This window comes from Grampus griseus (assembly GCF_964374135.1).
Source record: "Grampus griseus genome assembly, chromosome: 7".
Classification (NCBI taxonomy): Eukaryota; Metazoa; Chordata; class Mammalia; order Artiodactyla; family Delphinidae; genus Grampus; species Grampus griseus.
In genome coordinates, this window is record NC_139001.1 from 19,400,854 (window position 1) to 19,470,585 (window position 69,732).

Here is a 69,732-nt window from a genome sequence, read left to right on the forward strand (position 1 = left end):
CTTTTTCTTTTGTTACCTGTGTTTTTGGTGTCATATCCAAGAAATCATTGCCAAATCCAATGACCTGAAGATTTCCCTCTGTGTTTTCTTCTAAGAGTTTTATAGTTTTAGCTCTAACGTTAGGTCTTTGATCTGTTTTGAGTTAATTTTTGTGTGTGGTGTAAGGTGAGGGTCCACTTTCATTCTGTGCATGTGGATATCTGATTTTCCCAGCACAATTTGGTGAAAGACTGTCATTTCCCCCATTGAATAGCCTTGGCACCCTTGTTGAAAATCGTTTAACTGTTTATGCTTAGGTTTATTCTGGGCTCTTTATTCTCAGGTTCTTTTTATTAAAAAATTAATTAATTAATTTATTTTTGGTGCACTGGGTCTTCGCTGCTGCTTGCGGGCTTTCTCTAGTTAGAGCAAGCGGGGGCTACTCTTCATTGCAGTGCGTGGGCTTCTCATTGCAGTGGCTTCTCTTGTTGTGGAGAACTGGCTCTAGATGCACGGGTTTCAGTAGTTGTGGCTTGCAGACTCTAGAGCGCAGGCTCAGTAGTTGTGGTGCATGGGCTTAGCTGCTCCGTGGCATGTGGGATCTTCCCGGACCAGGGCTTGAACCCGTGTCCCCTGCATTGGCAGGTGGATTCTTAACCACTGCGCCACCAGGGAAGTCCTCTCAGGTTCTTTATATCCTTTGGCTCCAACAGCTCGAGTGTGTTGGGCATACTTTTTGTCTCATTTCCACAAAGTGGCTGCCTTGGCACCACAAAGCATATCCTATAACCATATTCAAAAGCAAGAACCAAAGGTATGTTTCCCTTTCTCTCTCTCTCTCTCTCACATCAGGAATACTTCCCAGGGGTTTCCTGGCCTCAGTAGACTTCGTAAGCAATGATGCACTGAAGCCAGTTCGTGTGTGCTTGTGAAAGCAGATTATTACATTTTCTAGATCTTGTGATCTCGTTGCTAAACACTGCCACCTTGAAATCGGTCATGGTGGGAGCATTTAGTTACACCACAGAACATGGTAAACGCTACAAATCAAGACTTTTTCCCCCAGGAAAGTGATTTACCAGCACACAATTTGCCTTTAATTCTTATTTATCAGAACCAGATGATATGGCCACTGCTGGCTTAAGGAAGTCTGAGAAAGTGAGTATCTGTCATTTTCAGCCTCTCTCAAGGGAGGTGGACTTCGTTAGCTGGCAAGGAAAGGGAGAGTTGGGGAAGCAACCAATGGTGTTTGACACTAATGCCTCCCAATGGTGGGAACTTTTTGTAATCACTTAAAAGAATATCTTCAAAGAATGCCAGAAGACAGAGTGCTGTGGTCTCAGTGGTAGGATGGACTGAGCTCTAGCAGTTGACATGGTAATTACGATAAGAGGTGGGGGCCAGGGCTTTCGAATCCATAGCTGGGGGCCTAGTAAGGATGCGGCCTCAGCAACTTCCTGTAACCACAATAGGGGGCTGCCTGGACACAGGGCTGTGAGCAGCCAGAGGACATGCGGCTTGGGGCGGATGCTGAAGGGAAGGGAGGAGCCCTGCGTGCGGTCTCAGAGGGTAGTAGAGGTGTTCCCTGAAGAAGAGCCAACGAAGGAAGGCCTGCCGTCCTTGGCCAAGAACTCCTTGCTGACCAGGCCATGGATGGCCATGATCCTGAGGAGTCCGTGGCGAAACTTCTGGCCAACGAAGACGTAGATGAGAGGATTGAGGCAGCTGTGGAGGAAGCCCAGGATCTCGGTGGCATCCAGGGCCCGGCCGATGTCATTGCGGCGCTCACAGGTCTCCGCGATCACCCGGACCCTCATGAGGGTGTCTGCAACCAGGACCAGGTTGTAGGGCAGCCAACAGAGCAGGAAGACGAGCACGACAGCAAAGATGACCCGCATGGCCCGGTGCTTCTGCCCCATGTGGGCCGCAAAGAGCGTGCGCAGGGTGAGTCCGTAGCAGATGAGCATGACCAGCAGGGGCAGCAGGAAGCCAAAGGTCTGGGGCAGGACCCGCATCACCATCCGCCACTTCGTTGTATTGGCACCCATGTCCTCGTAGCAGACTGGGCTGGAATAGGGTGGGTGGATGGCCCTTCGGAAGACGAAGATGGGCAGGGCCAGGATCAAGGACAGGACCCAGATGCCTAAACATATGAACCTGACCCAGTGCCGCTTCTGGGTCAGCATGCGTGTGGCATGGACAATGGCCAGGTAGCGGTCCACGCTGATGCAGGCCAGCAGTAGAATACCACTGTAGAAGTTGACTTCCTTCAGGAGTGAGACCACCTTGCACAGGGCTGTGCCAAAGATCCAGCCCTTTGCCTTGGAGGTGGCCCAGACAGGCAAGGTCAGGGCGAAGAGCAGGTCAGCCATGGCCAGGTTCAGCAGGTAGACATCGGTGACGGAGCGGCCCACCCGGCTGTATAAGATGACCAGCATCACCAGGGAGTTTCCCAGGAGGCTCAGCAGGAAGACCAGGGCATAAATGACGACCACGGCATACTTGTTGATAACCAGAGATTCCGGCTGGCATGGGGCAGAGTCTGGTAGAATAGAGGGCAGGTCAGTGTTGTAACTGTAATTACCAAAATCTTCGTCACTGTAGTTTTCCCAGTTAAATCCTTCCATATTTGAAGTAAACTTAATTTCTGGCCTAGAGAAGAGAGACGAGGGTTACCGCACAATACATCTCCCCAGATTCTAGTCTGTCTGCTCACAACATTTAGATAGGATTCTTTGTGTTAGCTTGTATATTACATGGAAGTAACTTTCACTTCAAGGAATGGCCGGAGCACTAAGGTTTTGGAGACATATTTAGTAAAAAATGATACATTTCACAAAAAGTGTCTAGTTCCCTTCAACATCAGAGAGACGTTCTTATCACTTTCCATAACACTGCTATCACTCAAACCACTGTTGAAACGTCCCCTTGGATAATCCCTACAGAACATGTCTCGGATCCTCGGTGGTGGGCATCTCTGACTATTGAGGCTGATTTTAATGTCAGAAACATGAGGTACCACCCAGTTCTCAATCTGGGGGACTAAGCAGGCAATCCAATTGTGTTAGATCCCTAGGAAAAGATCATCAAGGCTTGACTATAAACCTAAGAGATGAGTCCCTTTGTCCAACTTTCTGAAAGGTGTTTTAAAAGAAGTGTTCTGGAAAAACAGTCTGAGTGATAGCAGCATGGAGTTTCAGGATGCTCGAGCTAAGAGAAAGTTGACTCCACTAGTACAGCCCAGCATTTTTCTGCTGAGATGCGTGGGGCCTGCTCTGGGCATACTGATGTAGTTTGAAAAAAATATATTAAAAATCATAAGCAGGTGGCTGACTGATTCTCCACATGGGTGGAAATGTAACAGATTATCTTGGGAGCTCTGAACAGGCATATTCTGCCATGTAGGGGTGAGCAGAGAAAGGCAGTATGTTCCCAGCCTAAGGAGGAGGGGCAGCAGGCAGCAGAGAAGGCAGGTGGAGACACACGATCCTTGTTTTGGTGGCTTTCGAGTCCTGCTGGGGACCCTTCCTGCCTTGCTAGTGAGTGCCTTCTTCCAGACCTGACTCTCCAGCACACCTAGCTAACCTCTGTGGGCTCTGCCCTTGTTATGGGGGTAGCAGAGAGCCTTCTTTTGGGGGAAGCTGCAGCCACCCTGAAAGATTAACCCAGTTTGCAAAGAGGAAGTAAAGTGACCAGCTACTGAATTAGCTTCCTTTTGAACCACAAAATATATCAGCATCATACCATTTCTTTATAACAAGATATGGCCATCCTGTTACCCTATGCCAGTCTGTAGCCCACCTCAACATGGAACCCAGTGTTAAAGTGAAGAACATAAAGTAAAAAGGCTCAGGACCTACCTCACACTCACTAGCATGATCATAATTTAAAAAGAAGGACTATGACGATGGTGATGAGGATGTGAAGAAGTTGAACCCCTCATACATTGCTGGTGGGAATGTAAAATGGCACAGTTGCTTTGGAAAACGGTTTGGCAGTTGTTAAGAAAGCTAAATGTAGAGTTACCATACGACCCCGTGATTCCACTCCTAGTGTACCCAAGAGAATAGAACACATACGTCTGCACAGAAACTTGTATGTGAATATTCTTAGCAGCATGCAGCGAAAAAGTGGAAGTAATCCAAATGTCCATCAGCTGATACACAGACAAGCACATTGTGGCATACACATACAAGGGAACGCTATTCAATCATAAAAATTAACGAAGGGCTTCCCTGGTGGCGCAGTGGTTGAGAGTCCGCCTGCTGATGTAGGGGACGCGGGTTTGTGCCCCAGTCCCGGAAGATCCCACATGCCGCGGAGCGGCTGGGCCCGTGAGCCATGGCCGCTGAGCCTGCGCGTCTGGAGCCTGTGCTCCGCAACGGGAGAGGCCACAGCAGTGAGAGGCCCACGTACCGGAAAAAAAAAAAAAAAAAAAAAATTAATGAAGTACTGATACAGGCTACAACATGGATAAACCTTGAAAACATTATTCTAAGTGAAAAAAGCCAGACAAAAAAGGCTTCATACTGTATGATTCCATGTATGTGAAATGTCCAGAAGAGGCAAATTGTTAGAGACAAAAAGTAGATTAGTAGTTGCCAGGGGCTGGGGGCGGGGGAGTGTTACTGAGTACAGGGTTTCTTTTTGGGGTGATGAAAGTGCTCTGGAATTAGACAGTGGCAATGATTATGTAGTTTTGTGAATATAGATCTTCCTCAACTTATGATGGGGTGATGTCCCAGTAAACCTATCATAAGTTGAAAATATCCTAAGTCGAAAATGCATTTAATACACCTAACCTACTGAACATCATCGAGTAGCCTAGCTTACCTTGCATGTGCTCAGAACACTTACATTAGCCTACAGTTGTGCAAAATCATCTAACACAAAACCTATTTTACAATAAAGTGTGGAATACCTCAAGTAATTTATTGAATACTATAATGAAAGTGAAAAATAGAATGGTTGCTTGTATGGGTAAAGAATGGCTGTAAGTGTATCGGTTGTTTATCCTCATGATTGCATGGCCGCTGCCCAGCATCATGAGAAAGTATCCTATTGTACATTGCTAGCCTGGGAAAAGATCAAAATTCAAAATTCGAAGTACAGCTTCTAGCTAAGGAGTATCACTTTTGCACCATCATAAAGTTGAAAAATTTTAAGTTGAACCATTGTAAATTGGGGACCATCTGTATACAAAACCCCACTGAATTGTATACTGTAAATTGGTGACTTTTTTTTCTAAAAATTTTTTTATTGAAGTATAGTTGATTTACAATGTTGTGTTAGTTTCAGGTGCACAGCAAAGTGACTCAGTTACACATACATATTACATTCTCCTTCAGATTCTTTTCCATTATAGGTTATCACAAGACACTGAATATAGTTCCCCATGCTATGCAATAGGTCCCTGTTGTTTATCCATTCTACACACAGTAGTGTGTATCCGTTAATCCCAAACTCCTAATCCATCCCTTTCCCCTCCATTTCCCCTTTGGTAACCATAAATTTGTTTTCAATGTCTGTGAGTCTCTTTCTGTTTTTTAAATAAGTTCATTTGTATCATTTTTTTAGATTCCACATATAAGTGATATCATGATATTTGTCTTTCTCTGTCTGACTTACTTCACTTAGTACGATAATTTCTAGGTCCATCCATGTTGCTGCAAATGACATTTTTTCATTCTTTTTTATGGATGAGTAGTATTCCTCTGTGTGTGTGTGTGTGTGTGTGTGTATGCACATAAAATGACTTTTATAGTATGTGAATTATATCTCAATTAAAAAAGATTAATCAAAGATATATAGGCTTGCAAAGGAAACACAAATATTAAAACAACAATATCATCATCATCATCAACAACAACAAAGGTCCTAGGAAGCTTTTCTCTTTAGCAGAAGAAACTGTTACTGTCAATCATACATAGCAAAAAAAAGCTAAGTGAGGTTAGGGAAACTGGAGAAACAATGCCCCTTTTCCCTAGAGTGAGAGAATTCTTAGCCTTCACCTTCCTGAGAAGGTATTTCTCCCCTAAGTGATGGGAGCCAGATAAATTGCCTTCTCAGCACACGGGTACCACAGATAGAACAGATTAGATCAGTCTGTGAACCTAAACGATGTGATGATAAGGACGGGGCCCAGTCTGGCCAGGAGGCAGGGACGGTAGTGAGAGAGGTGGATAGTACAGCTGGCTCAGCCAGTGGTGCTGACAAAACCTGCGTGAAATCACTGACTCTGCAGCCCCAAGGTCAAGAGCAAGTTTGCTCAGAAGCCCAGGGTAATGTCTAATGAAGTCACAAGGTGGGTCACTTCTGGGAGCAGATGATCAGAGATGTTCTTAAGGGAACCCATGACCCAAGAGAAGACCACCTTTGCGAGTGGTTACAGAGCATGATGGGTGCAGAGAGCTTGTGCCCTTAGAGAGGAGAACCCCTCATTTACAAGCATTGGCCGCGAGAAGGCAGAGCTGCGGCAGCCGCAGAAGCTGCCTCTCAGAAGAAGCAGCAACAGCGAAGCATGTTTCACAGACAAGTCCTCATTCTGGATAATCCAGCGCTCGGCTGTGCCGGAGCTGGGCTGGAGGTGTGCCGGCGAACTCCCGCTCCCAGACGTGAAGGCTCAGCTTCAGGGTGCAGAGGGAGACCATGCAAGTTAGGACAGAAGGTAGAGAACTCAGAAATGGGAACCAGGCCAGGGCAATGACCTCCAGCCACTGGAGGGTGAGGGAGGGGAATGTTTCGTTGTTGTTTGTTTGGTTTTTAATTTACCAGTCTCTGGTGAGGATGTTTTGACGTTAAAGGGAGAAACTAAGGGAAGGGAGATACACATCTGAGACCCACTTTGTGCCTCACAGGTACATGGTCTCGTTCGGCAGTTATAAATAGACAGTCACAGCAAGGCTCAGAAACCAGCCTGTGGTCACAGAGTCTCTTAGTGCCGCAGCCCGGATTCCAACTAGGTGTGAATGGCTTCACACGCTATTTTCAGTCTACAGATCTACTTCTCACAAAAAAAAAAAAAAAAAAAAAAAAAAAAATCACAGCTCATGTAACAAATATAGCTGTAAGCTAAGTTCTTGAGATATCATGAAGTTAACCTGGCTCTGGTTCACTCCCATTGTTTGATGTTTTGTGCATTGCTTTCTTTGCTACTCCTTAGGTCCAGAACGAGAGAAACAGCCCTTACAGGAATCAGAAACCAAATGCCCTTGAACTGACTGGCCCCTGCTGACCACCCAGTCATGTTCTCGGTAACCGAGCAGGAGATCCCCTCAGTGAATGAAACTCCCAGCCCCTTAATGACTCATGATAGTTCAAAAACTCATGGAAAGGATGATTCTAATTTACTTCATGAAAATGCTACATTGACAAAAGCCCAAACATTTAAGGCAATCTTTTTAACAACGGCAACACAATAATAACAACAACAAATTCAAGGTTATTTGTATACAATTCCAGTGTCCTTTCTCTCTAGAAATATAATCCACACATATTTACATTTAATATAGGGGAAGAGGGCCTCAGTAGTATCTGGATCTTCCTCAGACCCAATCCTAGCCAAGGCAGGGAGAGCCGGCTGGGTCCGTAAGAGAAGGCGGTGGGCAGCCAGTTGCCCTAGGTGCTTGTTGGACAGAGGTGTAGGGAAGAGGGGCAGAACCTCTCCCTTTGGGGATAGGGAGGCCTAGAGAAAGAATGGAGAGACTGAGGAGTGTGGGGATAAATGGAGGGGATAAATGGAGGCTGGGTGTCAAGGGGGGACAGAGAACAGAGACATTCTGGAAGGGTGTTCCAAGACTTACCAGGATTCTGGGCTTGTCACCTGTGGGACACCTCCAGGAATGCAGATGTGCCTGACACAAAGGGCGGCGGTGGTGAGAACACAGTGGAGGAAGTGAGTGGTGGATTAGATTGCTCAACTCTGGGGTGGAGCCCCTGAGGGTGTGGGATGCCTTTGATAGCTTGAATAATTAATTCCCAGGTCAACTCTTTGATAACTAGTAGTCATTTTATTAACTGGCAGAGTTCACACTGGGAAGGGGCCTGTGGGGTTTTCTAGCCAATCTTTCCATTTCACAGATGAGGAAACTGAGGCCCACCCAAAGGAAGTAGTTGGCCCAGGACGGCACGGATTTCTCTTATCTTTGCCCTGAGCTCAGCAGCCCCTGGCTCTTTCAGCCACCCTGTCTGACTCTCCCCACAATCCAGCTGTCTCGGGCACCCCACGCTTACAACCCAGCAGCACTACTGCTCTTAAACATCTTTCCCATCTCAAAGGGGAACAGCTCTTTAAGGCAACAGAAACGGAACTAGCTTCTGGTGCATCTGGTGGCTTTCTTCCCTGGACTTAATGCCTCTTGTCTCCACGCCATTCACCCTGGGCATCCTTAAAGCCTCACAGATTCCTTCTCCATGCCACACCCCTTTGAGAACTCCCATCCCCAAATGGGGGCCCGGTTCCACCTCACCTGGTCTTTCACCTCCCTCCCCAACCATCTGCTCTGACTGCATGCCTCTCTTAGGGCATTGCTATTTTTTCTTAGCTTGTCCACTTGGAATTGGATCTGCAGTAGCTACTACCTTTGGAACCAAGACCATCTAATTTGGAAAGAAAGCCATTTGGTAAAAGTTAAAATCCCACCCAAGTTCAAATACATTTTTGAAAACAGTGTTGAGTGACACCAAGAATATATTTTGTCACATTTGCTGTTGATAATAATTGAAAGGATAAATCCAGGCACAGCAGTGAACACTAATTCACTGCTCCCTCCTAAGCCCCCACCCCAGTGATTGATGCCTCAGTCCCCTCCACTACTCCTTACCCTGACCTGTTGCTCCACGCATCCCAGGGCCCACACAGTGCTCAAAGCCTGTGGCAAACTCATCTAAGCTGCCTACCCCTAGGAAAGAGCCTTTGAGTCTAGCTATTTAGCAAACGTTCTTTGTCACCTTTCTCTTTTCCATTGTGGAGAACACAGTGACTCCTTGCCAGGTGATGCTAAACCCAGGCAAAGGCCCAGGACACACAGAGAGAGGCCATGAGAACAGCAGTTAAGAACTCTGCTAGCCTAGCAACTCTGGGCAAGCGACTTTTCCTTTCTGAGTCTCCGTTTACTCATCTGTAAAATGAGGCCAATGATAGAATCTAACTAACTGGGTTGTGCTGAGGATGAAATGGGGGATTACCTGTAAAGCCCTTAAGACACATATAAAGCACGATGTTAGCATTTATTGTTGTGATTATTATTACTGAAATAGTTAATTAACTAATAGCATGGGTTCTCTCACACTACATCCCCAAGCAAGAGAAAGCATCGGGTCTGCTTTCGGGGCTGACTTCCAGGTACATCTTAATTTGCTTTAACCTGACTAGCAATAGTCACATGAGCTCTAACGTTGAGTGCCTGCTAAGGCCTAGCTTCCAGGGAAAGTGCTTTGCAGAATCTGTATCATTTAATCCTCACAACAACCCCATGGAGTGTGCACTTTCTGAATGAGGAAACTAAGACTCCGGAGTTAGGCAACTCACCTAGCGTGACGCAGATGAACTGACTTTTAAGCAGTTTTTGAGACTTTTTTTTTTTTTAATCTGACTTCAAATCTGCTATTGTGTCCACTGCTGTGTGGGGCTGAGCTCCACTAAGTACCTCTCTGTCCCAGACAACTGGGTGTGCAAAGGACAGCCCAGATTTGACATTTCCTAACCATCCTACTTCTTGATTTTCATTAGATCGATTTCATTTCCACTGAGCCCACAGCAGGCCTACCAACGGTGGGGTGAATACAGAACCGGCATCCAGTCCTGGTTCTGCTGTTAATGGTCAGGGTGAGCTTGGGCAGGTCATTTCTCTCTGTGCCTCAATGTGGTCCCCTGGAAAATGAGATTAGCCACATGTGGCTACTTCAATTTAGTATGTTTGTAAATGCACTTCGTATTTATATTTAAATGGCATTATACTGTGCACTGAAAAAAATTCATTTATTTTTGGCTGCGTTGGGTCTTCGTTGCTGCACGCAGGCTTTCTCTAGTTGTGGCTAGCGGAGGCTACTCTTCGTTGTTGTGTGCAGGCTTCTCAATGTGATGGCTTCTCTTGTTGCAGAGCTCAGGCTCTAGGCACGTGAGCTTCAGTAGTTGTGGCATGCAGGCTCAGTAGTTGTGGCACACGGGCTTAGTTGCTCTGCAGCATGTGGGATCTTCCTGGACCAGGGCTCGAACCCGTGTCCCCTGCATTGGCAGGCAGATTCTTAACCACTGCACCACCACACAAGTCCCTTAAATTTAAATTGATTAAAATAAAATAAAAATTTAGTTTCTCATTTTAAGTGCTCAATAGCTACATGTGACTAGTGGCTACCATATTGGACAGTGCAGATACAGGACATTTCCATTACTGTAGAAAGTTCATTTGTACCGTGCTGTCTTGGTGCAGACTTATTTTGTTCCTGCAATTCACCTCCTCAGTTCTCAGGGGACTCAAAGGAGGAGACTGAAGTTTCCAAATTCCTTCTATCAGAAATAGTCCCCAGCAGCCCGAAGACCGAACTGCTCACCTACCTGTTGTTGCTGCTACAGCTGCTGTGTTATTGGAGTGGCCACTGATGCCTCCTCTGTGACTCAGGGCTTGAGCGCTGTCACACCTGTTGGACAGGAAAAAAGCAAAGCAGCCTTTACGTGGAAAGTTCTGACCCAGGGCTGCTGAGGGGGAAATCCAGGAGGCCCACCAGGGGAGGTATTCCTGCAGAGGAGCAACGAGGTCTGTTCTGGGACTCTGACTGAAGGCCAAGCCTCCTCCTGGCAATTGTGTAATGAGAGCTGGGAATTTTCATGCCTTCTTGTCTAATGGCTTCTGCAAGAGTCTGCCAGTCTGAAGGTGGAGGTTTACCTAGTCTACCTCTGTCTCGTTTTCAACGTACACTTCCTTCTTTACAAGGGAGATGCAGGCAACCCCAGCCCCCAGCTGACACGTAAGCCTGAATTTGTGTGTACACTTTCTTCCTTCCTTCTAGGAGCAGCGTGAGAAGTATCCTCCCTTCTCTTTCGGTCCTGCACCTGGCTGTGGGACCCCACTGCACCTCACGTCCTTGAAGGTCGTGCCTTGTGCACCCTCTGCTTCTCAACCACCTCTTTCCCTGAACTTGCATATGTCTTTCTCTCCCTCCCTCTGTTCTAGAACTCCTTTAGCGACTACTCCCCCTGGGCCCTCCATTTCACAGGCAAGCTTCTTGAAAAAGCAGTGAGCAGTTGCCTTTTCCACTTTGCCAACTTCTTGTTCCCTGTTCAACCCACTGCAACCAGCTTCCTGCCCACTGTACTGAGGAAACAGCTTTTGCCAATGTTCCCAGTGACCTAGGGTTGCTAAATCCAGTAAACTCTTTTCTTAAATAAAGCTGTTTTAATATTATAAAAATAAACTGTGCATATTGTAAAGAAAGCAGGTGGTAAAAAGCATATAAATTAAAATGTGATTCTCTTCCATCCTTCTGTTCACCTGTATCTTGTGAATATTTTTCCAGACTTCCCCCATGCACATACAAACATGTTTTTTCCTTCTTTAATAAAATACTATTTAACTAGTTATATTGTTCTGCACTTTAACAATGTATCATGTACCTATTTCACATCAGTACATATAGATCCATCTTACTCTTTTCAGTGATGACATAATGGCCCATGGCAAGGACATAACCTGACTTATTTGATAAGTACCTTATAGATGAATATTTAGGTTCTCACTATGAACATTTTTGGATATTGGTCTTTGGAAACTTGTACGAGTGTTTCAGTAGCTTAAGTATAATTTTGCTGGGTCATAACTGTGCATGTTGATATGTTGATAAATACTACTCATTGCACTTCAAAAAGACTGTTGCAGTGTATTCTCCTATTACCAGTTTATGAAAGGGCCTGTTACCCTGTCTACTCATACTGTCTCATACTTGTCAATCATGGTAAAATACCTTCTCCCAGCCTGCAGTACGCTTTTTAACTGTATTTACGGTGAAATGGATACCGTTCAAGCCTTATCTTATTTGATCTCTGAACCATTTAACCCCACTGATCCATTGTTTTCTTATTGCTCAGAGAACTTCTCTTGGTCTTATTTGTTACTTTTTTTCTCAATTCATTCCTCAAATAGGCATGTTCCTCAGAGTCTGCCTCGGTCCTCTTCTCTACCTGTTCTCCCTGGACTAGTCCTCCTGCCTCCTTGGCTTCAGCCCCAACCCAGTATGTGCCAGTGTCTCCTACACCTATAGTTCCCAGCTTCTCTTCTAAGCTTCTCTTTAAGCTCAAATTCTTACATTTAATCACTTCCTGAATCTCCCTTGAGGTCCCACAGATGCTGCAAACTCAACATGTAGAAAACCGGTCTCGCGGAATTCCCTGACACGGGTGCCCCTCCTCCTTAACCCAGAAACAGGCGTGCCCCTCACGCTTGCCTTGCTCTTCCTCTCCACGAACGCCATCTCCTTAACATCTCTCTTGATTATCTCTTCCTCACCGTCTTCAGTGATGGTGTTAGGTTCCGCTTTATTTTCTCTTGCCTAAACTACTGCGTTCGTCATGCGATGGCTGTGATTTCAGAGCTAGACTGTCTGTGTTAGGATCCCAGCAATGTCAGTGGTTGTAGACCTCAGGCAAGTTATTTCATCTCACGGGACTCAGTTTCATCATCTGTAAAATGGGGATAATGGGAGCACCCACTGCATAGAATTGTCATGTGGATTAAATGAGTCTATATTTATAAAGCAGTTACCATGGTGCTTGGCACTGTTGGTTGCTGCTGCTACTTCTACTACCAACACTACCAGACCACTATTTTCCTAAATGCTCTCTGTGTCAAGTCTTTCCTCCCTCAATCCATCCCCCACTCTCTACCAGAACCATCTTCCTAAAATGTGAATTTGAGGGAATTACCTGGTAGTCCAGCGCTTTCACTGTGGTGGGCCTGGGTTCGATCCCTGATTGGGGAAATAAGATCCCACAAGCCGCACGGTGTGGCCAAAAAAAAAAAGAAATGAATTTGATCACCCTCTTTCCCTCTTGCAACCCTTCAAAGACTCCCGTTGCCCTCAGACAGAGTCAAATTCCTGCTGTGGCACGTGGCGCCCCTGCATCTGACCCTGTGTGCTTCTCCAGCCTTATTTCAGGCCATGCCCTATTGTATCCTTAACTCTGGCCACAGGGAACGACCTGCAGTTCCCCCTCAGAGCTGTTCTGGTTCCGCTTGGGCCTTGGCACTCATTTCCCTTTTCCTCATCCCCACCCTCTTGGGCCGGCCAGCTCTCTCTCCTGTCCAGTTCAGCCCAGTCATCACCTCCATGCACTGCCGCCCCCCTCTGTGCTCCTCTGCACCCCCCGGGCTTACCTCTACAATGGCACCAATTTCGGGGATTTACAATCATCAGTTTGGCTGCTTCCTCCTCCTTGATGTGAGGTTCTTGAAAGCAGGGATTTCATATATATAGATATAGATATAGATATAGATATAGATATGAAATTTTCGTCTCCCCAAACCAGACGCACACAGTGTTTGGCAAACCCTAGGTGCTTGATATCATTTTGTTGAGCACTGAATGAACTGACAAAGTGAGGAAACCAATGTACGTTAGTGCATCCGAGTGACATCTAATTTAAAGAAATAATTATGTCGCCCATATTTCCCAGGGCACCCCCAGCCTGTGAGCACAAATGAAGGCACATCAACAGCAATAACCCAGATTGCACTGTTTCAGACCCCGTGTGTTCATGCAGGGCTTACCCCCCCTGTAGAATACGCCCCAGGAATTTGGGAGAGTCTGTTGGAGGTGTCCCCCAGGGGCTCCTCTGGTACTGCTGGGCTAGACGTGTGCTCTGGACTCACCACTGGGGAACTGGTGCCCTTTCAGTGCCACGCTCTGGGATAGTCTATGGTGAGCCTTGTGGAACCTTCTGCCAGAGGGTCCCCAGAGCCTAATGAGCTTCCCAATATCTTTGTGGAGCTTCTGTGCTCTCCATTGGACCTGGTGGGGACTCCTTGGGGGGCAGTGTTGAGCTAGAGGCTGGTCTTCAGCATTGCCCTTCCATCCCTCCCAAACAGGGGGTGAAGGTCAAGCTCCCCCATTCCTGGCCCCTGATTTCCTCCTGAGTTCTTGTCCAGGAGCATCTTGCTACCTCGTAGAACATAGGCTTCAGCTACCTCCCCTCTCCCCCATCAGTTCCTCAGGTAAGTCTGAACTCCATGCTGGAGTTCCTACTAGAATATGATGTATTCTGCAGTAATAAGAACCTGCCCTAATAAAAGTGTCTGAGCAAGTCGAACCTCCAGAAAGGGACCGCTGTCCTCTAGGGCAGGGGTGATTCTATTGCCTTGATGGCTCCGGGAGCCCCAGCTCTGCCCCTTACTCCCTCCATCCCTGCCCCCCACCTCCTCACTGCCTTTGATAAGGAGAAGTTCTCACCAGCTCTCCAGGGCAGGAACTGCTGTTACAAAACTCTTCCTCTTGAGATGGTAATGGGATGCAACTTTGGGCGGCCTACCCCAAGGGGCGGTGCATGGGCTCTGGTCAGATTGACAGGGTTGCCCAACCTCTGCAGAGGCTTTGGCAGAGGCTTTGGCAGTCTGCGTGAGGCAGAGGGGACAGAGATAGCATGCATGCCTCTTGGGGACCACAAAGTCTGCCCTGGAGCCCAGCTAGGGCAGCTAATCGCCTTGTCATACAGTGGGGCCCACACTTCTTCTGGAACAGCGTTGTCAAAAGCACCACAACTGGGTGACCACTGAATGATCATAATTCATGTAAGACTTCTTGGGCAGTCAGGGGATATGATCTTGTACCATGGAGCTAAACGAGTCCTCATCAACTGTCTTTAATATTAAAGTCTAGCTGAGTAAGCACTGCATAGAGAGTTGCCTAGATCAGCCCCTTCTTCTGGGTTCTCACAACTTGGGACCCATCAAGTCAGCATAGTGGTTGGAAGGGAAGGGCAGAGAGGCTCAAGCCTCCCCTCCTGCCCCCCAAACCAGACACCCTGGGGAGTAACTGGGACTCCCACACTCTCTTGGTGGGAAGGTACAACGTACAATCTCTTTGGGAAATAACTCAGCCATTTCTTTTTTTCTTTTTTGTGGTACGCGGGCCTCTCACTGTTGTGGCCTCTCCCGCTGCGGAGCACAGCCTCCGGAAGCGCAGGCTCAGAGGCCATGGCTCACGGGCCCAGCCGCTCCGCGGCATGTGGGATCTTCCCGGACCGGGGCACGAACCCGTGTCCCCTGCATCGGCAGGCGGACTCCCAACCGCTGCGCCATCAGGGAAGCCCTCAGCCATTTCTTAAAAGTTAAACATACACCTACCATACCACCTCGCCATTTCATTTCCTAGGCATTTACCCAAGAGGAATAAAGGTATATGTCTATACAAAGATTTGTACACAGGTGAAGATGGGAAACTTATTTGTAATAGCCTGGAATTAGAAACAACCCAAGTATCAACAACAGGTGAATGTGTAAATAAATTGGGATATATCCATGCAGTGGAATACTACTCAACAGTAAAAAGGAACTTGATATATGCTACAACACGGATGATAAAATAATTATGCCAAGTGAAAGAGGGCAGATAATAAGGAGTATATACTGTATGATTCCATTTATACAAAATTCTAGAAAATGCAAACTAGTCTCTAATGACAGAAAGCAAGTAAGTTGTTGCCAGGGGATGGGGAGAGGTGGGGGGAGGGAGAGATGACAAAGGGCACAAGGAAACGGGGCTGATGGGTGTCTATTATTTTGAATATGGTGATGGCTTCAGGGTGTATATTAAAGGCAAAACTCATCAGACTGTACTCATCAGGTTTATGTGAAGTGTATTATACATTAATAGTACCTAAAGAAAGCTGTTTAGAATGAAAGCAGACCTCCGAAGGAGACTGCAGACAGGAAGCTCCCGTGTATCATGAAGGATGGGCTGGCTGAGAAGGGAGTGCAGAGGAGAAATGTCAGGGCCACCGGGCCTTATTCTTGGACAAGGACTTTGAGCCTGCAGGGACTTTAGAGAGGGTGGTGCCCACTCCCTCATGTTATGGAAAAAGTCTGACAGCTTTGCCAAAGTCACCCAGTGGGAGATGCAGGGTTAGAACCTCTTTCCTGACTGCCAGCCTGGCTCCTTCCATCCTCCACACCACGGTCTGTCCACTCAAGTGCTGTCCACGTTAGATGGCCAACTTCTAGAAAGCAGGACTGGTCAGACAAGAGGGCTGGGAAGGGCCGAGGGGACGGCCGATGAGGTGGGGTGGGTGGGTCTCAGTCAGAGGACCTGGGCTTCTCTCCTCTGGAAGCAAGGTGGGCAGTGGCACTCCTTCTTCTTAAAATCCACAGAGCAGGCATGGCAAACCAGGCCTCCGCAGAGCCTGGGGAGCAGAAGCGGAAGAGTGGGTATGTGTGGGTGCGTATGGGGGAGGGGGTCATGGGGTTCGAGCATCTTTGTGTCCACCTGTGTGTTTCCCATCTCCCAGCAGAATAGCCCTGGGTCTGTTTCAGGAGGCCTTCCCTTTCCTAAAAGGGGTCCGAATGCCCCACCCCTCCAGGGTCCTCTAACTCCAAATGGCAGGTTCTCCTGACAGCCCACTGTCCTCTCTCTTGCTGTTTGTCCTGCCACTGTGTTTCCAGGGCAGGTACAGATTCCTCTGTACAGGAAATCTCTTCCCAGATGAGATTAGCTGATCGATTAATCAGTCTATTTGTGGAAGGGTTACCCAGTCCCATTTTCCAGATGCCATTCCTTGTCTGCCCCCTTTCCACTGTTCTTGTTCATGTCTCTGCAGTGTCGGGTAAAATGAGTAGCCAGCTTTAAGTGGCCTTTCATAAAGGCCTATTTCCTGTGTCCCTCCCTTCCCTGGAGTGGGCAGCGGGCTGTGGGCTGGTGGAAACTGGGTTGTCCCAGAGGAAGGATTCTGTACCCCCCCACCCATTACCTGCACAGGTACCGCCGAGACAGCCGACCAAAGATCTTGTTACAGACAACACAGCATCCAGGGGCCAAGGAAGAGAGATGCTGGACCTTCTGCCACAGGTTATCCTTCTCTCTGATGGGTGGGTGGAGGTGAACACACACACACACACACACACACAAGACAGAAATATGGAAACACGCAGATGGAGAGATGGAGAGGGACAGAAAGAGATACACAGAAACAAAGAAGAGAGAGACAGAGAAGGAGTCACACAGAGATATACACATAAAGAGACCGAAAGAGATGAGAGACAGTGGAGCAGAAAGAGACACAGAAATGGAGAGGGAGACAAAGAGGGACGGAGAGACAGGCACTCAGAGAGAAAAAAAGGAAGTCAGGGAGTTGGAGGAGACAGAGACACACAGAGAAGCAGACAGGGAGATCAATGTAGAGGGAGAGAGAAAGACACAGGGGAAAAGATGCAGAGACAGACAGGGACAGAGACAGACAGAGAGGGAGACAAATATGGAGAAAGATGGAGACACCAAGAAAGAGACATAGTGATGGAGAAAGACATGTAACATATGTGGTTACATATATTTATGCTCCTGCAAAACTATCCTGTTGTTTTAAAGAATGTTTAAGAATATGGGTTGTTCAACATTTTTATCAAAATGACATACACACGTACGATTTAAAAATCGAACAGTATGGAAGGACTTATATCAAAAGGCAATAGATATACCTCCTTCCCATACTCAGTAGCAAACCACTTCCTACATGCTTTAGCTTTTTCTCCTTGATATTATTTCCATATTTAAGTAATATGCTCATATTCCTCCTCCGTGATTTATCAAGAAAGAACATCTTCCATAGAGCTCCTTGACATCACAAGGAGCACACCCTTAATTAACTTCCTAAGAAGGGCAGTGTGCGAGGTGAATTTTATGTGACCTGTCTATCTGAAAAAATGTCTTTCCTCTGTCACCTCCCCACTTGCTTCCTAGTTTGGCTGGATATAGAATTCTAGGGCAAAAGCCGGCTTTTCTCAGAACTTGAAAGCATTACACCATCAAGTCTTAACATTTGAGGATATGGGTTATTTATTACCATCCTCACTAACTCCTCCTCCTTCCTCCCAGTGCAGTTATATCCCCATTTTTGGTTCCTCTATTGGTTACTGTTGGAATTTTACAGAATATACTCACACATTTATTTCTCACTCATTCATTGACTATAGATAGCATCATACGACTGCCGTTCTGTACTACGATGGTGCCAGCATCCCTGCTCTTCAGCTTCCTCCTTCTCAACCTGCTAACTTATTTATTCCTGCAACATCCAATGTGGTACCCACTAGCCACACGTGGCTGTTTAGATGTATATTTAACTTTTTATTTTATTAATTTTTAAATTTAATGATTCTTTAAATTCTACAGTACTTTACAATTTTCAAAAGTTTCACACACATGATTTCATGTAATCCCATAATAACCCCCTTTAAAAAAAATCCCCTACCCCTATGTTGTCCCTTCCCCCTTTCCTTTCCTCACTGGTAACCACTAGTTTGTTCTCTGTATCTGTTAGTCTGCTTCTTTTTGTTTAATTCACTAGTTTGTTGTATTTTTTAGATTCCACGTATAAGTGATATCAGGTGTATATTTAACTTAATGAAAGTTAAATAAAGTTAAAACTTCAGTTGCACCAGCCATTGAGGTACTCAATCGCTACGTGGGACTAGTAGCTACCATATTGGACAGGGCAAAATCAGGACATCTCCATCTTCACAGAAATTCCTGTTGGATTCTGTTCTATACTTAATATTGTTTAGGTGGTAACATTTAGGTTTGTTCTATAATTATGATTGTTTTCTGTGCTTTGTCTTTAGGTTGATTCCAATACTGAAAAAAATCAATGAATAGTATTTACATTATCAGACAATATGTAAGCATATTGCATCAACTGAAGCTAAGATGTAACATTTCCCTTCTTGGAAATTTTCTGTTTTTCTAGGACTTTCTAATTGCCTTTCTTTGCTCTTTGCATGACTTGCCTTTAACATAGCCTAATCCCCCACGCCCCTAATTCTTCATCATATCAGATATTCTTCTAATGCTCTTCTCCCCTGAGACCTCCCTCCTGGGCCCTCAATACTTCTGCTATAACCTGAACTGACTGCTTCCTGGGCTTGCTGCCCCCTTGTCATCTTGGGAATTCCCTTTTCTTCTCTCATGGGCTAGAGCTACTATTCCCTGAATTCTGCCTCTTCTCCATTCTTGGATTATTTCCTTGTTTTCTTGGAGTACATTCTTAATTAACTTCCTAAGAAAGGCTGTGTGGGAGGTGAATTTTATGTGACCTGTCTATCTGAAAAAATGTCTTTCCTCTATCACCTCCCCACTTACTCCCTAGTTTGGCTAGATACAGAATTCTAGGGCAAAAGCTAGTTTTTCTCAGAACTTGAAAGGATTACACCATTGAGTCTTAACATTTGTTGGGTTCTACTCCTTTTATAAGTGGACCTGTCTTTTAGGATATTCTCCTTATCTTTGTTTTACTGAAATTTCACAATGATGTATCTAGATGTAGTTTACCACCCACCCCTCTCCTTTATTGTGCTGGTCACTCAGTGAAATCTTTAAATCTGAAGATCTATGTCCATCAGAGTTGGGAAAGTGTCTCATATTTCTATCTGATAATCACCTCCTTTTTATTCTTTTCTTTTTTGGAATTCCTGTCAGTTGGAGAAGATATTAGAGCTCTTAGATTGATTCTCTATGTCTCTATTTCTCTCACGTCTTCATTTATCTGTGCTTTTATTCTACTTTCTGAGAAACTGTGTCATCTTTATCTTCTAATCCTAATGAATTAAAAATAATTTCAGTGATCATATTTTTGTCAAGAATACTTCTCATCTTTTGATGGTCGTTTTTCACAGCATCATGGAAGATGGATCATTTTTGTTTGTTTATCTTTGTCACTCCCCTTTATTTTCTAGCCTCTCTTCAAATGTCTGGGGATCCTTGGTTGTCATTTCATGTTTAAGAAAGAGGCGATCGGGGGCTTCCCTGGTGGCGCAGTGGTTGAGAGTCCTCCTACCGATGCAGGGGACACAGGTTCGTGCCCCGGTCCGGGAAGATCCCACAGGACGCGGAGCGGCTGGGTCCGTGAGCCATGGCCGCTGAACCTGCGCGTCTGGAGCCTGTGCTCCGCAACGGGAGAGGCCACAATGGTGAGAGGCTCGCGTACCGCGAAAGGAAAAAAAAAAAAAAAAAAAAAGAAAGAGGCAATAAAAGCTGCTAGAGCTCCAGGGAGTAGAAGGGGATGATTGGAGGGATTGGGTAGCGAGCTACCTGCCACTCCAGACTCTCAAATGCCAGAACGCTCTGTTCTTTTATTTGGGGCTTTCTTTAGACAAAGACCTTTTAGTTATTTGCTTGGGTGATAGGCCCCTCACTGTTAGATGTTCTGCAGTGGAGGAGGCAGGCAGAAAGCACGGGTTGTACACTGCTCTTTCTAATGACTTTATCAGTTAATTTTCCTGATTTCTGCCCCTCATCTCACTTCTGCCATCTGTGTTCTTGGTGTCTCTGGGCCCTGAAGTTCTAACTTGGGCTAAATCCAGTATCCACTTTTCCATCTGTTTTCTGGCTTCTGGAAATTAGCTGAAATCTCTCATTTGTGGTTGGCTCCTTCACCTTTCTCTCTGTTTATGTTTTACTCTTTTACAATCATTTTAGTGAGATCTCAGGATGGAGACTGGATAACGTGTGGTCAGTCTAACATCTTGACACAGAAGTCAACCTTCATGCTCCATCTTTTTTTTTTTTGCTTAAGGCCATATCTTCCACAACGCTTCTGGGAGGAACATTGTGTTATGTGGTTTGGGGCCTTGTGATGAATTTCTTTAGCACTAGGAAAAACATTTGTCCCTCCGGATGAACTGGTATTGCTCCTTTGAATGGACAGTGAAACTTTCTGTGTTTCCCTTTTCCATCCTGCTATCAAGATGTTCAGAGCTAAGTTCTAACCCTAAAACTTCAGGAGTATATATTTTTCATCTTTCATTAAATCTTCTGTTTTTCTTTAACTATATATGTGTGTGTGTGTGTGTTTGTGTGTGTGTGTGTGTGTGTGTCTGTATGTGTGTACGCGTGCACATATACACAATATATATGTCTTATTGTTAGCTACCTTAAATTCTTTTGTGAGATATATAGCTAATTTTTTATTAGCTTCCTCCCGGTTGACAGCTCCTTAAATTTAAATTAAATTTAAATTTAAATTTAAATTTAAATTAAATTCCTTAAATTCTTTCTTCTTTCCAGGCTGATCTCTCCCTTTTCTCATCTTTAATCACTTGGATTTTGTGCAAGAGGATTTAGTCCTAGATGATCCCTCAGTAACCTTCCGATTCTAATGGAACCTGAGTTCAATGGTCTCCTACTTCCTGAAGGAGGTGAATTATCTCCTCACTAGACTGAAGGGTAGAAAGCAGGTTTTACACATTTTATCCGTCCTGCAGTGAGCTTAGTGGTTTAGGATTAATCCTGGTGAGCTCATCCTCTGGAACCCAGGACAGCTGACCCAAGATGGGCCACAGGCCCAGTCGTCTGAGGAAGTCCAGTAGGCAGGCAGGTGTAGGACATGCGATTACTTCTCGGTTAACCTATGGGCTCCTTTCCCTTCTCCTAACCTTGGTTGGTGTGTGTGTATGTGGGGGTTGGAGGGTAGCTTGCCTTAGAGGCAGAGGACTCTATGCAACTTATATGCTGTGTGTCCTTGGTGGCCAAGCCAGCCTCTCTGGCCCTCGGTTTTCTCATCTATAAACATGGGAATAGGGACTTCCCTGGTGGTGCAGTGGTTAAGAATCCGCCTGCCAATGCAGGGAACACGGGTTCGAGCCCTGGTCCAGGAAGATCCCACACGCCGCAGAGCAACTAAGCCCGTCCGTCACAACTGTTGAAGCCCGCGTGCCACAACTACTGAAGCCCGAGTGCCTAGAGCTCATGCTCTGCAACAAGAGAAGCCACCTGAATGAGAAGCCTGTGCACCACGACGAAGGGTAGCCCCCGCTCGCCGCAAATAGAGGAAGCCCGCACTCAGCAACGAAGACCCAATGCAGCCAAAAATAAATAAATAAATAAAAGAAAAGAAACGACATGAAGGAAACTTAAATGCATATTCCTAAGTGAAAGAAGCCAATGTGATGCTGCGGAGCAACTAAGCCCGTGCGCCACAACCACTGAGCCTGCGCTCTGGAGCCCGCGAACCACAACTATTGAGCCCACGTGCTGCAACTATTGAAGCCTGTGTGCCTAGGGCCCGTGCTCTACAACAAGAGAAGCCACAGCAATGAGAAGCCCGCGCACTGCAACGAAGAGTAGCCCCTGCTCGTCACAAGTAAAGAAAGCCCGTGTGCAGCAACGAAGACCCAATGCAGCCAAAAATAAATAAATTTATAAAAAAAAAAAACAACAAAGAAGGGAATAACAGCAGGGGATGGCTGAAAGCAGAAAATGAGTTAGTACATACAAAAGGTCCAGAGCTGCTGTACCACGCCTCCCATCCCCAGTGTCCCACCCTTACTGAATCAGCTCCAGCACCCGCCTCTTCATGGCCCGGACCAGGTCCCGCTGCCCGCCAAGCTCCTCCTCATACATGGCACCCTTCCTTTCAGCCTCCTGTTGCTTGTGCTCCAGCTCCGCCTGCAGCCGGGCCCTCTCTTCCTGACACCTGGGCGCAGAAGGAAGACTGAGTTGTGAAGGGAAAAGCGCAGCATGTGTGTCTGAGCTGGGCTGGGCCTCTGCCTGACAGGGAGCCCCACCGGGGAAGCTGGTGATGCCCCCTGCAGCTGAAGTGAGCACACACACACGCACACCACACACCATACATTCACAACACAGCACACACACACCACACCCAGCACACATTCACAACCCATACAGGCACACACACCACACTAGACACCACGCACGCACACCACACATACGACACAGCACACACACACTACACACACCACAACATATACCACATACCACACACATACCACACACACATCATAACACACATCACACACATGTACATAGCACATACCCACCCACCCCCTCCACACACACACCACAGTGAACCAGGCACTGTGTGGCCTGACACCTATAGATTGTCTCTTCATCAACTGTTCAGAGCAGTGAAAACAGGGCCTCGCCTTGCATGTTCCGTTAGAGGGCAAAGCCAACATTTTCATTTGTTTTCCTTCTTTTTCTTTTTTTTTTTTAAACATTTCCATTTTAAAATGTAATTTCTGGAAGGCATGTTCACAGTCCTGGCAGCTCTCTGGGGGGAAGTGGGTGTCTGGGAACCCAGGCCAGACGGGCTGTGCCTGCCGACAACATTTGTGGTGTTTGGGGAAAAGGAGTAAGTGGTGTACGATTTGAAGTGACTTTTTGGCTTTAAAATATTTTGAAAAATTTCATTACATTGTCTTTTCAATTTAAAAAAGTCATCGTAAACATATGGCTTTCTCAAATTTCCGTTTCAGTTTGGGCTTGGAAACTCTTCAGCTCTATTCTTGCCTCTTGCTTTTGTCTTTAGTGGCTTCCTAGAAGGTTCCAAGAAATGTAATGGACTGGAAATAAAAAGGTCCCAACCCCAGGTCCCAGGCTCTTACTCCGTGGCTCGGATGGGCGGGTGTTGCGACGGCGGTGCCCATCCTGTGATCTCTGGATGCTCTCTCTCTCTCTCTCTTTCTTGCGCTTGCGCGCGCGGGTATATGTGTGTGTGTGTGTGTTTGTGTGTGTGTACCCGTGCCCCTGGCTGAGTGTGTTTGAGGGGAAGAGGCTTGACAAGGAATTGAGTTATAATTTAAAAAATTCAGCCATGTAGTATGCTGCAGGGAGGAAAGCTGAGTGGGCCATGAAATCAAACCGACACGGCTAGCCACCAAAATTCCCAAAAGGCCAGTTCCCGCAGCCTTAGGGAGAAGTGACTTTTAACGAACATTCTAGTCTTCAGCCTCTTTCTTAGTATTAGGATTTCATTTTCCTAAGCTAGTTTACTTGCCCAGTGATCCCAGGGTCTCTGGTGTGGCCAGGCCCTAATGTGGCCACTGAGGTTAGTGTGTTTCTTTGTGATAGACCAGTAAGATAATTGTGTGACAGTGACAAAGGAGGGGCCAAGATGCAGAGTTGAGGGGATGCTCAGGAGGTCTTCTTAGACAAGGTGACATTTAAGCAGATCTGAAAGACGAGGAGGTAGCCGTGTAAAGCCAGCCAAGGGCACATGCAAAGTTCTGCAAGTTGGCAAGAACATGGCTTGTTTGAGGAAATGAAAGAAGGGGTAGTGACACTGTAGTTCCGTGAATGGCAGGGCTGGGGAGGCGGGAGGCAAGGTGGGAGGTAGGCAGGGTCCTTCAGGGGCCCCAGAAGGAGTGGAGTTTGATCACAGGGCAAAGGAAGCCACTGAGGCATTTTAAGTATTTAAAGTATTTATGGGGCTGACAGACACTCCTAGGGCAGGAGAGGACACGGAAGGAATTAAAGTCTACTGAGTACCTACTAGGTGCCCGGCACTGAGCTTAGTGCTCTATAGCCTTGTTTCATTGAATTTTCACAAATTTATGGGACAGGTGATATGATCATCATTTCACAGGAAAGAAAACAGAGCTTCAGAGAGAGAGTAACACTTGCCCAGGGTCACACAGCTTGATGAGTGAGGGGAGCAAAAATCTGAATGCAGGCCTGTCCAGCTCTAATCTCTTCTTGCCTCCCCACACCTGCATCCACGCAGGGCCCTGATCACCAGTGGTTTGTGGCACCAGGGCTGAGTGGGTAGCAGGTAGGAGAGAGGGGTGGATACTTATGGTCCTGTGGCATGCCTCCAGGGAGCTCAATGCTGCCACCCAAGGTGGGGGGAAGATTTGATGTTTGCCTAATTCCCCATCTGAGGACCTTCCACTTGTACCTGTCCTAATCTCTTTTGCTTTGAGGTCTAACCCAGAGGGCAGAGGAAACCCATTTGCTTGGAAAGATGGTCTCACAGATCATGTGAGCTGGAAGAGGTCCAACCATCTCCTTTTGCAAATCAGGGACCTCAGGCCGAAGAGGGAAGGTCAGTGTCCTGGCGCCCCACAGCCAGACAGCTGGGGAGTGGGTAGCAGAAGCCCAAGTGTATTTTTATAGCCCTCAGCTGGTCTGCTCTGGGGCCTGCTGTGTCTCACCTTTGTGTCTTGCCTGGGGCTCTGCACCCCTGCGCACCTTAAGTCTATTCTCCACACCACAGCCAGAGCAGTCCTTCAGAAACCCAAGTCAGACTACGAGAGCCCTCTGCTTCTCCACCACGTGGGAGCCTCTGCTCCAGCCACAGGCCTGCTTGTCCCCAAGCTCATGTCTCCTGGGCCTTTGCATCTGCCGGTCCCCGCTGCACTCCTCTCGAGATACCTGCATGGTTCAGCTCTTCCTGTGGTTGGGATTTCTGTTCAAATGTCATCTCCTCAGACAGGGCTTCCCTGACTCCAATTCTAGATGATTCTCCTGTCCCTCTCTCTCTCTCTAGTCCCCACAGGGCCCATGACCACCTGACAGCGTATTTCCATTTGTTGATCTATTGTCTGTCTCCCTACATCTCCCTAGGTGTGTGAGCGCAGACACTGCCTGTTCTGTTCCCTTCTGTCTCCCCACGTGGCCATAGCAGAGGCACAGTAAATACTGTTCATTAACCGCCTGGGCCCCCGTGTCCTTCTCTTCGCTGGTGGTGAGATGCCGTCACCAGCTCGAAGCCCACGGCCACTTTCCCAGGGGTGAGGGGTTTGTCTAAGTTCCCTGGATCCCAGGAGGCAGGGGACGCGTTCTTGTCCAGGCCTCAGGGGCTTCTGTAACTTACCACCGCATTCCGATGAGTCTCTCGTGGGTCCCCCGGCCCAGCCTCTCTCCCCAGCTCCACACTCAGCCGCCCACCCAAGGATCCACTTAGAGTCTAACAGGGGTCTTGAACTTAGCAGGCTCCTAACCCAATGCCTGAGCCTTCCCTGCCGACCTGCTCTGCCACACAGGGACTCTAGTTCTCCAGCCGGTCAGGCCGAAGACTGGGAGTCATTCTTGACTTCCTTCTTTCTCTCACACCCCACAGCCATCCCTCGGGAAGCCCGACCTCACATTGGATCCAGGATCCAGCGGCTCCTTCACGCCTCCAGTGCATCCCAGCTCCCCTTCGTCATCAGTCTCCTCGCTTCCACCCCTGCTAGCCTACAGACCAGCTCCACGGAGCAGCAGGCCTGAGTCCTTGAAGCACATGTCAGCCCAGAATAGGCACATCCACACAGACAGAAAGCAGATTGGCAGTTGCCTAGGGCTGGAGGGCTGGGGAGAGATGGGCAGTGACTGCTAATGAGTACAGGGTTTCTCTTTGGGGTGATAAAAATATTCTAAAATTGATGGTGGTGATGGACGAACAACTTTGTGAATACACTAAAAACCACTGAATTGTTTTTTCAAAGCAGAGAAACATATTTTTAACATGCAGACAGTCACATCATGTCCCTCCTCTGCTCAGGACTCTCAGTGGTTCAAAGTCAAGTCAAAGCCAGGGTCCTTTTGATGACCTGCTAGGGTCTCCTGTTACCCACCTGACCTTTTCCTACAGCCCTCCCCTCCTTCACTCCACTGGGGCCACAGTGGCGTCCTTGACGCCATGCCCATTCCCACTGCAGAGCCTTTGCCCTTGCTGTTCCCCCTGCCTGGAACATTCCTTGACCACATAGCCAAAGGCTCAGACCTCAGCTCCTTCAGGTCTTGACTCAAATGTCACCTTTCCAGGGAGGCCCCCTTGGCCATGCCACCTCATCTAAAAGGTCACCCCTGACACTTCCCATTCCCCTTCCCTGCTTTATTTTTTTCTTCTTAGAACTTATCCCAATCTGCATGCTATGCATTTTACTTGCTTGTATTTGTCATCTGCCTCCCCCACTGGCATGTAAGCTCCAAAAGGGCAGGCATTTTATCTGTTTTGTCTATGAGAGTATTTTCAGCACATAGAACAGGTCTAGCTCCGAGTGTCTGTGGAATGACCGAATGATGGACGGGATGATGGGGGCAGGGCAGGGGTCTGTGAAACAAGGGCTCCCCCAGCCTCAGGGAGCAGCCTGGGGCTGGGCAGTCTCCCTGGAGCCTCCTGGCTTCTCCCTCCAGCCTGCTTTGATTCCCAGAGATGGCCTTGAGTGGGCAAGGCCCCTGCACTCCCTTAGGGCCTGAATCATGGGATTCTTTGCTGACCAAACCACAGGACTCAGCTGAGAGTCTGGTGGGAGGAGTCCCCGGGGGCCTTTTGGGGTTGGTTCCTGGGCCCCCGGGCCTCTCGCAGCATATTAAGCAGCCAGTAGACAGCTCTGTGATTCAGTCTGAATCACAGCTATGCAGGCTCCCCTGGGGGTCAGGGCAGGTGTCAGTCAAGTGGGAGAGACCAGGCAGGCGGGCAGACTGAGGCACGTGGAGACCAAGGGAGAGACACACAGAGAGACTGAGTCAGACCAAGGAAGATCTTTGCATGGTGTCATAATTTCTTTAAAAATAAATTATGGCAAAGAAACTGAGACACTGAGAGACTGAGGGGGAACGCAGAGACAAAACATGCACTTTGGACCCTTGAGGTGAAGGTGATGGTGGGAGGATGAAGATGCCAGATGCTGCGAGAGGCTGAGGGGAGAGACAGGAGACTGACACACCGGCACTGGGGACACTGGCTGACGGGGCAGCTTTTAGGCCCACTGGTTCTGGAGACAGTTGTAGGGTCTGGATCTCAGCTCCTCTACTAACTAGCTGATGTGGGGTGAGTTAGGCGGGTCTTTGAGCCTTAGCCGCCTCATCTATAAAGTGGGGGTCCTTGGAGGACCGATCTCCTGAGATTGTTACCAGGAAGCACCTGGAACAGTGCCAGGGACATAGTAAGTGCTCAGTGATGATAGTTATGATTACTGTAACCAAGAGGGTGAAAGAGCGACCGTACAATAGGGAACAGGAAAATAAGAGGCAAAGAGGGAGACTGAGAGAGATAGTGGGGCAGGAGTGTGGTGGGAGAGGGAGGCTGTGTGGACGGAAAAGAGAGAGGGGAGCCCAGAAGAGGCAGCAGAAGGGCGCAAAGGTGAGTGTGGGAGGGAAGGGAGGGATGGGACGCATAGACCTCTCCTGGGGCTACTGAGGGAGGCCAGCGAGGGAGGGGGCTGGCAAAGGGGAGGGGAGGGGAGGGGAGGGGGGCAGGAGCACCCTAAGGGTGGGAACAATTTCCTGTATGTACAGCATGCCAAAGCTCTGCCCGCACAGGGCCTGGTGCAACGCTTGCTGGCATGACCGTGAATGTGAGCCTCCTGCCCCCCTGGCCTCCTGGCTCCCATGCCCCGTGGCACTGGTGGTTGCCTAGGTTACCTGTTGAGCTGTTCCTGCAGTGCCTTCAGCTCCCCTTCCTGCTCCTTCAGCAGCTGTTCCTGGTGCTGGGCCTGCTCCTTGGTTTTCTGGAGCCCATGTCTGAGACTCTGAGGGCAGGGAGAGGGTAAAAGGAAGCTGAAGGAGGAGGACAGAGACCCCAGCCCGGGGCCTGACCTGACAAACACCCCCGTGAGACCCCAGGCCATGTGAAACAGCCCTTGGGTGGAGAGCAGGACTGGGGACAGCGCTGGGAGCTGTGGTGCTTGGCTCTGCCCCTGGGTGAGCCTGGAGCCACCATTTCTTCCTTCGCTAAAGGATGGAAGTTACAGACCTCAAGGATCTGGAAGACTCAGGCGAGGGAGGATGCCGAAGGAAGGCTTGAAAACAATTTGGGTGACCTTGAAGGGAAACATCTACAGGAGCAATTAGGTAGGGCCTGCAATAGCAGAGCCTAGATATTGGGAAGAAACCTGCCAATAATGAGGGCTATGGAACTTGAGAACAAGCAACTGCCCTGAAGAACTGTTGGGAAGGGATTACAAACTCAGATGCCTACAGGGGCTGGGCAGGATGAACAAAGTGGGCCTGGTGTGAGGCAATAGGGAGAGGTGGGTATTGTGGTAAACTGAAGAATGCGTGTTCTTCATGTGATGAACTGGAGAACTTCCAAAAGGCATCCTCAGATCATAATGATCCTGTGTGGCCCAATGCAAATTGGTCTGTGGGCTGGAATGGCCCTGGGCCATCCTTGAAGACACCCACCTGTGGGCTAGGTTAGAGATGGGGAGCAGAGACAGGTACAGAGCTCAACTGCTCTCACCTTGACCACATCCTGCAAGGCCATCTCTGCTTGTTCCTCTCTCCTGGTTGCACTGGTCACTCCTATTTGCTCTTGGGGCTTCTCCGTGGTGGAGCCTTCCTTTGTTTCCAGGCCCTGAAGGACCCAGAACTCCCTGGGGCTGCTGGGCACTTTCCCGCCCTGACGGCTCCCTGACACTGCATCCCTTATCATCTCTTTGGGGCTGGAGGCCAGCAGCCTATGGGTATGACTCCTCTCTGCTTCCCCTTCATAAGTCCCATCTATTGTTCTCTGGCCCTCTGCACTCAGCAAAACCCCCCTGCCCTCAGTATCTGTCCCTATCACCTCCTTCAGAGTCCCTTTGGCCCCCTTGCCCTGTCCCTGGATGCTAGGTGTTGAGTTCTCCAGGCACATCCCCGTCCTTGGAGCTCCTTTCTCCTGGTTTTGCTGAAGCTCCTCCCCCTCTAGTTCCCACATGCTCTGGGGAGGCCCAAGCCTCCTGGGATCTTCTTTCTTCTTTTCCAAAAAGAGGGGCTGATGCTTGTGTTGCTGGGACCTGGGGAGTCCAGCCAACCTGTCTTCCCTGGGTGCATCTCGCAGGGAACTGGCTTGCCTGGTATGTGGCTCCTCTGGGTGGCCTCCTGTGGGGTCTCCATAGGTGGGTGAGATCTGCAGAGAAGCCGCAAACCCGTCATCCCTCTCAGCACCAATTCACCAACCTGGTGCCTGGGAGAGGCCACAGCCCTAATCCAGTGGGTTTGCTAAATATATGGATTTCTGGTCCTCCCACTGGAAATACTGATTCAGCAGATCTGGGGGAGGACCCAGGAATCTGAATGTTGAAAAACACCCCAGGTGACCTGAGGCCCAGGCTTTGATCTGAGCAGAGTGCTCCTCAACGCCCTTTCCTTCCTCGCCTCTTGCTGGAATCCTTCTCCCTCCTTTACCTCCATCTTCTGCATCGATCTGATTTCCCCTTAGTTCTTCCCACCACTCTCCTCTGATCCTCCCCCCTGAACTTGACTTCTCTGTGTCTCCATTTTCTGGTCTGTAAAATGGGAATAATAATACTTCCTTATAGGGCTGTGGTGAAAGCTTAAATGACCGACAGCCCCTAAAAGTCACCTCTGTCAAGAAGCCTCCTCTGTTCCCCCACGTTCCTGGGCGTGTCTGGTCACTACACTTAACTTGTGTTGCGGTGTGTTCCTTTAGGGTCTGTCTCCCCAGCAGACCTGGAACTCCTTTAGGTCAGAGACTGAGTCACAGTATCTGCACCTGGGGCCTGGAAGCTGGCGGGGGTGCAAAGCAAGCTTGTGGAAAGATGATAACCACAGGCTACCGCTTACTGGCCACGGAGCAGGAGCCTTGCTCTGTGCGGCACCTGGGCTGTCTCAGTGCGACCTCACGATCCCCCCGTGAGGCAGGACAAGTTATGCGCCCAAGGACCCTGGTTAGTAAGGCATGGAGCTGGGATATCAACCAGGCAATCTGGCTCTTCAGTCGCTCCCTGAATTGAACTGGGATGTTTGCAAATTGTCCAGCAGAGGTTGTCTCCCTGGGCTGTTTCCTGGAAGCTTCTGGTCGCCCTCCCCAGCTTTCCTTCCTCCCAGGGGCCCCAGTGGCGCCTGCAGGTGCTGCCAGCGGTTCCCTGCTCTCCCTGACATCCTCACCACCTTACGAATATGAGCCTTGGCTTCTGTGGCTCCCTAGCCCCAGGTCCACATGTTGGCCTCTCCCTCTCTGTCCAGCTGGGTCAGGGCTCAGTTACTTCTCAACCTGGGGGTCCCAACAGAGATAGAGAAGAGGCAACTAGGCTGAAGGTTGGGAAGAGGCACCTCCTTAGGGGAATCTTTGATCTTTCTGGGTCTTCTTCCCGGGGTCCAGTTGGAATTGGAGCAGCGGGACCTGAAAGTGAAAGAAGCGGGGGGACCCTGGACCTCTCTCCAGCAGTGGTCTTGGTCCTCAGATGCAGGATACCCCATCTTTCCAACCACCCATTCATCCCACCACCCATCCCACTTTCCTGCCCTTCCACCCTCATGCATGCATCCTTCTCTCCATCCACCCATGCATCCTACCCTCCATCCATCCTTCCATTCCATTTCAACATCTCAACATCCATTCATCCTTCTAACTATCTACCCCAACCACCCAACAACTCTTTAATGAGTGTGTTCTCTGTGCAGCACCATGGGACATCCTAAGATGGCACTGGGAAAACAGAAGGCTAGGGAGGTGGAGAATCGGGAGTCAGGGAGTAAGAAGAGAGGGAGGAAAAGATGGGGCTGGGGGTTGAGGGCTTGGGGTTAGTTTTGGGGGGTGGTAGTAATGGGAGCAGGCATTGAAAAGAAGCTTCCCTCCACGCTGCCCCCACTCACTCTGAGAACATGGGCCAGGCTCCATCCAAGTCTGGCCGTTGCAGGTCCAAGTCGAAGGTCACCTCGTTGAGAGCATAGAGGGAGTCCAGGATGTCTTCCTGGAGTTCAGGGCACAGCAGAGGGCTCCGGGGGCCATACCACTCCCTGTGTTAAGAGGGAGCAGCACCCTTGGCCTTTGGCTCTGGTGCTATTGCCACCCCCAACCTCAGAGAATCTACCTCCACTGCACACCACAGTGGGATGGTTCCCCAGACAGGGTGGTCCTTGGGGACCAGGAGGCCGAGCATCATGGTGCTACCAGGACTGGGGCTCTAACCTTCCCTTAGCCCTTTCTTCCTTGGCTTTCCCTTTATGACCCTTATTTTAGTCATCTTTTTTTTTTTTTTTTTTTTGTGGTACGCAGGCCTCTCACTGCTGTGGCCTCTCCCGTTGCGGAGCACAGGCTCCGGATGCGCAGGCTCAGTGGCCATGGCTCACGGGCCCAGCCGCTCTGCGGCATGTGGGATCCTCCTGGACCTGGGTACGAACCCGTGTCCCCTGCATCGGCAGGCGGACTCTCAACCACTGCGCCACCAGGGAAGCCCTATTTTAGTCATCTTTGATATCAAACCACCCTTCTAGGGGTAAAGAGGAATCTTCCCGAAGGAGGGCCACGGGCTCGGATGGTATCAGTAGCCCCACCTGGTTAGCTCTGGGTTCAGGAGGCAGAGCTGCAGGGACTCGGCCAGCTGTCCACGGGCGAGACAGAAGCGGATGAAGGCTCGGCCTTTTCCCAGCGGGGTCTTCAACTGCACAGCACACAGGGGACAAGTGGGGGGATGGTGGTATTAGGACAGAGGGAACGCAGCCAGCACAGAGGGAGAAAAGCTAGAATGAGTGGTGCATGAGAAAGGGTGTCCTGGGACTTGAGGCTGTGGGAGGAAAGGGGGTGACCGGAGGGGTGTGAGGGCAGGGCTAACGACAGGTGAGGACCAGGTGAGGGGGGCTATGGTCAGTGGAGCTGGGATGGGTGAGAAAGGAGCCTCGGGCAGGCCGGTGTCCCCTCCAGCCACCGAGCCATCCTCGTCAAGGACCTGGGGGCAGGACCCCATCATATCGAGGCCAGCTCCCCTGCCACCTGGCCCTGGATACCTTGTCCTGTGAGTGGACAAAGTGGACTGGCTCCATGTCGCCCCGCTGCCGCCACAGGGCTGTGCAGAGGAAGTCCCAGTAATCCTTCCGAGGCCTCAGGAAGCTCTTCTGCTCTTTCTGGTCAAACTGGGAGCAAGATGAGGGAAAGGAAAGTGTGGAAATGTTCCCTCCCAGAACAGTCTGCGTTCCAGCACGCTGAGCAGTATAGCGGAAAGGGCTCATGCAGACAGGCCCACTTCAGGTCCTGGTCTGCCCCTGCTGGCTGTGTAACCGGGAGCAAGCTGCTTGACCTCTCTGAGCTTTCAGTGTTCTCATTCATTCATTCATTCCAGAAATACTTATTGAGCACTTACTATGTGCTGGGCCCTGTTTTAAGCCCTGGGGATACAACAATGAACAAACGGAATAAGCAAAACATATAGTATGTTAGATTGCGCTGACTGATAAGGAGAAAAATAAAGCGGGAAAGGGAGTGGAAAGCGCACGGTGTGTGCATGCACGTGTGAGATGTGTGTGCGGTGTGTGAGTGTGCGGTGTGTATGTGTGGTGTGTGTGTTAAAAAATGTAGATTAAGGTGTCTAGAGAAAGCCTCACTGAGGAGGCTCTGTTCAAGTCCAGATCTGAAGGAAACGAGAAAGGGTTCCATCCAAATTTCTGGGTGAAGAGCTTTCCAGGCAGAGGGAATAGCAAGTGCAAAGGCCCTGAGGTAGGTGCTTTTCTGCTTTAGGAAGATCAAGGAGGCCAGTGTGACTGTAGTGCAGCACATGAGGGGCAGACTGGCAGGAGACCACACAGGCACACAACATATACCACACACACACACACACACACACCCCTCACACACATGCACACTCACACCACACATGTACATGCACATTGTCAGAGAAGTAGGAAGAGTATGTGTGTGTGTGGGGGGGGGATGGGCTGGTCATCAAGCACCTCAGTGGGTTAGAAGGAAAATTAAACAAGATGGGCATGTAAAGGGCTTAGCTGGGCACATAATACGTGCTCAATAAAAGCTAGTGATAGTGATGACTGGGGCTCTAACCAGAAGCGAGGAAGGCCAGCCCGAGGACACCTGTGCCTCTGAAACTTTTGTCTTTAGACAGCCCCACCTGACCCAGCCCCCCCAACCCTGCCCCAGCCTTGTCCCACCTCACTTCCCAGGCTACAGTGACAGCCTCCAAGGGTGAGGTTAGATGTCAGGAAGCGTTTGCCGATTGACAGAGATGAGGTAGTGCGTGGTAAAGAAGAGAGGCAGCGGCTCTTCCCTCAGGATCTGGGAAAGCCCATTCGGTTATTGGTTATTGGGACCTGGAGAGATGGGAGAGTGGGGGACAGGGGAGGGCCCTACCTGCAGCACTTGCTCCAGGCAGCCACAGAGTCTGTGCAGTTCAGCACTGGTGTCTGTCACCGGCTGCTGCCCACCCCCATAGCCCTGGAGGATGGCAGAGATGACAGCTGTGGGGAGGATGGTGGACATCAGACCTCAGACGGTGAGGGCTCTGAAGGAAAGGCTCTCAAGACCCCTCACCTCTCCCCCAATTCGGCCCCAGAAACTCTCTCAGCACACACTCACCCTTCAGGTCACTGGCCATCTTGAAGACAGCCCCTCCTTCTGCCATGAGTATTTGAAAAGGACGTGATTCCTTGTGGGTCTAGAGGCCAAGAACGAGCTTCTGGCTTCAGCTGCCCAGCTCTCTCCTTCTACAAAGGAGGAATCACAGCCCAGAGAAACAATGTGACGTCTCTAGGGTCACACGGCGAGTTCACTGGTAGGAGAAGACCCAGCTCTTTCTTGTAAGGCAGGGCGGGAGGATGATGGTGTGGTCCCCACCTATGGAGCCATTCCTGGGTGCCAGGCCCTGTGTCCTGTGCCTGACATCCTTGTATTATTCAGTCCCCATAATAACCCTGGGAGGTTATTGACTCCATTTTATACCAAGAAAGGGGGGCTTAGAGAGGGTAAGTGTTTTTTCCAATGTCACAAAGTTCTAAGTGGTGAAGCTAGAATTGGAACTCAGGTCCCTGTGCCTGCAGGGCTCATGCTCTCAACCCCGACTGGCTGTGAGCAACCCTGCTAGTGCTCATGTGTGTAAGCCATGTGGACGCTGGGCTGAGGGGCTGTCACTCCCTCCCCCACAAGGGGACTTGCCAGAACAGTCATCAGCCCTGGGACACACATTCATCCTTTCCTGGGCCCCAGCTGCATGGAAAATGCGTGTTTCCTGAGGAAAAGGAGGCAGAAGCAAGGCAAAGCCCCAGAGTCGGGCCTGAGCCAGAATGCTGGGGGTGTGTAGGGAACCGGGTTTTAATCCCACTGCTCTCTCCCCAGTGAATCTCAGCCTGTTCCCCCCACAGCGGGTCCCAGGGCTCAGAGAGGAATACTGTGGCCCCGGAGGGCCCGTGGGCTTGTTCTGAGAGCCGGAAGTAAAGACAGGCATGGAGTGGGAGACCCAGGTGTCCTGCCTCCCATGCTGTGGTGGCTGGAATTTGGGAGTGAGTGGGAGTGAAGGAGCGCTAGGACACAAAGGAGGGGAAGGGAGAAGGAAAGGAAGGTAAACGAGGGAGGGTGGGTGGGGAATGGCGTTCAGGGAGCACAGTGCTGGGAGTCAAGAGACCTGGTTCTCCATCCTGGCCCTGCTGCTGGCTCACTGTGTGACCTGGGGCACATCCTTCGTCTTTCTCGGGCCTGGATTTCCCCATCTGTAGACCAAGGGGTTGGACTGAGGGTCTCTGCCGCTCCTTTTAGCTCAGATGATCTATGAACTCCACAGACACCTAGATGGACCTCCTCCCCTTCTTCACCTCTACCCAGGATTCCTCTGCCCTTGCTCCTGGCCGCCCCCAGACCCAGGGGTCTCCTTGCTACTCACCTGGGAAGGCCTGGCTGGTTGGGGCATGGAAAGCAGAGCACTGCTCTGCACAGCCTTTTCCAGAGTTTGCTGCCTGGGAAGTGACTCACGCCCAGCCCAGCAGCGTGGAGGAGGGGGAAATCTTGCTCAGAGCAGAAGTGGAACACTGTGGGGCAGAAGTGGCAGAGGCAGGCTGGAGGGCACCGGGGCAGAATGGTGAGACGGGGGATGGTTCCTCTTAGGCAGACCTGGGGTGGGTTCGCTTGTTGGCCAAACACAGACTGGGACCCAGACTCACCGAGGTGGTAGTGGCAATTGTGGCTCTGCGAGTTCTCTCCCCTTCTCATCACGGTCACTTGCTCTTGTCTTTCTTCCTTATCGCCACCAGGTGGCACAAAGAGGCTATGAGGCTGCCCCACCTTTACTGTCACTTGGTTGGAGTGCGGTGCAGGTGTGGAGGGGAGGACAAGGGTCCCACCTCATGTCTCCCTCCTCCGCCCCATCTCTTCTGAGGGGTCCCGGTGAGTGCTGATCACCAGTGCCATCCCCCCAGTTCTGGGGCTCACCGCTGAAAGTGAAAGCACTGGTGAGATGCTCTGTCCAGGAAGGGGCCCGGTGGCTTGCCCAGGCGGACTGTGGCCCTCCCACCCTGGCTGTGCTTTGTCTCCTTGAGGCTGGGGTCTTTCCACTGTTGGTTCCCAGGGGCTAGTATTAGGGGCAGAGAACAGAGGAGCAGGCATCTGCGAGGACTACCCGTTTCACAACCCCCCAGGAACCGCATGTAAACACTGGAGCACGCGGTACCCAAGCCTGGCTCTGTCCTACCGCGGGGACTGCCTGCCCGTCTGTCTCTCCTTCTCTGGGACTTGGTCTCCCGCGTGCAGAGGCTGCGTCCCCCCTCTCTGTGCCCCGTGTCCCCGTCTCTCCCTCATTATCTCTCCTTATCTGCTTCCTGCCTCTCCCGTCGCGTCCGCTGGCGCGCTCTCTCTCTCTCTGCCGGTCCGCCGCCTCGGTCGGTCCCGAGACCCCGCGCCGCCCCTCCCCGCGCCACCGCGCCCCTCCTCACTGGCTGCGTCCGGGCGTCCGCGCCCGTGTCACCGCCCCTTGGCGGGCTCCGTGCTCCCCCGCTTCCTGGAGCTGCGGGCCAAGGAGGCTCCGGGAGGGGACGGGCTGGGGGTGTCGCCGTCCCCCTCCCGACGTCGCAGGCTCCCTAGGCCGAGCGGACGCCAGGGCGAGGGGCTGGCTGGCGCCCCGGCCGGATGGGTTGCACCGTGAGCTTGGTGTGCTGCGAGGCGCTGGAGCCCGGGCCTCCCTGCAGCCCCCAGCCCCCGCGGAGCCCCCCGGCCCCCGCGCCGCCCAAGTGCCGGGAGCCCCGGGGCTCGGGCCGCGCAGAGAGCAGGCGGCTACTGCTTCAGGTAGGGCGCCGCGCGGGGTGGGTGGCGGGCAGAGCCCGGCTCACCTGAGAGGTAAAGAGCCCCGCTGGGAAAGCACCGGACAGCGGTCGGGGGGCTCTGGAGCCAAGACCAGGTGAAGGGGCAGCGAGTTAGGCCGAGGTCTCACCTGGCTGTCTTGTGCCCTTGGGAGAAGGGTGATGTAGGACCTGACTCTTAAAAGCACAAATAGTTCAGGTGAGGTTTTAGGAGCCACCCAAGAGGGGCAGGGCTGGGCTTGCTGGGAAAGGCACTGAAAAGAGTGAATTTCCCCCGACCTGGTCCAGGAGTTGACTGTGTGTCCCACAGGTAGCTGGGGCTATTGCTTCTGACCAGGGCTCTGTAGCCAGGAGGGAGGGGACCTTCTGAGTCAAGGAGGGCCCCGTTAGAGCCAGGACTGACCTGAAGCTGGTGGGGGAGCTAGACCCTCACCGCTGCATTCTCTGTTCTGGGTAAGTCTTGGAGCCTGGCGAGTGGAAAGCTGATGCAAAGGGGTGGGAATAAGCCGGTGCGAGGAGGCAGGTGTTTGTTCCGGATGAGGCACCTGTCTGTGAACCAGCAGACCTGGTTTACGTGTGGGCATTGGATTTCTCCAAGGAGGAGGAGTGGGGGGGATATTTGGGGTTACCAGGGACTAGACAACACTGCTCTAGGCTCCCTGCGTAATCCCAACCTACCTTTCTGTTTGGGGGCTGTGAAGGCTGCAGCCTCCTAAGATTTGTTTGCTGTGTGGGGTTTGGATTATGCTGGACTCTTACCTCCCTCCCCCTGGGGCTCACAGGGTTTGGGCAACTCAAAATGTATGGTGTGGCCACAGCCCCTTGCCCTTATCCCTGTGGCAGCCAGTGAAACCAAGTATGTGCGTGCACGTGTGCGTGGGTGTGCACACGCGTGTGTGTGTGTGTGTGTGTGCGCGCGCGCGCACCAAAGTGACCCCCTCCACCCCACTTGACTGGGTGTCCCTCCAGGTCATAGATTTGGCATATTCGTGGTTGTACTCCACAGTGCCAGGCATAGGGCTACACTTATGAAGCGAACTCTGTCCTTCCCAAGCTCTAGCTCCGGTCCTCACCACGATGACCGACCACGGTGACGGACAGGCTTGGTGGGGTGTAGTTGTTGACTGATCCTCACAGTGGCTGGTGGCCCAGAGATGATCCTGTTGGAGGCTTGAGCTTAGCTTTGGGCCCTGGGGGAAGGGTGAGGCCCTGGGTGTGTCAGCTGGGCATCCCAGACTACCGCCTCTTGGTCCCGGCAAAGGGACAGAGAGTGAAGGTGACGTGGCGGAACTCTCGGACTTTAGGGCCGTCCCCAGGGGTCATCAGGACTCCTCACCTGCCTCAGAGCCTCATGAACCCTCCTCTGACCTTGAAAGGTTTCAGGGGGAGGTGAGTTCACAGTCTCCCTCCCTTATCTGTTCCTATCTCAGACCCTTCCTGACTTTGCTCTCTGTTGGGGGATCTCTGGACTCCCCATCTCCCTACCTTCTCCGCGCTGCATGCGGCCAGCAGTGGGGTGGGTGCCAGGGGGGCCAGCTGAGGGTGGGCAGGGACAGGGACACGCAGGCAGGGCTGAGATGGAGGAAAGAGCCAGGGGCACTGGAGGTGGGAGATCAAGGAGCGGGGAGAAGGTGGAGGCGGGCCCGGTGCCTGCGTGGGCTTGTGACGGCCACGGGGACGGGCATGGGGACGAGTGTCTGTCTGCATTCGGATGAGCTGTTTTCTGAGCAGCCTCTTGAGAGACCCTGGCGCTTACGCATGACTCAGCCCGCCTTTAGCTGCAGGATGAAGCTCTGTCTCAGTCCCAGCTCGTGCCCACGTCTCCTCTGGCTACCGCTCCAGCAGGGGACGCTGTTGGTGGTGCTTCCTCCTGTCGCCAGGGCCCCGTTCACACCGCACCTCTCAGGAGACTTCAGGCACCCTGAAAAGGGCAGTCAGGCTGCCTATCACCTCACCACAGGAGGTGTTTTACCATGTTCTTGTGGTGGATAAACATCTCTCGGGCTCTCAGCCTCCCTCAGGAGTTAGGGCTTAGAAGCTACTCAAGCATCTGGGCTCCCAGCCAGGGCCACTCCTACTGACAGTCCTGCCCCTGAAACGCCACCATTCCTGCCACAGACCCTTCCATCCCCCATTCCGTAGGCCAGACTTCTCTCCTTGGGCCACAGCCTGTGCTCACATCACCTGTCTCCACCCGCAGCCTCACCCCTCCTCTCTCCCCTCTGGCAAGCCCCCTTCCTACCAGGCCATCCTGTCCTCTTGCCCCTGCACGCTGTCCCCACTCATCCCCCTAAGCAGCCTGTCCTCTTCTCAGACCACAGTGCCCTCCTCGCTCTGGTGGCCTCTCTGTCCCCCCAGACCTCATTGCCCGCACCTCTCTCCTCCCCTGGCTGGAATCTGTGGCCTGTTCCTCCTCTTGGCTTTGAGGAAGATTGCCCGCCTTGGCTCCCATGACTCTGAGCCTCAGTTCTGGATTACTGGAGCCTGGAGGTAGAGGCCTTGCACGCTTCAGGTGGCCTCTTCAGGGTCCCATGACTGCCCTACACCCCGAGCCCTCGCTTGGTCCCACATAGCAGCCTGCCAGCCTCAGGAGAAGGGAAGGTGGGGCTTGGCATCCGTCCTGAGCATTCCCGCCAAGCCTCCTCTGACCTGGGCGCCAAGGGGCCTGGAGGGCATCTCCAGGTGCCAGCCTCGCCTCCGTGCTCTCTGCTGCATCCCAAGACAGGTGGGTGCTTGTCGGAAGGTGGTGGGTGCAGAAGTGAGGAGAGACTCTGGGCTCCCTCTGCCTCCTGTCTCTGAAAGCCAACTCCTGGGGTCAGTTCATCCGGCTTCTCAATAGCCCAGAGCCCTACTGAGTTTTAGGAGATCCCCAGGGGTAAAGGTCCTGCAGCCTCCCCTGCATTCCTGTCATGGGGTCCTACATCTATAATGGAAGTTCTGGGGTCTAATCTAACTCCCTGTACTCTGGGTTGAACTACTTCCTCTTTCTCTTTCTCTAGTTATATATAGTCATAGACCCCAGAGCTAAAGGACCTTGGTGAGTGGTTCTGAACCTTGAAAGGTCACAGATTCCTTTGAGAATCTGATGAAAGCTATGGATTCTCCTGCCAGGGAAATGTGCATGGGCTTGTGCACACACAGATACACACACAGACACACGTGCACACACACAATATCATACACTCAGCCACTGCAGAAACACACACACACAATATCATAACCCCCCTCAAGCCCACCCAGCGTCCTGATCCTTAAAACCCTGCCTTTCACAGATGAGCACCCTGAGGCCCAGAGAGGGGAAATGACTATGGCCCAGGGCCACACGAGTGGGTAGCAGAGCCAGGACCATAACTCAAGTGTCCTGACCTTGCACAAGTGGGAGTTTTGCTCCCAGACTGCCTGCAAGATAGGCAGGCCTGGCCATTCATTCATTCAACAAACTTTTTTTTTTCTTTTAGTTTTAGGGTATTCATTACCTCAGTGTGTAATAGAATTTACTTCACTGTAAGTTTACGTATTTCTTAAATTTATTTTTATTGAATAAATTGTGTAAGGTGAAGGTATACAACGTGTTGATTTGATGCATTTATATATTGTGATGTGATTCCCACTGTAGTGTTAGCTGACACCTCTGTCATGTCACATAATTATCACTTGTTTTTTGTGTTGGGAACAATGAAGATCTAGTCTCTTAGTCCATGAGCAGTTTTGAGCACCTGCTGTGAACCAGGCACGGAGCTGGGAGCTGAAGCCAGAGCAGGAAGGCAGGCAGCCCCTGTTCTTGGCTTCAGACTGGGTGTCAGTCCAGGGCGAGAGAGAGAACCGAGTGCAAACAAGTAGTTGCACAAGTGCGTTATTGGAAACAGTGCGACGGAGAAGCCAAGGATGTCACGGGTGCTACCAGAGGGATCGCAGTTAGATCGGGAAGGTGGAAGACGTGGCATTTAAACAAGGAGCCAAAGTGCTGGTAGAAGTTAGTGAGGAGAAGTGTTCTAGGCGGTGGGAACGGCACACGTGAAGGTCCTGAGATGGAGAAGAGTTGGGACCTCCTAGGGAATTTTACAAAGGCTTTCTCTGGCCGGTACCCCATGAGCACTGCCGTCCACGTAGTGTGTGTGTGTGTGTGGATTGGAAGGGGTGAGAGGCAAAGCAAGGAGACCTGGGGAGGTGGTTGCAGTCATCTGGGGGAAAGATGATGATGGTTTGGGTTAGAGAGGTGATGGGTCATGGGGACGGCTTGCTACGGAGTGAGGCCAGGACTGATTCTGGAGGAGAAGGGACAGGACATGGAGATGGCTTGGAGGTGGGGTGAGAGGGAGCGGGGGTGGGGGTGAGGTGAAGATGACTCCCCTCATCTTCCAAAGATGGTAGCTGGTAAGGCTTCATTGGGCATTCCTCCATTTTAGTTTAGTGAAGTGTTTCATAGATACAGAAAAGTGCCCAAACTTTCCACAAACTTAACACACCCCCGTGTCCATGTGACCAGCATCAGTCAAGACACAGAGCATCGCCCACACCCAGAAGTCCTCCTTCCTGTTCCCTTCCGGGTACTACTTCCCCTCTGAGGGTTATTCATTATCCTGACTTCTACCAGCATAGGTCTGCCTGCTGCAGAACTTACAAATGGAGCACATGTGTTCTTTTGTGCCTGACTTCTTCTGATTGACATTATGGTTGAGAATTTCATCCGTATTCTTGCGTTTGGCTGTAGATCATTCCTTCTCACTGCTGCCTAGTGTTCCACTGTGTGAAGCTATCGCTTCTCCTATTGACAGGCATTTGGGTCGTTTCCAGTTCAGGACTATCGCGCATAGCTCTGCCATGGACATTTTCATGCATGTCTTTTGGCGATCCTGTGTTCTAATTTCTGTTGGGTAGACTCTTCCATCTGTTTTGATGCGAGTCTCTAGAAGACTCCAGCGTCTCAAGAATCCGAGGCGTCGTTCTACGAAGGGAGCACTGCAGCGTCTTGACAACGTGGATGGGAGACATCCTGGGGAAGGGGACAAGATTCCCTAGCTCCCTAACTTGTCCCTTTGTGGTGACTCTTCTCATCTTGCCACCCACCCCCTGGCCACATGGGGCTCAGGTGTCGGAGGGGAAGGAGGAAAAAGCCCTAGAGGTCTGCGCTGGATTAGGGGCGGGTGGGAGTCAGCTGGCCACCTCTCTCTGCTTCACCCACTCTCTGGGGGCAGGCCCGGGTCCCTGGTGGGTCAGGAGTGCCCGAGGTTGAGGATGGGGCCACGCCCTCTAGTCCTTCTCTCTTTCCCGAGGGCAGGAAGCCAGCCACTGCCTCCTTGTTTGATGTACGAACTTGCCGAGAGCCCCTGGCACCAGGACGGAGTGCGACGCCAAGGGCAGGCACGCCAAGGCGGCCCTGGAGGGGCAGCAGCCTGCGAGTGGGAAGCAGAGGCCGCCATCTGCAGAGAAGCCAAGTGGTGGGGAGTGAAGGAGACCCGGGCGGCGCCGAGGGTCCAGGTCTTCTTGCTGACTGTCCCAGATCTGATCCCTAAGTTGACCCCTTCCCCATCAAGAGACCCCAGCCCTGGTGCTTCAGGCCAGACCCTCTGTCTCCCAGCCTGAGTAGCCCTAGGGCCCAGGGCAGGAAGCTGGGTCTCCAAACCCATCCGAGGAGTAGGGGATGGAAGGGCCTCAGCGTTAGTGTTCCTTCCTGGCCAAGAAGAGGAGAGCTGGGGTGCTTCTGGTAATGTGTGTTCACAAGCCTGTCTCCCCCTAAGTCTGTGAGCCAGCGTTTTCAGGCCAGAGTCAAGGTTTAGTGAATTTGGTGTCTCAGGACGTGTAGCTCAGTAAGGGGTGCTCCGTGGATGAATGGGTGGATGGCGAGGGTGCGGCAGGTAAAGATGCCAGAGAAGGAGAGAGAACCCAGGTGGAGGCCAGGCACAGGGGACAGCGATGGGCAGGTGTGGCCTGCTGCTTTTCTGCCTGGGAAGCTGTGGTATCCCCTGGGTCTTAGGGCTTCTCTGGGCACCACCTAGGTGGGTGCAGGTGTGGGGATGGGAACTGAGATAAGACCACCTGGGTCAAGCTCAGGCATGATTAGAGGCAAAATAGGAATGTCTACAGTATTGGAAGAGGGCAACTGACAGCAGGCGTTTTGGAGATTTGAAGAGAGTAGGAAGGGAGATAAGACTCCCGTGGTGGGCTGGGACCCGGCAGCGGGTGGCTGTCACAAGGAGGCCAGTTGGGGGGTGGAGCTGTCTTCTGATCTCAGCTCAAGCTTTCGCCTCTGCCCAGCTCCTCTTGGCATTCCTGTCAGTACTCGCTTCTCAGGAACTTCTAGGGGTCCCCATCAAAGCCCATTCACCCCCTCTTCCTGCCACAGCTGAAACCGCAGTTGTCAAGAGTGGCCGCGTGGGTCCTTAGACCCAATCCTCAGAGGCTTCTGGCAAAGCTTTGGTCTGTGTGCCCTGGTGCCCATGTGTGCCATGTTGGTCCTGTAGCCAGTGGAAGCTTCCCAGTTCTCATTTGTCTGCTCACCTCTCAGCCCATCTGCCTTTCCGCCCACCCGCTTCTCGCTCCCTCCACCATCTTCTCTTTTCCATCCACCCTTCATCCTTCTCTCCATCACCTTTCCTCTCTCCCACTCACCCACCCTCTGCCATGTCCTGGGTGCATACACTGGTCTTTCCCAGTGAGTCCTCCCCCTGTGGTGGGAGGCCTCGTGGCGTGGGCGCAGGTGAGGGGCAGACATCCAAACACATCATCCTGAGACAACGTGTAGGCAGGCAGGCCTGTGCAAGCTGTCACCTGGTTCTAGGGCGGGGAGTGGCTCTTCTGCCTGCGGCAGTCTGGAAAGCCCTCCCAGAGGATGTGACATTTTGACCTGGGTCCTACAAGGTGACACAGAAGGGAGCCAAGGCCATTTTTTGTCAGGTCCAGGGGGTGTGGAAGTGTGCATGCCCTCAGGGAGCTGGAGTAGAGGGTGGGAGAGGAGAGTGAGAAAAAAAAGAGTGGATCAGCATGGGAAAGGCCTTGAATGCCAAGCAAAAGAGTTTGGATTTTAGACTTTACGGGCCATGGAGAACCTCTGGAAGTCTCAGGTTTGGGGGGAGTCTGCATTTTAAACTATCCCTGGCACAGGGTGGAGGATGGATGACGGGTGGGTGTGGGGTGATTAGAGCTAGCAGATGGGTCATTCTCACATGGCTGTGGCTGGACCAAATGGGGATGTGTGTGTGTGTGTGTGTGTGTGTGTGTGAAGGGGTGCCCCCTGGAAGCTGCTTCCCTTTCCTCATCCCTGACTTCACCTCCACCCACCCCGTCATCCCCTAACCAATAGCCCCAAGAACTCAGGTCCGGCAGACCAGGAGTTAAGCCGCGAGGTCACCCAGGGGAGGTATGTCCCTGGCTCTCTGCCTTGTCTCTTGGCTCAGTTTCACCTGCTGCCCAGCCCAGACGTCACTCCCTCGGAGGCTGGGCAGGGGACAGGCCTGGCTTTGTTGGGACCCTGAGACCCGGGCTGGGCCTGCTGTGTCTGCCCTGCAGAGGCTGGAGGACGAGGAATGGGGGAGGCGGGAAGGGATGGCGATTGCTGGGACCTGGGGCTGTGAGGAGCCTGGCTGCAGAGTTCCTTGGCTGCCGCCTCCGGCACACCTTGGTCACGTGCCAGTTGGGGGTGCTTGGCCAAGGGTGGCAAGAGGTGGGTGGGGTCGGAAAGTGCTCCAGGGCCGCCTTCTCCTTCCTCTTCTGCTTGTTTTGCTCCTATAGCTCAGCCCGCCCCTGCCCTGGGGAGGTGAGGCAGTCTTGCCTGTAGGATCAGCATTCTTTGAGGGCCAGAGCTGGCTCTCCTCCTGGTCTCCTCTGTCTCATTTCGGCCTTCTTTCTTTCCTTAAATCTCTCTCATGCTCTAACTCTGTTTCTTTCTATATCTGGCTTGCCCATTCCTTAGGAGTTTCAAATCCCTTTTCCAGCCTCTTTCTTCCCCCCTGAGGCAGGAGGGAGGGTGGGATGGATGGCCTCTCTCTTACACAGGAGGCAGTGTGGAGTAGTGGTTACGTAAGTGGCCTTCTGGGTTAAACTAAATTCAGCTTTGGGCTTTGCCCCTTCAGGGCTGTGCATCGCTGAGCCTATTATGCAACCTCTCTGTGCCTTGGTTCCCTCTGCTGCCCCTAAAAGCACTTAGAACATCCTGGGGCCTATGGATAGCATTTTATAAAGAGCAGCTCTTGGTGTTGGTGTCGTTATGGTTATTGAGTGATTGTCATTAGTCCAAGTCCTCTGAGAAACAAGATGGGATTAAATGTGTAAAGATTTTATTAAGGGAAATGCGTGAGTGAAAGGAAGGAGCTGGGGAAGGCTGGGAGAGCCTTCAGATGGCAATGTGAGTCTGACCCCGGGTGAAGCGGAGACAGAGGGAGCCAGGATGCGATGGAAGGGCCCTAGACCTCCGGGCCCTCTCAGGAGAGTTCAGCAAAGCAGACAGGCAATCCAGGAACCAAAGTTGGCAGACAGGTCTCCTCACCCCCAGGAGCAGGTCTGCCTTAGAATCAGTGGTGGGGAGCAGCCCGAGGAGCTGCCCGAGGAGGTGCGGCCTCCGCAGGCGTGGATTTCAGTGCACAGCTGGGCCCCCGCTCCTGCCGCAGGAGGTCTGCACGGTGCATTCCAGTGGCCGCCACAGGCGAACTCAGAGGAGGACAGGGCCTTTGGTCCTGGGGTCTGAGGTGGGTTGGGAGGGGTGGAGGGGGGTGACCCAAGGATCTGGAAGGAGGCAGCAGCCGGGGCCCCAGGCTGTCATGCTCCCCCCGGGCAGCCTCCTCACTCGGGGCCTGGCTTCAGGCTGGGTCCTGGCTGTTGAGTTAATATCGTTTAGCTTAGTCGTGCTGACGGTGTGGTGGTCCTGCTTGGAGCAGAGGGCTGACTGCACCCGGCCTTTGACTCTGCTCTCTGTTCCCCTCCCCGTCTTCCCTTCCTGCTTGAGGTACCTCAGTGCTGAGGGGGAACCTGAAGCACAGGCACGCTGGGCCAGTGAGGGTTCTGGGTAGGGGCATTCAGGAATCTTAACCCCTGGACAGAGCCGTCCACCTCAAAGTTCATCCCAGGAGAGGCCGGGCAGCTCGATACTACCCCTGATGCTAACCTTGGGTGTCCTCTGGGACTGGCCCGGCTGGCCCGGCTGGCCGGAGTGCGGGGCAGGGGTGCAGAGAGCTGAGCCAAGCTGTGACACCATTAGGGGAATGAAGTTGGAGTGGAAGCAAGTGTTTCTGGGCACTGAGCTGAGGCTGGCTGCGGGCGGTCGGACCGGGCCCAGCCCGGTCAGACTGTCCGCCCCCCCCGCTCAGCTCCCCACCTCTGCAGACTGCACTGAGATGCGTGAGCCACCCGGACGGCCTCTTGATCCCCAGCCACTCAATATGCTAAGCAGGGCTAATTTATTCCCTTGCTTCTTCATGGAATTGCAGCAAAGCCAGCAGGGGCTGAGTGTGTTGGAGGTAACCGGTTGGGGGGAGAGCAGTTCTCCATGGTTCTCCTGCAAGACCCCTGGGCTCCCTGTGTGACTCAGCACCGCCTCTCCCAAGGCTGGCCCTGTCGTGAAGGGAGCAGGAGCTTGGGGACAGGCAGCTGATGAGTCCTTGCTTACTGCTGCCTAGCTGGGGGCCCTGGGCAAACTAATAGTGTCTCTGAGCCTCAGCTTCCTCGCCTGTGAAATGGGCACAATAGAGCCCACCTTGCCAGGCTGTTGGAAAGGGTATATGCCAAGCTGTGGGACACAGTGGGCAGGTGGCACTGTTCCAGCCTGTCCACACTCTGGTCTTGTTGGTACCTCTTTCCCTCTTTTTTCACCCTCTGCAGTCTGGACTCCTGAATCCTGAGGTCAGCTGGCGATGGGTGTGCCAGGAAGAGGCTGTTCTCAGAGCTCTGCTCTGGGGTTCAGGGATTGGGGGTGAGGGGTGGGACAGATACCAATAAAATGAGGGAGGGCTTGTAGCAGAAAAGTGTGGAACCAGGGGTGGGACTGATCTGGTTGCAAGTCTGGGCTCTGCCACTGACTAACTTTGTGAGCCTCAGTTTTCTCATCTGGGAAATGGGAATGATAACACCTGCTCGCGGGGTTAGGGAGGGGATTAAGTTGGCTGATGTAGGTAAAGTTCAGCACTTAGCAGGCCCTCAGTAAACGTCAGTTTCCTTCTCCTCCTGGAAGGGGCCTTCGTAGTCATTTGGTTGACCCCTTCACTAGCTGGCTTGGCCAAGGGCCTCACCTCTGAGCCTCTTTCAGAAAGAGGGAGAGGGACGGGGAGAGCCTTGGGCTTAGGGTCTCTGACTTGGCAGACAGGTCAGAGGTCATTTAGCAATAATGATAATAAATGTCCTTAAAACGAGCCTCACACGATGCTCACAACAACCCTGAAAAGTGATGTGAGCAGCCATTATCACCCTATTTCACAGATGGGGAGGTTGAGGCCCAGGGAGTGACTTGTCCACGGTCTCATTACTGTAAGTGCAGAGCTGGGATGCGAGCCAGGTCTTAGGGTTCCTGGCTCTCTGCACTTGGCCTGCCTCCTGCCTCTCACCCATTCTCTTTCTGCTGAGCAAGACAGTCTCCCTCAACTGTACTGGGGTTGGGGCTCCTCTTGTTCTCAGTGGTCTCTTGGGAGAAAGAAGTCATTGTCTTGTTTGACCAGGCAGTCCTCCTGCGACACCCCCCTTCCTGGCCTGGCCTTCAGCCTTGAAGGCATCCACCTTCCCCCCTGCCAGACCCGAGGCAGTGTCGGGAACGGGTAGGGGTTCATCTGCCTTCTTTGGGACTGGGGTGGGGTCAGTCCTGTTGCCCCGCTCATTCAGGCTGGCCAGGGAAACACAGCTGCCTTTCCCTCAGTTGCCTCTAGCAGCACCTGAGCAGCACCTGACTGCCCCCTCCAGGAAGCCACTTCTCACTCCAGCTTTCTCCTTACCCACTGAGCACAGGAGCCCCGTGCCCCACCCCTGCTTCCCCTTCCCCCTAAGCTCTCCAGCAGCCTCTGTGGCTGTGAGAACAGCCCCCATCTTGCTTCCCAGACCCACTGACCAGGAATTTCCAGCTCTGGGGTCTCCCCTCTCCTCCTCCCCTCCTCCCCCTTTTATCTCCCCCTCTGGGAGCCAGAGGCCCTTTGTGAAGTTCTTTGTGTGGATTTGAACTCCCAAGGCTGGGCAGGGTGACAAAGGGACACCCATCTCCCCTCTCCATTGTCCCACCTCTTCTCAGGAGGCCGTGTATGTATGTGTGTGTGTGTATGCGTGTACACGTGCGTGTGTCATGTCCCAGCTTGGCCTCTTTTATACGGGCGGTGGGCAGGGAGAATCTTGAAAGGATTCGGGGATGCAGAGGAGTCTTGGGGTCCCTACACCAAGGCTGAGAGGCCCTCGTGGGAGAAAGGAGACTGGGTGCCTTTGAGGAGGCGGGTATCGGGCTTGGGAGTGATTCTCTGGCCCTGGGAGTGGGTGCTGTCACCCCTCCCCGCCCCTGGCTCTCTCTCTGGGTCTGTCATTCTGTCTGTCTGTCTCTCTTTCCTTTCCCTCCCTTGCTCCTTCTCTCTCTGCACAGCTCGCTATCTCCATCACGTCCCTCATTCTCACCCTGGCATCTGCCTTCCTTGGCACTGCCCCCCTCACCAAGGAGAGACCAGACAGGTATTCCTCCCTGCCCCTCGATGCCAGTTCCAGGGAGGCCCTGTCGCCTGCTGCCTTCCCAGTATTCTAGCCTCTTCTTGACTTCTGTCCCCAGCTCAGCCCTCCTGGCCCTGACTCCCTGCCCTGGACCCCCACTCTTCCTGCCCCCCCTCGATCTACAGGGTGCTTCCTCCCAGGGGTGCTATTTCCACAGCCTTAGCTGTGGCTCCCCTTCACCCCGGCCAGCACGATGACCCCACAGTCTAGAATAACACTGAGTGGCTGGCTGCCCTCTGGGGCCTGGCTAAAAATAGACCCATGCGTGATGTGCTTTCAAGGCAGTCTGGGGCAGAGGCAGGGTCCAGCCCACAGGTCCTTCATGGTCTCCTTGGGGGACATATTCCACTGGGGCCCTGGGGCCTCCCCACCACCCTGCTGTGGCCAGAAGCTTGGTTGGAGGGCCTCGGGCCCCAACGATACCTGGGAGGAACTTTCTGGTGCTGATGGGTGACACGTGGGCAGAAAGAGGCGAGCTGAGTGCCAAGATCAAACAAGGATTCCTAGCTGGTAAGTGTCGATGGTTAGGACTTGAATCCAAGCCCAGGCTGTCAGACTGGAGGCAGAGTCACTCCAGCCGTAGCTGGTTTTGTTGCATGCAGGTTGAGTTAAGATGAGTTCTCACGCCCAGCTTTGCACTTCTCCTGCTTTAGACTCTGAGCAATGGCTCAGGCTCTCCAAGCATCAGCTTTCCTACCTGAACGATGGGGCCACTGCTAGGCGCATGGCTGCTGGGCCAGTGGTTGACAGGACTCCCGGGGGACGTCCATAAGCTCACCAAGCTGGCAGCCTCCGTCGTTTTCCAGCCTCAGCTGTGGAACCTCTGTCTCCTCCTGGCCCTTTGGATCTCCCTCTGTGTCTGGGTCTCCATGTCCTCTCTGGTCTCCAGATGACTCCCATCATGGACTTGGGGTCTGCAGAGCTCCTTGGAGAGGAGAGTCTGACCTCTGCCACGGTGTGCAGAGTGGGTGAAGAGGCGAGTACAGGCTGGGTGCCCCGCGTGGGCCTCCATCTGGGTTCTGTGCTTTTAAATTCCCGGGAGCTTTCTTACTGCTGCTCTCTGAATATTCTTTTTATTTTATTACAGGCTGTTCTTGTTTCATGGATGCATTTTCTTCTCTGATCTCTCTGAGGATATTACTAACTTTTTCTCAAAGTCTTCTTCCCACTGAATTTCACTTACTTTCTTCAAGTTGCTGTTGGTCTCCATTGCTCCGCTAAGCTTTCCTCAGATGCCTGGGAGCCTGGGTTTTCCACTTATATTTTAAGCGGAACATTAAAGGGTGGATTCTTTGCGCTGGGGGTGGGGATGGACCAGCTGAGGGCTTCACTGCCTCTCAGGTGTCCAGCTGGGCTGCTGTATCAGGGAAACTGCTGTCAATATCTTTGGGTCTCTCCTCTTGGGCTTGCTGGATCTCCAGAGAAGTTTTCACTTTTCTGCCTCGGGGCAGGGACGGGCCCGACAGCCTCATATTCGGTAAACACTCCCTTGACCCCCTCTTTTCTATTAGTACTCATGCCCTCAACTGCCTGGTGGCCCTGGGGCCAGAGCCCGCTGTCTTACCCTTTCCAGGGAATAAATCTCCTGTCTTCTGGTAGGGGTCAGGGAGAGGATCTGGAAATCTAACCACTTCTTCAGTGTCCTACCAATCCTGGTTCAGGTTCACATTCACCGCCGCCGCTCACCCCCCACCAAGGTATTCCAATGCCACGGATCCTGAGCCTTGGAGGGGTTCTGCGTTGAAGCATCTGGTGGCTTCCTGGCTTTCCCGCAGCCAGCTCAGGGTTTAGATTTCTCAGGCTCACAGTTCCCACACATCCATCTGCTCTCCAACTCCCAGAATCTTGACATTGTTGTCAGGGGTGATAATCAAAATATTTAACAAGAGATCCTAGGGACTGCGCTGAGAGGCTGGAGAGGGTCCTGAGGCCCCTTACGAGACAAGAAGTAGCCTTTTTGGGTCCAGGCGAGGGGCTAGAGCATTGGGACGGCGGGTGTGCAGTAACTACTTACCCACTGGACCAGGAGTATTTTAGTTCTTAACAACCGCATCGCTCCTGTAGTCTCCTCTCCCTCTTTTTGGTTCTTTTTTTGACCCTCCAGGCTTTATGCTTTCCTTAAAACAACACCAACTTTCCTGTTGCTTTAGAGGCGTTTCAAGAGGCAGCATGTAAAACGTGTGTGTTCAATCAGCCGACTTCCCCGGAAGTATCCACTTCGCTCCTTTGGGCTGGGGCCTCCTTTACCTGCCGTGGAGTGAGGCTGGCAGGAATGCTGTGACTGGTGAGGAGGGCTGCAAGATGCAGCCTTTTCTCCACCCAGATGCAGGGGATCCTCTACTCCCTTCCTCCTAAATCAGCTCTCTTAGTTATGGCCTTGAGGCCATTGATGAGATGTGAGGTGTGAAGCCACCAGCAGGTGTGAAAAGAGCAGCAGAAGGGCTGGAGGTCAGACATTAGGAAGCACTTCCCGGCAGCCAGGGCTGTGAAGCCAGAGAACAGGATGATCTGGGGAGGCTCTGAAGTCTCCCTTCTGGAAGAACTTCAAGCCAGGAGGGCCCTTGGTTGACCTGGGCTGGAGGGGATCTCCGGGAAGGCAGGGGGCTGACCGGGACGATCCCCGTGGGCCTTGCTGCCTGACCTGCCCCCATGACTGTTGATCTTTTGATTTCCCTTTGCTGCCGCCCTTCCTGTTTTCATCAGTAGAAAGCTTCTCTCCATGGGACGCACGGTCCCCCCTTCTGTGGGGTTAAGGGATAACCCCTTGTGGAAGAGGAAGTTTGGGGTGTGAGGGGCAGAGATATAAGGAGGTCTGGGGATCTAGAAAGAGACTTAAGGGTAGGGCGAGGCCCCAGGAGGGCCCCCTCCCTGGGGCCCAAGGCTGGAGGGGGAGGGGCCTCCTTCAAGGAGATGGGGGTCTCAAGGAGGAAGACTGGGGCGGTTCTTACCTCCAGGGCAGCCCTGCACTGACATCTCCTTATAGTCAAGCAGGGCATAGACAAAGAATTCCCTGCAAAGTAACCTCATTTGCATCCTCTTCTGCATCCAATTTGCAAGCTATTTGGGGTCCAAAATGGCCAGAAGTTTCCGTTGGCACCTGTGTTTCTTCCTCCAGGGGTACTCAGCTCTACCCGCTTCCACTCCTTCCTGTCCTGGTCCCCCACTCCTCATCGACAGAGTCCCCGCCCTGGACCTTTGGCTCCAGGACCCTCACCTTGTCCTGTAGGGGCGTGTTGTATGTGTGTCCATGTATGCTGTACACAGTCCCTCTCTTTCCAGCCTCACGTTTTCTTCCTTCCTTTGGCCCCTTAAACAAAATATAGCCCATTTCTAACCAGGGCCCAGCCCTTTCTTACGAACTTTCAGCCACAATAATGGGGCTCCATCAGCCTTTCCCTAAGAGGGCTCCGCCCTGCCCTCCAAGCTGCTTCGCCACTCCCACCACCTCTATCCCCATCCTCAGCCTCTGCACACTTTCCTCTGACTCCCAGAGACAGAAACTTAACAAAGGGGACAATCTGGGGTTAGACAGAACCAGGTGTGAGTGGCCTAGGTGAGGCCTGGTTGAGGAAGATGTTTCTGGTGGATGAGGGGTAGATGTCTGCATGGGAAGTGTTCCCCTACCCCAGGGATCTAAGATGGCCACGGACGATGGGAATGGGTTTTGGTTTTGGCAAGAGAATCCATACAGAAGGTGCTGGACTGAGTAACGCTGGAGATTTGGGGACCGGGGTGGGGCAGGGCCGGCCTGTTTTCCTGTTAAAGTGAACAGGAACTTCTAATACTGAGGTATTATGCTAAGTCATAGGAAGTTGAAGACTCCAACGTGACTTGGGGTTTAGAAGAGGAGAGTGGGGGAATAGTAGGGTGAGAACAGAGGCCTCTCTGGCACTGTGGTGCCTTACTGGAAGTTCTGCCTGTTGTCTAACTTGAGTATTTCATGCTTAGTCCTGACAGTTTCCTCCTGATTATCCTCAGTGGGGGCGGGAAGCTCAGGAACTCACCGCTGTGCTTTCTTTTCTGTCTCCCCTGCTCGAGAGGCATCCTTCAGTTCCTCCCTCTTCCTGAGTTCCAGCCTCTTCTGGGCTTATGTGCCCCCATGCCACCTCTCTCCTGGCCTGCTTCCAGCATCTTCCTAACAATGCTGTTCTGGCTTCATCCTGCTGGGACTCCTGGCTCCTCTTCCTCGGGCTTCCATTCCCCGGATGGCAGTGTGCACTGTGTGTTCCAGACAGGGTGCTCTTGCCCAGGGCTCTGGCGGAGAGCATCTGTCTGGAGGGGGTGGAGTGTGTAGTATGCAGCTAGGAGACCCAGGAAGGGTTTCCGGGTGGGTGAATTTGCTTTTACAGTCACCCCAGCGTGCCCCTCCCGGACCCAGGTTCTGAGATATTTGTCCAGTAGCTCCAAAGGATGCCTGGGTGAGTTGGGTCCAGTGCCAGGCATTTTCACGTTTAATTTAACCCTCACAACTACCCATGAGGTTGGGATCCTTGTCTCCATTTTATAGAAGAGGAAATAGGCTCAGAATAGAGAAATAACCTCTTCAAGGTCACATAGCTGGTAAGTGTCAGGGCCAGGATTCGGACCTTGGTCTCTCTGGTTTTCACCTCAGTCTTTCTCTTTGGGAGGTGAGAGTGAGGACGATGGAGGTGACGCTTCCCATATGTGTCCCCTGGCATGCTCTCAACTGCACTGGGAAGAAAAGCAAATGCAACACTGCCTGTTCCCCAGATGAGGACACTGGGGCTCCCAGGGGGGCTGTGCCCCAAGCCTAGTCTGGGGTGCCTCCTCCTACCCTTGGGTCCGAGTCCTTACCCCTCACGGCTTCATGACTCTGTTCGTCCATCCACAGGGCTGCGATGGGGCGGGGGAGGCTGCATCTGTAAACTCATTCTCTCTGGTCTGACTGGGGCCAGGCCTGCCCTGCTCTATCCAGAAGCTCCCAGACAGAGTGAGAATAGGACATGCCAGAAGCCAGGTTCAGGTGGATCACAGAGGGGGTCTGGGACCCTTTTAGGAGGGGGAAGAGGAAGCTGCGTTGTACCATTCAGGTCACGGGAGCAAATGGAAATCTGCAGCCCCAGGAGAGCCTCCAGCCTTGACCTGAAGGGATGCAGGGATTCTACCCACATCTGATGCAGGGTCCAGCCCGGGTGCACTGACGTGCCGGCTCTCCTGGCTTCTGTGGAGTGGAGAAGGATTCACATCTGGGGGTGCTCAAGGTCCTCCCAAGAGCTTGTTCGGGGCCTGCCCCCCTGGACCAGCTGTGGCCTTCTCCTAGTCAGGAAGCAAGTGCCCTGACAGCCTTAGCCCAGATCTGGCTTCTGACTACAGGGGCTGCAGCTGGGCCCTTGAGGGTCTCAGCTCAGACTCTGCTCTGTGTCTGCCCCTTCAGTGGTCTGAGTCTGGGCTGGCGGGAGTCCCTGGAGCCCCAGGCCCTGCTTGCTTCCAGAACCTGTAGATGAGGCCGTGTCACCTTGTTTCGTGCCTCGGTTTCCCTGGCAGCCTGACTGGTGACACACCATGCTTCCTCTCCTCTTTCTTTATTCCTGTCCTCCCCCCACTCCCCTGATGCTGGCCCTCCCTCCTCACTGCTCTTTGTGAGATGGTCGGAGCTCTCCACCTTCCTCTTGTCTTCTTGTCTCCCGACTTCCTTCGCCCTCTGTTTGCTGGTCCCCTCCCCACTCACACCGGCTTTCGCTCACTTCTCTGGTCATTGGCAGTCCCAGCCCCACTGCCTTTTCCATCTTGGATGTCTCTCTTGAAAGCTCGGTTTCCCCACTCGTGTCCTCACGTCCATCTTGGGGTCCACCTGGGATCTGTCTCGGTGGCCTGGTTCCTCCTGGCCCTCCTTCCTTCTCACAGCTCCCTGGACGTCTGCAGGGCGCGGACTGAGGGCCCTGGGATGAGTGGGGACTGGAGGGTCCTGGGGTCTCATTTCCTGGCCTCTCTCCCATTTCCTCACTTTGCAGAAACAGTGTAGGGGGTGGGCCCAGGAGAGGAGCCCAGTGTGATGTCGTGGCTGGAGAGGGGTGAGGAGCGCCAGGGAGCGGGATAGAGGAAGGTTGTTAGGTGAGAATAGGGGGGTAGGAGGGATCTGCTTATCTGTCTGTATCTACCTCCGTTTGCCTCTCTCTTTGATGCCTCTTGCTGTCCGCCAGTCACTGTCACTATCTTTGCCTTTTTGGGTCATCTTGGTTCTTTGGACTGGGGGCTTTAACCCAGCTCCTTTCCTCGGGTACCTTCCACACCCAGCTGCCCTCTCTGTCCAGTTCAGGGGCAGTCAGTGGGCTGCTTTCCCAGGACGGGGAGGGGGCTGTGTGGGAGAGGGCGGGGGTGGGGTGGACGGTAATTGTATCAGCTGGTTCTGATGCAATTGGGCTTCCCAGACTGGACCTTCCCCTGCCCCTCCTTCCCCCCTCTCCTCCTGCCCTCTCCATTCATCTCACTCCCTCTCCCGCTTCCATCAGAATAAATTAGACAGTCCCTGCTTTAATCTCATTGCGGGAGCCTGGGCTCAGACCCAGCAGCCCAGCTCCTCGGTCTGCAGTCTCCATGCTAGGCCCTGCAATGAACACCCCAGGGGCAGAGGGATGACCAGGATGACTGCAGGCCTCTGTTCTCACTTCTCCACCCCTAGATGCTATGGCTTGCCCGGAAAGGCGGCCCAGGCCTCGGGCTCCCCAGTGGGTCAATACCCACCATCGCTCCAGGTCTGTCCCCACCCTTCCCCCACCCATTTATCATGTCAGCTGCTGGGTGGTGATGGAAGTCATCTGGAAAGGGGCCCAGAGGACCCAGGATTTTCAGCCTGCAGAATAGAGAGGGGTGGAGGTGGGGTGGGGATGGGGGCTTGAATAATGAGCTGCCAGTGTCTGAAGGCATTTATTGTGCAGAGAGAGTGACCAAGTCGTTCTTCCCCAGGCAAGGCAGTCTAAGAGGAAATGGTCTGGAATTTGAGAGCAGGGATGGAGGTTAGATATCAAGAGGAACTTCCTGCCTGTGATGGGTCAGAGACCTGGGTTAGTAGCGGTAAAGGGGAGAAAGAGAACGTATGGGCTCACCTCCTCGGAATATCTATAAGAGGGGAAACATTTCCTCTCCTCTCCCTCCTCTCCCGCCTCCGCAGTGTTGTGCTGTGGAAGAGCAAAGAGCCAGGAATGGAGGGCTTTGATCCATTCTGGTTCTGCCACTTTTTGGTTGTGTGACTCCTGGCAAGTCAGCTTTTTGCCTCTCTGGGTCTCAGTGTCCTCCTGTGTCAATCATGTGCTGTCAGGGTGGGGGGCAGGGGGAGGCACGGGGTCTCTTTCAAGTTTAACTGGAACCGGTACTGGACGTTTGGGAGCAGAATAAGGAGGTGGCCCCTCATCAGGGGTGGAGTAGGGATGCGTAGAGATCCCACTGTCCTGGTGCAGTAGCTGTAAGAATCTGGAAGATGACACTGCCCAGTGGCCGAAGTCCAGGGCTGCGGCAGGGACTCTGGATTTAGAAGCAGGAACGGCCTGCCTTTCTTCTTTCTTGTATTCATGCAGTCAACCTACCACTCCACCAAGTAACTCACGTTTATCGACTCTGCACCCAGCACCATGCTGAGTGCTGAGTGCTGGGTGCTGAGTGCTGAGTGCTCGGTGCTGGGTGCTGAGTGCTGAGTGCTGGGTGCTGAGTGCTGGGTGCTGGGACTGCAACCATGAATGACTGCCAGGATCCTCTGGGAGCCGACAGTCTGGGGGAGGGTGTGAAACAGTGAGGAAGTGAGCAAATCTATCAATAAGTGCTATGTGCTCTGAAGACATGAACTTACTGGTGTCACACAGACTGGGAGCTGGCGCGATGGAAGGACTTTAGTGGGGTGATCTGAGAAGGTGACATTGGAGCCCATATGAGATGGGACCCCCAGCTCTGGAGGGACCCCGGTTCTGTTGCTGTGTGCGAGTCCTCGACCTTGAATGTGGCTGGGTAGTTTAACCATGAGTGGGGCTGGTGAAATCCGTCCCTGGTGGCAGTGTTGAGGCTCTGGGGACGCCAGTCTTTGAGGTGAGACCCAAGTCGGAGCCCCCTGGGGGCCGCCGGAGGAATTGCTGTGGCTGGGAGGGTGGTGAAATCAACTCTAGCTGTGAGCAAGCACGTGGGGGGCTGGGCCTGCCAGAGCTGTCCCCATCTGATGGAGGAGGAAGGCTGGGGGCCTCCAGGGAGGGGGCTTGTGCATCTCTCTTGGTGTGAAAGCAAGACCCAGAGCCTCCGATCAGATGCCCAAGCCATTCTTCCTTCACAGGAGCCGCCTTTGTCTCGCCACAGACAAAACCAGCCGGGGGCACTGTGGCCCTGGGGACATGGGACAGAGGCGAATCTGTGCTTACCCTGTCCCCAGGGAGCTGGTGGCTGTGACCTGCTCTCTTGTTTCCCTGACACCTTCTCTGGATGCCTCTGGGAAGTTTCCCGTTCTTCTCCCACTTCTCAGGGGTGGTGGGGAGCAGCGGGGATGGGGGGGGCGCGGAGCAGCCCCCTTTCTGTGAATGTGGCCTCCATCCTACCTGGCTCTAGACTCTGGAATCTCCTCCCTGGCCTGGACTCAGAAACCGGGTCTCTGGGCTGTGTGAACAAGAGTGGGGTTTGGAGAAGAAATTCCTTCTCCTTCCAGCCGTGGCCAGGCCCACATCCAGCCCTGCTTAGCAGTCTGGACTCTAGCTGAGGAGGCAGAGGGAGGAAGGGCCGGGGTCCCAGGGGTGACAGGGAGACAGGCCTGGGGGTCTGTGGGAGCCTGGACCGGGCAGGGGAGACAAAGCGTCCCCAGAGGATTGGTTAACCCTCCGAGGATGGCGGCCAGCTTTTCACAAGCTCCACTGGGGAGGCCGAGGTGAGGAGCTGGGGGTCCATTGTCAGGTACCCACATGGGGGCTGCAGAGAGGTTGGGGTCTGACATGAGGCTCCTGTGACAGAGCAGACCCTGCCCAGACTCATCCCTATCCGTGGTCCCCTATGTGTGAACATCTGCGTCTGATCCATTCTGTGAAATCCTGCATCTCTGACCCTGACGCCTGGGGGCCTGGAAGGAGAGATGGGGGATGGGATGCATGCAAGAACCTACCAGATGCACTTTCTGGTGCTTTGAGTGCTTTGAGGAGAAAGAAACTGAAATTGAAAGACGAACTTCTGAGATTGGACCCCCCTCCCCACCTTCACAAAAGTTGAAAGAGGAAGCATGGGGATCCTTGCCAAAGCCTTCCAGGAGGTTCTGGGGACCTGCAGCTGCTCTCTTCAGGGTTCTGATCTCCCTTGGTGATGAAAACAGAACAGAGGACGTGTGACTTCCCATGAGGCACCAAACTCCCGAGGACACGTTTCCGCGTCCTGCCTTGGGGGCAGGATTTCGTTCAGGAGCCGGAACGCTGGGCGCGAAGCTCTGTGGAGCTGTGGTGGGACCAAGGGCTGGGAGGAGGGAGCTGGGGAGAAGCCCAGGCAGTGCTGGGCCTGGCTTCCTGTCTCTGTCAGCTACGGGCTCTTCCCTTCCTCTCTGGAGGGTCACTGGCTTAAGGACACCTCCTGCTGGCCGGTAGATGAAATGAAGGCCCCTCGGCCCTTCTGAGCCCTTTTATCGGGATCTCCTTGTAGGGAAGGGCTGAACCTAGAAATCACTTCCTTCTCTTTCCTCCCATCTGCTCTTCCTTCCTTCTGTTTGATGAGTGCCTTTCATGTTCTTGGCGCTGAGAAGTCTTAAGAATCCTCTTAGAGAAAATCACCTTGTCCTTCTCTCTTACTCTAGGCAGGTCCACACTTCAGCCCACCGGAGGAACTTCCTTCTGTTTGAAAAATTCAACCAGTGATTCCTTTTGAGTAAACTTCCACGTGCTGTGGATTAAGCCCAGTTTCCTCACGTCTCACAACGCAGCCATTTCCTCTGGTGCCAGGGTGGGGAGGCTGTGAAGCTTGCAGGCCCCCCGGAAGAGGAGGAAGGGCCCCTCTGCAGGCCTGGCACGGACTTCAGCAGTGCCAGGCGTTTCACTGGAGGTCACGGGCGAGAGCAAAGGCAGGGCCTGCTAGGGAGGGGCTCGCGTATTACCTCTCCGCCTACTTCTGGGAGGCCCCCTCTCGCTTTCATCCGGGGCCTAAGTGGTGGTGTGTACCGGAAGACAGCGAGGGACCCTTTTTTTGGGCGCTGTTGAGGGCTGAGTGCCCCAGTGTCTGTCTTTCCTCGTCTCTCTAGCCACGCACCAGCAGGGCCCCCTTTCCCCCCTCCCTCACTGTGTTCCTGCCAACCTCCCCCAAAGCGCTGCACCTCACTGCCTTGTCTCATGGTGGGGAGATGAACTGGGGAGGGGGGAGGGCCTGAGAAGTCCCATCGGGTGGGGGGAGCTTGGAGGCAGGAGTAAGCTTGCTGAGAAACTCTGCATGTCGGGAAGGAGACCTTGCCTGGAGCCCCTGCAATGCTGGCTCTGTGTCCCCAACCTTCCCTGAGGAGGAAGGACAGCATTGTCTCCCTGAGGACAGAGAGACAGCATTGCCAGGAAAAACAGCCCCGGTACAGTGCCCAGGGAAGCCCAGGCCCGGGAGTGCAGGCAGCGGTGGGAGGCGGCGCGCGGGGGTTGGGAGCGCCCTGGCTGGGCTCCAGTGGTCTGTTGCTGTGGAGGAGGCCCTGGCAGGGTCCTGCTCGCAGCAGCCGCAGCTCTCCCGCCCTTTTTCTTTCTGGGCTTGGCTGGCTGGCTCCCCTCCCAGTTTCTCTGCAGGGACAGAACCAGGGGCAGAGCTCACAGCCGCCTCTTTCCACCTCCCCGAAGTCTGTCTGTGGGTCTCCCTCTGCCTTTGTCTCTCTGCGTCTTCTCTCCCTCTCTCCAGAGTCCAGCGCCTCCTCTCACCTGTCTCTTCCTCCCCCTCCCTGGTTCCAGGGTCACAGTATGGTGACCCCCAAACAATTTTCCTGAGAGGCCCCCGACCCCTGTTCACATCCTCTGAGCACAGCAGAGGCAGAGAAGGGTCCCTGTTCTCCAGTGGCGGCCATGGGGCAGGACGTGATGGGATGTGGCACACCCTGAACCCGGAGCGGGAGGTTCAGCCATAGCTGTGGGGGGCGCAGCCAGCTCTCGTCAATCTGAGTTGGTTCAGCCTCTTAGGCAGGGGCCCTTCCAGCTTATGGGGGCGTTTGGATGCTCAGAGTTCCCTCCTGTAGTTGGCTGGAGAGAGAGCCAGGCAGAGGAGTCGAGGTGTGGCCAGGGTCAGAGGTTGGTGAGTTGGGACAGCCCGTCCAGGTTGTGTTCTGTGTCCTGACGTGCATGCCAGGCCCACGGATGTTTCAGCTTCAGTCATGGAAGCCGGAGGTCTCCGTTTAAGTTAATCACATTATGCTCTGGGGAGCAATGTGGAAATTAGAGTGAGGTCTGGAGGGAATCGGCACACACAGACGCACACACACGCACACTCACACACTCACTGCAGCTTGGAGCACAATGCTGCCGCCACCGCTGCTGCGCCTTCCCCGCAGGTGGTCGCCTGGCGCCTGGCACCGCCTCTGCTCTGCCGCTCAGCCTCTCCTGCGAACCTTTCCCCGAGCCTCCTCCGAAGTTGCCGGGGTGCCTGCGCCCGCCCCCGCCCCCCCCCCCGCCCCCACAGCCCGTGTCACAACGAGGGGAGGAGAGAGGCAGCAGCTGGAGGAAGTCCCCGAGGGTGGAAGCGCCCTGTAGCGCCCGCGTCTCCCGCCGGGGCTTCCGGGGGAGATGGAGCCACGTCGGGGCCGCGCCTCGGGGGCCCCGTCGAGCTCCTCCCGCTAGAGGGGCCGGGACACTCGGACTTCTCCTGCGGGGCTGAGCATCCGGGAGACCACGGGGCGGGTCTCTCGCCTTCCGCCTCACCACCTCCCCGGAGCAGCCGGTCCTGTTTCCGACCCTTGCGCCCGGGGCGCGCACGTCGGGGTTAAACATGACTCAGATGAGCTGGTGCTTCTCCTGCGTGATTCGATGGAGCAAGTACCTCTTCTCCTGCTTCCTGCCCCTGCGCTTCTGCCTCCGCAGACAGGTAAACTCACCTGGCATCTGCCCCACCCCTCCCCGACAGGCACTCTCCTCCCTCGGCCACCTAGGCGTCAGGTCTATCACCCTCTCGCTGCCCTCAGGGACACCCATCTTGACCACTGTCAGCGTGGCTTTCATGAGAGTTTAGGGACTCCTGGGGGAGCCCCCACTCATGCATGGATCCACAAGGGGGAGTGGCTGCCTCACAGCCAGGGCACAGCATCTTGGAAGTCTGAAGGATAACACTGGAGTCTGTGCGAGGGCGCTGGAGAGCTGGGCACAGAAGAACATTTCTGGGGGCTTTAAGCGTCCCTCTCAAGTTTCTGTGGGAAGGGAGGGCAAGTTCCTGGAAATGTCTCTTTTTTCCCCCGGATGGGTTCAGAGGATTCAGAGTTAAGGCTGAGATGTAACAGAGTGAGATGGAAATGAAGCTGGTGGACATCCGGAGGGATTTCCTATCTATTCAGGGGGATGGGGGGACCAGGGAACCGGACATGGAAAGGACGGGGGCTGGGGTAGTAGCTGGCTTAATGAGGGAGGAGGGGTCTGGTGGGATCCCCAGTGCTGTGGATGGGCGTGTCATGGTTGAGCATCTTTCTCCCAGAGAAGATCCTTGACAGTGCCTTCAGGGTGTGCGTGCTTGTGTGTGTGGAGGGGGGAGGTTAGGGAGGGAGAGGAGGTGGGTCATAGCTGGCCAGCAGAGTAGGGAACTGGTAAAACTGCAGGTAACCTTAATCCTCCCCTGGAAGCACAGAGAGAATTCCAAGAGCATGACCTCGAGCCCCCAGAAGACTCCAGTGAGGGGAAGGATTTCAGGGACTGGGGGTCTGGCTTTCTGATCCATTCTCCATTCCGCAGGGAAGCCAGAAGGGCCCCTGTCACATGGGGGAAGGGGGCTCGGTGGCACCCAGGCTGAGAGCCAGCTGTAGTGCTTGTTTGCCTGGCTTTGAATTCTGGCTCTACCGTGTGCTCGCTGTGGACCTTGGGCAGGTCGCTTACTCTGCCGGTGCCTGTTTTCAAGCATGTAGAATGGGGATTATAAAGATACCTACATCACTGGGTTATTGTGAGGATAAATGCAGTAGGACATTTGAAGTGGTTGCCAAGTGCTTTCTCTGTATTAGGTACTCAGTAAAAATTAGGAACCTTTTCTTTATTCTTGTTGTGACTTTCCATGGGGCTCTCCCTCCTTGTAGACCTTCAGGCAGGCCAGAGATGGGGTACGTGGGAATGGAGGGATTTCTCCCAGTATCCATTCTTCCATCACATGGATAGGAAGGATTTTTCCACTCCATAAGAAGCTTGACTGTTCAGCGCCTCCTCCCAGGTGCTGCCTCTGGGACTCAGTTTCCCTCACTGCCACTCCGCAGTGGCAGTCACCCAAGGTGTGCTTTGAAATCTTCTAGCAAAATGCATTGTCTCCAGTGATTGGCTGAGAGACAGGTGCTGCGGCTGTGCACCAGAGGGCCAGAGCCCCATCGACGTTCTTGTGGGCTCTGAGTTCAGACGCTGCGGAGTCCGGGTTTTCAGATTTGGGAAAAGGCAGCCTGCAGCAGGAATGGCCAGCCGAGACCAGGTCAGTCGGACCCCAGTCCACTTGGCGATTCCCGCTCCTCATTTGCAGAGGTTGAGGATGACATAACTCCTCCTGGGCTAGGATTTGAGCTGGGGGCTGGGTGATCAGCTGCAGCTGCCTCCCTCCAGCCTTTGAGGGCCTGAGTCAGGCAGGAAATTAGAGCTGGGGAAGGTATCAAGATCACCAAGTCGAGCTCTGGGAAGGATTTTATTAAACATTGTTGCGATTGGGCCCAGACACTGTCCCCAACCAGGGTGCTGATGGAGGGGAGGTAGGAGAAGGGGATGTGAGTGATGTTCCCTCCTGGGTCAGCTGGAAACTGAGCCCATACAGGGCCTGGTTGGAAGCTCACTTTCTGTCTTAGGGAGCATTCCGATTTCTGAAGTGCAAGGGGGAGACCTCCATCGTATACCGGAGGGGTAGTGGGCGTAGGGGCAAGGGTCTGGACCCTCCCTGGCCCATAGGGTTCCTTGGTGGGCATTAGGATGAACGTGCCTTGGGCCAGGCTTGGTGAGTAGAGCATGGATGAGTCTTCAGCCCCCACTCACCCCTTGGCTACACCCTTGTTCAATGACCATCCTGCCCAGTGGTACATGGAGGCTCTGCTAGGGCTCCAGGCCCCCCAGAACTCAAAGGCTGAGTGTGTCTGGGGGTGGGAGCAGGGAGAGGCAGCATGGCTTATCTGAACAGAAGCCCTGTGGCCAGACCCTGTCCTCACCCAGATCTCAGGCCCCAGGGCTTGCTAGGGCTGTGGTTTTTCTCTTCTGGTTGGCTCTTCTAGAGCCACTAGGGAGCCAGTTGGTCTCATTCTGACCCAGGTGGCAGTGCTGTCCTCGGCTTCCCTCTATGTGTCTCCCTTCCCCCTGCCCCCTCTCCCCTGCCCCAAGCCAGACCTGGGCCTGAGCAGTTGACGTTCTTCTCGGAGCTGCAGCCCTTGAATGAGGAGTGGGGAGGACAGCTAACATCACCTCAACATAGGACCATAAGCCCTAGTCTCTGGGTGGTGGTATTGCTAGAGGAGCAGCAGGAAAATGTTCGATCCCCACGGGATGTGGAATCAGACACCCCAGATTCCGCTCTCACGCATCCTACCTGTGTGATGCCGAGCAAGGTGCCGAACCTCTTTGCGCCTCAGTTTCCACATCTGTAAAATGAGAGCTGGCAGGAGGCTTAAGTACGATACCACAATTAAGTGTCTGGTTAGTTAGTATTGATCTTTCCGCGCGCAGGGGACAGAGGGACAGAGCCCGAAGGAGCCATGCCGTTGCCGAGGGCTTTGTTGTCAGATCCTGTGCTGCTGGGATCTGCATTTGGACGTTGATGGGGAATCCCAGCACCAGCTCTGCACCTGCCTACTTGGTAGGAGGCCCCTGCGGCTGGCTGCGATGAAGGCTGTGGTGTGTGCAGCCCCCGTGTGAAGGCAGCGGGCTGCAAGGTTGGCAGGAGAAAGGTGAGAGCATGACTCTGGTCCTACAGTGACTGGACAGCTGGGTGCTTGCGAACGATCTGGGGCCCGAGAGCCACAGCTCTGTGACCTCAGGCTGGTCCCACCCCGTCCCTCCACTGCAGTGTTGCCATCTCTTAGATGAGGGCGCTGATTAGGTGAGAGGTGCCCCAAAGCCCCAACCCTCCTGGCAGACTTGTTTAATTGAATCCGGCAGAATGATTTTAAAAAAAGAAAAAGCCGACGTTTAAAATTTTGCATTTTTCATATTTTATATAAAAGATTTTATAAGATAATATAGATTTGGGGCTTCTCTTGACAGGTCAAAATATTTGACAGTGTGGGCTTATGTTGCTGACACTGCAGCAGCTGTCCCCGAGGAGTGGGATCCCCTTTAGCTGGGCCTGCCCTCTCCAGGTCCCCAGAGACTCCTTGCCCGCTACCTTCATTTAACTTCTGTCAGGCCCCTGAAGGATCTGACTGTGACCCCTGGAAGGGCTCCAGGTCTTTCCAGCTCTGATGTTCTGTGACCTTCAGATTCTGTGACCAGTGGTGACAGAGGAAAGACTTGCTGCCATGTCAGGAGATGGGCTGACGGCAGGAAGAACTTTGTGATGGACAAGTGTGGAAGGATAGGAAGAATGGATTGGAGGGGGCGGGGGCCGGAAATCTGTGGCCTCACAGGAGGTGGAGCTGGAAGGGACCTTCGAGACCATCAGCTTGGTCATTTCGCAGGTGTGGAAACTGAGGCTGAAAGAGGGGAGTGCCAAGCTCAGGCTTACGAGGCCTGTTAGCTGTGTTCCTGCCCTCACTCACTTGTCCCTCAGCTCGGCCCACCTCCGGGCTCAGCGCCAGCCCCAGAGCCTGCGGTCCTGGCTGTTTCTTCAAGTGACTGCTGAGCCAGGGACTGGAGGGCAGTGGGCCGTGAGCAGGAAGGCTCTGCGTGCAGAGGGGAGAGTGGAGTTAAATGCCAGCTGCTGCAGAAATGGCCAGGGCAGTGGGTGGCGTGGCTCAGGGTGGGGGGCCGCTGCTGAGGCAGGTACCCGGTGTCTGCGACCCTGGTCCAGGCATGGGGATCCCAGGATGGGTGATACCGCTTCAGCCTCTGGAGAGTCTGCGTCCTGAGAGAGCTCAGAGGCCAGGGAGTGGCAGGAAGAGAATGGTGTTGAAGAGAGGTGGGTATTACAGGCAATTGCAGAGGTGCGCAGGCGAGGTATGCCCAATGCCCTTTCAACGCCCTTTCTGGCCCACTCTGGCCCCAGAGGAAGGTTTGGGAAGGGGTAGTAGATGGTAAAAGTAGGAAAATATGTTAGGACCCATTGATTGGTAGAGTGATTCATTGCTTCTTCAACCATGTCTGGCACCTGCTGTATGCCAGGCTCTGGGGATACAAAACACAGGACATGTCCTTGCCCAAGAAACTCTCCCTGTCTGTGTGTTGCGGTGGGAGGGGACACAAGCTGTGAAGGATGAATAATGGGTAACAAGTCTGAAATAGGGTCATTACATAGAGTTGGAGACACTTCAGGTGGCAGAGTTGAACATTCAACAGGGAAGATGGTGGTTGGGTAGCAGGAAGGACTTCCTGACAGTGAGAGGTTAAGATACAGGAGAGACACCCATGGTCTTGGAAAAGGGGAATTCTGGGCGCAGGGTTCCTCTGAGGAGACCCCCAGCACTAGGGTTCTCCACTCCTGTTTTCAGTCCCGGCTGAAGGGACTAGGGAGGGAGCTGGCCTGGGGGCTGCAGGGCCCCCTTGGGTTGCATGGGAAGCCAGACAAGTTGGTGTCCGCTGTGACTTGGTCTTTGGTCTTGTTGTCTAGCATTTCTGGGAAGCAGCAAGGTGATTTCTCAGAACTCCCAAGATAGCTGCCAGCAGGCACATCTTCTAGTGACGCTGGCGGCAAAGGGTGGGAGCGGGCGGAGGAGATGGGGGGGAGTGGGCCCCGGGACGGCAGGGCTGAGCTGGCTGAGCCCTTGAAGTTGCTGGGAGGCTGGCAGGGCTGGTGATGGTGGCTAGGGGTGGCCTCAGGGGCTCCCAGAGAGGCCCCCTGAAAACCACACTTCCTTGACTGCCCTGGGCTTCAACCAGTGGAGAGAGGGAAGGTTGGCAGGAGCGTCCATCTGTGGACATGCCCAGCGGTGGCAGCAGGGCCAGCTACATGTGGGACACTGGTCCATTTCAGTGTTGGCTAAACTGTCAGTTGAGCCCTGGCAAGCTTGAGAGGGGATATCCAGAGGCATTGTGGTTCTGGAAAGGGATGCAGGGTAGGGGCAGAATCTTTCATTGCCCCACAGCTCTGCAGAAGGACCTAGAGTGATGTGTGAAGGGCCCTGATTCCTCACCTTGTCGTTTTCATCAGAACAAAGACTCTTATCTCAAGTGACCGCTCCAGGAGGGACCAGAATTAGACAGCTTGCTTTAGTGTCCTCCCCTGACTTCCCACCAAGTAATAGAGTCCCTTGTGCAGTGCACAACCTGTACATCCGCATGTGGCAGCCTTTTCCCAGACAAAGTGTGAATGTTTCCCTCTCATTCTGGGGTTTCCTAGGTAGATGTCCTGACTGGACTATGGGCTGGGAGCCAGTACACCTGTCTGGGCAGGTCCTCTTGAGGGGAGAGGCTGGTTGTAGAGACTGTACCCTGGGGTGGCACCATGTGTGGGGCTGACAGAGTGGTGAGGGCAGGCTCTTGGGTGCGTGGGGGAGAGAGGCAGGGGATATATAACCCTTTTTCCATGTGGCCCAGGGCATCTACCCCATGCTGGTGTGTGTGCATAGAGCTCAAGCAAGAGGACTTTCTTGCCAAGTTACTCAATCCAAGAAAATGGTCTCAGAGTGCCTCCTCTGGGTGGGGCCCTGTCCTCGGCACTCGTGTGTTTCTGTGAGCTGGACTGTGTGTCCTGGTGTGTGTGTCTACGGGTGTGTGTGTGTGTGGGGTGTGGGTGGGGCTGAGCCCTCTTTCCCTCCCCGGAAGGCTCCAAAAAATAGAAAATAGAGCGGGGTGATTCACCAGCCCCACCCACTCTTACTTGGTCCAGCTGCGGCCACAGCTCAAAGAGGAAAGTTTCTGGGGGGAAGGTAGAGGGGGGAGTTGAGACAATGAGGGCCGGGGGCCGATTTTGCTGGCTTCCCCTGCGGTGAGCCCTGGGAATACATTTGGATACCCCTCTTCTTCCCCCCACCCCAGACCCCAAACTTCTGGCCCTGGGCTAAGGTGAGGGGGAGGGAAGGGAAGGGCTGGCGGGGGCGGGTGGGGGGACAGTGTAGGGGGAGAAGTAGGCACGTGGAATGGTGGGAGGTGAAAACTGGGCCCAGGGAGGGGGAGCAGGGGCGGTGGAGGAGGAAGTGGGGAAATGCAAACCAAATGTTGGCCCGGGGCACAGTCAAGAAAAACAGACTCTCGCGGGAGCCTGGAGCGGGGCTCCTTTTAGGAAGGGCAGGAAGGGCTGGGACAGATGTTTGGAGAAAAGAAAGAAAGAAGGGGAAAAAAAAGTAAGAAAAAAGTTGGAATGAAATCCACAGCCCTGGGGGCAGGGCCGTTCTCCAGCGGTCTCAGGCCAGGCTTCTCTTGAGTAAAGCATGGAGTGGGCTCTGAGCTTGCCGAATGGGCACCAGGGTGCCCTGGGCACTGACCTAGCTAAGTGAGTGCCAGTGACTTTGTGTTCCGAGGGCAGGAGGGCATGCGTGTGTCCTTGGAGATGGGATGGGACTGAGGAACCCCAGCTCAAGCGGACTGTGCTGTCCCATGTCTGTCCGTCCCTCCATCAGTGGTCTGGGGGTGGAGGTCTGCAGTGAGCAGAGCAGACTCCAGGCCTGGCAGCGTCAGATGCAACCAGAAGGCAGGAGCAGCTTGGTGGCTTACAGGGGTTGTGCGTCTGGGGTTGTGTGTCTGGGGTGGGGGGGTGGCTTCTGGGGGGAGGGGCTGCCTCCAGTAGCTGTCCCTTTGCTCTGCTTCTTTCCCACCCCCCGCGAAGCAGGGCTTCTGACCCCCAAAGCCACCAGTGGAGCTGGGAGGAGGGAGGAGACAGGAGGCTGGGACTAGGGGGTGGAGTGGGGGGAGGAGGAGAGGGAGGGAGGGTGAATTGGAGGCAGGCAGGGCGAGTGCTGCAGATGCTGGCGCTGCCGCGGACTCAGAGCTCCCTTCTGCCTGCTCCGAGGGGACTGCGAGCTCAAGGGGACCCTTTGCAGTCCCCGGGCGTGGCCCCAGGGACGGGGACCCTCGAAGATGACGTGGATCTGTCTGTCCTGCATGCTCTGGGTAGGTGTGGCAGCGTTAGCTAGGAGGTCGAACCGCCGCCCCCCCCTTCGACCTTAGCCTTACCCTGAGAGCCTGGGGTTGGGGGAGTGTTGGTGGTGAAGGAGGGGGCCTTTCTGCCTCTGAGAGACAGAAGGAAAGACTGACTCGAGTAGACCCTCAGCCTGAGTCCGTCCCCATCAACGGGGCCCAGGCCCCAGTTCTGCCGGTCAGTACGTCCCCCCTCCCCAGTGTCCTCTCCCCCAGCTGAGTCCGGGAGCTGTAAGTAGAAGGAAGCCATCATAAGGTTTGTCTCTTTTTGGAGCCACTCCTGCCTCCATTCCCACCCCATACCGGGGTGAAAATTCTTCACCCCTCAGGTTGCTCAGCCTAAGAGTCTGGGGGGGCAGTGGGAGGGGCCTGAGGAACAGGGGGCATTGACCTAGGAGATGAAAGCTGGAAAAGCCAGGCTGGGGAAAAGTTCTGCTCGGGTTCCATCACTTTTACCCCAATTTCAGCTTCTACCCGCTGCCATCCCCCCCTCACAGCCCTCCCATCCTTACCAAGACCTCCCCCGACCCCCTCCAGTCCCAGAGGAGGAAGCCACAGCCTCCTCTTTCCCCTTTCTTGGCCCCAGATTCAGGAAGGTGTGTGTCAGCGCAGGATGCTTGAAGGGTGGGCAGGCAGGGTCTGGGGGCCACATGGTGAGGGTTAAAAGTCTTGAGGCCAGTCAGGGGCAGAGGCTCCTGGGAGAGAGGGGGCTGGGAGAGGGCTGACTGCTGCAGGAGGGGAGGGGGCAGGGATGGGAGACCCCTTCCTCAGAGGGGCTCCGCTCTCTGGGCTGGGTGAAGGCATGCACAGGGGTCAGGAGGGCAAGGAAGTCATCCCTGGCTGAGGTTAATGTTGGTCTCAAAGAGAGTGATGGCTGGTTTGGGGGAGGGAGCTTCAGGCCCAGGATCCAGATGTGGCCTTTCCTGCCCCTTTCCCTGTTCCGGCCAGTCCTCGGGAGGGCCCTCCTCGGCCCAGGCGAGCCCAGGCTGAGGACAGTGGTGGGAGATCAGACTTGGGCAGTCAGATGTGCTCTGTGCAGAGAGGGGAAGTAGGGAGGGGGCTGGCATGAGGGGGTTTGGGTGGCGTGTGGGGCTTGGGTGTGGGCGTGGGTCTGAGTAAGAGACTGAAGGTGTCTGGAGCGTCCTGCACATCAGGGGTTCGCTGGGCTGCTGTCGACATCTGTATAGTGGGAGCCTTGGCCAAGGTCATTTCTCCAGCCCCTTTCAGCTGCCTGGGACAGACTCTGGAAGGCCTGAGAACGGTGCTGAGGAGAGAGGCTGGCAGGGAGGGAGGCCTGCGGTGGGAAGGATGGCAGTTAGACTTCCAGGGGTGATGCGGGTGTGGATGGAGACAGGGCCACGTCAGCAGAGAGGCTCTGGGGGAAGCGCTGCACGGCTCTGAGCCTCAGTTTCCCTGTGGGTAAGACGATGGCGGGGAGGTGCAGAGAGGTGAGCATGAGTGCCTCGTCCGTGTCACTTCTCTCCCTGAGAGCTGGGGACCAGGGGCTGGTGTGGATGCAGCCACTTTTCTAAGGCCCTCCCCTCACCCCTTTTCCTGTCCTCTCTCCTGGTGCCTCCCCGCCCCTGTCCCTCCCCAGCTCTGTGAGACAGCCCAGCAGGCAGGCTTCTGTGGGAGTGGAAAGAGGCCGGTGGGAGTGGGCTGGGGAGAAGGGTGTTTTCTCTCCATCCTGCCCGGCTTGGATGCCCATTGCCAGGGTGGGCCCGAGTCTGGAGGGTGTGGACTGGCCCGAAGGCACAGCCCTGGCCCCATCAAGCTCCTTGTCCCCCTCCTCCAGTTGTCCCAGCAACCTTCCTCCTTTGCGGGTGGGCCTCTCTGGGGCTGGGGTGTAAGT

General features: G+C 53.4%; 3 protein-coding genes across 7 annotated transcripts in view; 1 reads left to right on the forward strand and 2 right to left on the reverse strand.

The window, feature by feature from the left end:
* Positions 1 to 1,541: 1,541 nt before the first annotated feature.
* LOC309825005 (C-X-C chemokine receptor type 2-like) lies at positions 1,542 to 12,455 on the reverse strand (the record flags this gene model as incomplete). The annotated part of the gene is made up of 3 exons (XM_082658316.1): positions 1,542 to 2,521; positions 10,535 to 10,617; positions 12,412 to 12,455. 3 exons carry the CDS (start codon positions 12,453 to 12,455, stop codon positions 1,542 to 1,544), a joined length of 1,107 nt encoding a protein of 368 aa, XP_082514442.1.
* Positions 12,456 to 16,242: 3,787 nt separating this feature from the next.
* Positions 16,243 to 34,253, reverse strand: RUFY4 (RUN and FYVE domain containing 4; the record flags this gene model as incomplete). The annotated part of the gene is made up of 11 exons (XM_082658951.1): positions 16,243 to 16,366; positions 16,931 to 17,041; positions 22,499 to 22,645; positions 28,321 to 28,427; positions 29,141 to 29,788; positions 30,955 to 31,024; positions 31,498 to 31,641; positions 32,179 to 32,285; positions 32,629 to 32,754; positions 33,983 to 34,089; positions 34,208 to 34,253. The coding sequence occupies 11 exons, from the start codon at positions 34,251 to 34,253 to the stop codon at positions 16,264 to 16,266; spliced, it is 1,716 nt and encodes a 571-aa protein (XP_082515077.1). The 3' UTR covers positions 16,243 to 16,263.
* A 33,473-nt stretch (positions 34,254 to 67,726) lies between these two features.
* TNS1 (tensin 1) overlaps positions 67,727 to 69,732 on the forward strand; it is a 197,724-nt gene continuing 195,718 nt past the window's right edge. For all 5 annotated transcript variants that reach the window (XM_082658097.1, XM_082658098.1, XM_082658101.1 and 2 more), the window contains exon 1: positions 67,727 to 67,853. In XM_082658097.1, the coding sequence (XP_082514223.1) occupies positions 67,821 to 67,853 (33 nt within the window). In that variant the 5' untranslated portion in view covers positions 67,727 to 67,820. The remainder of the gene's footprint in view (positions 67,854 to 69,732) is intronic.